The sequence below is a fragment of the Vigna angularis genome, chromosome 10, assembly GCF_016808095.1.
Source record: "Vigna angularis cultivar LongXiaoDou No.4 chromosome 10, ASM1680809v1, whole genome shotgun sequence".
Taxonomy (NCBI): domain Eukaryota; kingdom Viridiplantae; phylum Streptophyta; class Magnoliopsida; order Fabales; family Fabaceae; genus Vigna; species Vigna angularis.
Genome location: NC_068979.1, coordinates 22,467,880 through 22,539,968, shown reverse-complemented (window position 1 = coordinate 22,539,968; position 72,089 = coordinate 22,467,880). Strand labels below are relative to the sequence as shown.

Below are 72,089 nucleotides of genomic sequence, written 5' to 3'. Positions count from 1 at the left end.
CACGTGATGACTCGCTGTCGGAGGTTCTGAGCCGACTCGGCGGCAGTGTGCGGCGGCGGTCCGCCGAGGGAGTGGCGCCTGGAAGACATTGTGGCTTCTTTTATTGGGTAAGAAGAGGCAAGTCAGTGATTCAGCATTTGAGAACTGGAAGAGAGGATAGAGGAGAAGATGGAAGAGCTGAGTAACCGCTAAAACTGTGGGCGTTGAGAGAGTGATTTGGCGGTAGAGTTTGGAAGCGTTCAGATGAGAATGACTTCAAAGCAAATTTTGGTTATCGTTGGGAATTTATATCAATACAGTTCAAGCTTTGCTGTGCGCATGGCTGCTGGAGCGTTGATGAACTCAGATTAACAACTATTATGTGAGAATGTTTAGTGCAAATATATGTTTTAAATTTGTGGTTCATTTCAGTTTTTCTTCAAAAGAAATTAATTATCAATATTCTGTCATTTTACATCTTAAATATAATTACTTTAATATTAAAATAATAAATAATATTTTTAATTTTTTGAAAACTAATTGTCTCGATATCTAATTTAAGTAAGTAATGTATTTATTTTTTTTAAATGAATGAGATTATTATATATAATTTTTTTATCCATAGTTTAACTTTTAAATTTTTTATTAAAAATATCTATAATTTATTTAGTCTCTCATATACTTTCTGAAACAAGACATTTATAATTTATTCTCTGTATATTAATTTTGATGTTATAATTTTGAAGGACGGTAAAATAGTATTTTTAATATATAATAAATAAAGATTTTATTTCTAAAATATAATTTATATTTAGAAAATAAATTATCTTTACTTTTTCTTACATAATTTAAAAGTAAGCCAAACTAAAAGAAATAAGTCAAGATAATGTTTAAAAACCTCAAAATATATTTAAGGCAAGTAAGAGTTTTGTTATCTGCATTTTTTTATCTTCTCGGACAAACCCAACCAACCTTGAGAATTTGGCTTCTTTATAAGTGAGATTCACTCCTTTCTCTAACTATCCTTACCTCTTAAGAATAATATTATTTTTATTTATTCAAAAATTCAAGTGAAACTAAGTGTTATATTAAGTAAAATTAATAAAGTTAAGTATATACAAATGGAGATCCATAAATATATTATCTTATAATTTTTAGTTGAAAGTAGTATTAAGTGAATTGGATTTATATTTTATTAGTGTTGTATTTTTTTTTTTAAGATTTTCAAGATCTATCATAAATTATGTTCAAGTTCTTTATTTTTTCGTGAGTGTGAGTACTGATTTCATCTAAAATTATGTTACTTCAAAAGAAGCTATTTCAAATAGTCACCAAGTCGAATTTGAATTGACTCGAATTAATATAAAACTTTAATGTTAAATTTGATGCCAATCTTTTAAGTATGGGTGAAGTTTATGTTTCATTGGTGTATCTTTCCATTGATCATTCCTTAAAATTCCATTGATCAATCCTTAAAAGATCCATAAAAGAAAATACTCAACTTCTTTACCTTTTACTCAGTGTGAGTATTGTTTTCATCTAAGATGACAGAAAGTTATACTAAATAATGTTGAAAATAATTTAAGTATAAGTTAAAGTTTCATATTAAATAGAAAAATCAAAGTTATAAAATAAAACTAAATAAATTTATTGTCTTAAAATTTTGGTTAAAAATTATGTAAATTTTTTTTATGAGTATTGGACTGAAGTCACACAAAAAATAAAAAACCTATTAAATACTACCGAGTGAAAGGTGGCTAGAGATCCAAACTCATCATCCAATATTAATTTTATGTTGTGTTAGGATAAAAAATAAAATATTTTTATGATATATTAAAAAGTATATTCCCGCGGGCCAATCTGGCCCACCACGAGTTTGAGTCGGGTTGGATTTGGAAAAATTGTATTTTTTTTATGCAGGTCAGATTTAAACCCGGCTCATGCGGGTTGAACTCGTGGTGAGCCAACCTGACCCACCAACCCACCTATCTAATTTTATTTATTAAAATTTAATTTTAATTTTATAAAAAATATTTATTATTTTGTTTTTGCTTGAAAAAATTATTTAAGTTCCTTATTTTCAAAATTAATTAAACACTATGAGTGAAATTTCTTTAGATTTGAATTATAGAAAGTTTGTAATTTTTTTTATTTAAAAAAAATTGTAATCAAGTGAACCAGTGAGTCAACCCGTTTATCCACCAACCCGTGATAGGTCGGGTCGAATGGCCCGTTTTGGCAGCTCTAATATATATATATATATATATATAAATGTTAATATTGTTTAAAAATTAAAATAAATTGGTTAAATTTAAAAGACATTTATATAAGTTGTGTGTGTGACACTTATATTATAATAATGCTTTTACTTTTAAACAACTTCAAATAGAAATGTTTTGAAAGCATATCAAACCATATTTACAAAATATAAAAGCATAGTTATATCAAAATTTTATTTTCCTTATAAATTAAGAATTTAATGTACTTCTAAAAATGTTTAATTTTTTATTTATTGATGAAATATATTCTTTACACTCTTCCAATCTCAAATTCTAAGTATGTTTCTTTTTTAATGCTTATTTTAAAAATTCTGTTTATCAATGCTTATATTTAATCAGTAATGAAAATAAATTAATAACTTTTAAAAAAATAAAATTAGTCATAAGGCGTTGATAAAAAATCATGTTTGTTGCATATCTTATGTATTTAAATATATTTATTACCTTTTAATATATAAATTTTTTATCTTTATTTGTAACAAAATGTTTAATGGTAAAAATGTAAGACTAAAATAAATTATCATTATAAACTTTTATTTGATTTTGATTAAAGAGATTAAAATATTTTTTGAACTAATCAAATTTTAAAATTAAAGATGATTAAACCTATTCATCTATTCATGTCATCAAAACCTATTATAATTAAACTTAGCAAATATAGTTACACGGTTAAAAAAAATCTCAAAAATAGTTCCATGCAATTATAGAAATTTATAAATAACTTTATTATAACTATTTTCAACATATTTTAAAACATTTTTGTCTTTTAAAATACCGATTCAAGATGTAAATATTTCTAGTTATCAAAATTGATATTAAATATTTTCTACAATTGTAATTATTGAAATTTTTTATTTTATTTTAGTACTTTCTTCATCTATAGTAAAGAAATCCATTAACATTATAAATACTAATTATATATAATATGTTTAATTAAGGAAAAGATTTTGAAAATATTAATTTTCAGTAATGTTCGCAAACTTTCATTAATATTAATATAATCCATCGTATAGCTTAATTTACTATGGAATATTATAAAATGAAATTTATATAGAAATGTTTTCTTTTTCATAAGAATTGTATCTCACTTCAGAAAAAAAGATTTATGACATTTTAAAAATAATTATTGTAAAATTAAAAATTTTATGTATGATAAATATGTATATTTATAAAATCGTATTATTTCATTGTAATAATAAAAAAAAACTAATTTCTTTATGGAAAATGGTGATGCGTACAAATGCGCCAACCTATCATTGAATTGTTAATTTTCCTGTGTTTATCCTCAAGTTTTGTATATATATACATACTTGTCTTCTCCTTCGATTTCCGTTACATGCATCAACCCGCACGAAACAGTAGCAGCAATAAAATAAAAACAGAATGATTAATTTAAATTTTGATAGCTAATTTCCCAACATTAGTATGAGTTGATAATGTAGCTTATAATTAATTGTATAATGAAACATTCACATTGGTCAGCATGTACTGGAGAATAGCAGCACATGATGAACCCACATGTAACACAACACCATCTGTTGCTTCATGTGAAAGTTGAATCAGTTCACTGAAAAACAAAAGATAAAAGAAAATATTCTCTTTCAATAATAATAATTATGATGAGGAAAGTATCTGGCAAATCTAGTTTAAGAAGAACCAAATGTGGAGCATGTGATTGAGGTTATTTATCACACATTATTCAACTTGAATAAGTGTCACGTGAGCCTTGAATGTGGATATCTAACCACTGAATAGTAGCCATTTATTTATTTGTTTCTTTTGTAAAAGCAAGACATTTGGATTGGTACATAAATTTGATTCCGCTCCATATTTTTCTGTTTTCTATATAAAAAGCAAAGGACACCAACCAAATAATTTTGATTCTTCTGGTGAACAATTTAACTACCCAAAAATTGTGGCACAGTCATGAAAGGTGAAATAGAAAAAAGAAATTGTAAAAAAGGCTAAAAAGTTATGATTGTAACTAGCATAGTAGCTACTTGGTGTGGAAAAGACTAAAGAGATTTTATCCATCTGCTACTCCGTGATTTAAGTTAAGAGGCAGCAATGATTCAAAGCATGAAGGGGTGAGCAAAACTAAATGGTATCTACTGGAACCTACAAAGAGTGTCACATTATTATACATAGAAGGGTATATGTGATATACCCTATAATTCATGGAATAAGAAAGGGACAAGGAATAAGTTCATGAATGCATGTGACCCCATTTCCATTTCATTTTCCTGACCAAGACTTGCCAGTTCTTGGTTTTGTGCTGTAGTTATCACATTGTGACCACCCCGTTTGGATAATTATAACAATCATACATACAAGAATCTGCCATCTCTCTAGTTCTTTATTATCATCAATGTTAGTGTAAATTTTGAAGATCGGCAAAACATTAAGGTATTCCTTTATAACCTGTGTCTTTGATTATGTGGTAGAGTATTAAGTTGAAAAACTATGGTACTGTTGTAGTCACTGTTTGACATTGGTAGAAAAATAGCATCGGTTAAAGTTTACTGTGTATAGTGTAGCATAGTGTTGGAATCAACTCTACTTTTTCTGATTTCATTGAGTAGAAAAAGGAATTTCGCATAGAGGTTCAAGGGGCAACATAATGAAAGTTCAGAAGAACAAAATCTAATTAATGTGCCCCGCCACAAGTTTAAATAAAAAAAAGTACAAGAATTGTTGTACTGAGGTCAACAATTTCTTTGGACAGACATTGGAACAACTTTAAGAAGCCCTTTTTAATTATTTAACTAAAGCTATTCCCTTGGAGATACTCTAACTTAAGTTTTGTGATAAGCACTTATTTCTTGGTTTTTCACTCCACCAACAGTGAAAAAGGGACTAACTTAATGGGGGGTGAAAAGCTTAACTAAGAAGTCATTTAAAGAATGATGGTGAAAGGTAATGTGTGAATAGTGAGTTCACTAATTGAGTAAAAATAGGAATGGGAGGAACCCTAGCAATGATAACTGTAGAGGAGAAGATGTGGGAGTGTGAATTTGAAGAGATGATAAAGATGTGGGGTGGATAAACAGTAAGTATGATGTGTAAGTTGTAGGGTTTTGATGGGTGTGTTTGTGAGGATCATTGTATTGGGCCAAGTCAATGTTGTTTGACTGAGAGGCAAGATCCTATCTATTGAACTTGTCTTAGATTGAGAAAGCCCTTGAGGATTTCACATGGGGAAGGCCGAAAAAGTGGACCAAAACCATCATCAAACACTTGGTATGCATTTCACTGCGCTTGCTTCACGAACCATGTGTGTTTTATTTTTCCCATTGAAGCGACACTCCACATGCACCCTCTGCTTGGGGAAGAAGAAAATTTAACACCGCAATGTACATTATTAATTGGGGAGAGAAGTTTGGTGCACAGAGAGGGAGCATCTCCCTGCAAACATTCCCTTCATTCTTCGAATCCCTTATGCCACCTCACAATGAGCATGTGCCCAATAAAATTCGACAATGTGTCTTTTTTCAACCCAAGCAAAATTGTACTGTTGGAAAAGCTACACGCAATTCTGGAATATGTACCCGAACATTGGATTCAATTTTTTCATCATTTAATTTCAACGCAAAAGTAAGAATTTAAGATATCCTAGTGATTTCTGAAAGTTAACCATCCATTTTGCTTCCTTTATTTATTCGTGGTGTTTTCTTCTTTGTGTTATTCCATGCAGGGTTTAAAAGTTTGATATGGTGCATATATTTTTTTATTAAACTTGTTCTTTTTAATTTATATAATTTAAAAAATATGATGGACATGCTTATAGTGGCACCTTGACACGATTTTATTTTGAAGAAATTATATTAGGTTTAATCATTTCGAAGGTCTCTATTGTGCAGAATTGTTTCAAATAGGTCATCGTATTTTGTTTGATTTTAATTAGGTCCATTTTTCTGTAAAATCTAGTCAATTTTGACCTTGTCGTTAAATTCAGTGGACGACGTTAAAATTTGTGTGTCTTGGCTTGTTGACTACGCAATTTTTAATGATGTGGCAGAGTTACGTGGAATTTAATTATTTTAAATTTTGAACTCCATGGATTGACCAACTAGCACCATGAGTAACTCCAGGCCATCGCCAACCTCCTCGTCGTACCACCCAAACCGCCCAGTCCCCGATGCAGAACCGACCAACACAATGCCTCAACCACCTAACACCAACACAGCGTTGCCGCATCAACATCTTGCCACCACTGCCTAACCGTCACCGCCGTCCAGCAAACCCAAATTACGCCGCCCACGCTCACGGCCAACCACCAAAAACCAACCCAGAAACGCGAAGCTTCCTCCATTGACACACCATCACAAAGCTTCATCCATCACCACTTGCAAATCAAACATAAAGAAACCCAACAGAAAAATTGCACCGCCAGTAGCCAGGGCAAAACTACCATCTCCCTCGTGCTTTCATCAACTTGCAAAGAGGGAGCCACAATCACGAAAAACGAAAATAGAGACCCTAACCCGCTTATTCGTCCATTCCAGAACCACCAACCTATCTTCATTCTTGCGCCTCACCACCAACAACAATCCAAAACCTGCAAATCATTCCCAAAATCACAGAAACCGCAACGCCTTCACCTTCCATCAGTCAATGCTTATTTCTGCTTCCGTCAAATCCCAAATCAAACCTGTAAGAAGCACCAACATCCAACGCGCCACCATGGGAGGAATTTCCAGCGCCTTCATTCTCCTTCGCATGCAGCGCGACACAAGTTCTTTGCCTCATCTGCAGAACCCTAATTTGGTAGAAAGGGGGCTGCCACGTGGCAGTCCCTCATCGGCTACGTCCATCTGGTCAAAGCTGGTCAATCCTGGTCATTTTAATCTTTTGCTTTTTCATTTGTAAATTACACGTAATGCTACCATGTCATTAAAAATTGCACAGTCAACAAGTCAAGAACACAAATTTTAACGGTGTCCATTGAATTTAACGACAAGGTCAAAATTGACTCAATTTTACATAAAAATGGACCTAATTGGGATCAAACAAAATACGAGGACCTATTTGAGACGATTCTGCACAAATAGGGACCTCCAAAATGATTAAACCATTATATTAAGATGACACAATTTTAGTTCAGTACATTTTAAATTAAAATTGTATTAATATGATATAAGTTTAGTTCAATACATTTTAAATTGAAGTCATATTAAAGTGAAAATTTTAATTTAGTTTTGGTATAAATTGTGGCAAAAATGCTGACAAAATAACAAAAACCATGAACAAATATTTTTCGATGCGTGTAGATGTAATGTCTTTAAGGACTTATCCGTGGTGTTGCGCAAGCTCCCTAACATATAACAGGAACTTTCTGAAAATTTTTAAGGATATCAAAACTAGCAAAAAGCTCTTAAAGCAATAAAAAAAATAAATCCAAGATATTATAAGAAAGAAATGAGAAAAAGGAAGAGAATACGAGAATGAGAGAAAGTTATGTGTTATCGAAAAACCAAAAGAAGGCCATTTATAGACCCTATGAAGGTACCCATCTTCCTTAGCTTGCGAAGAGGAAACATAAAAATCGAGCTACAGTTCATTATAATGTTCACAAGACTTGGTTGTGGAAAGAGAAAAGAAAATAATGTTTGAAACAACCAAAGTTGTTACCGTGAAAGATGCGTGAAAAGATTCTCCAAATCTTTTGCAATATTGTTACTTGGTTTTATAACAATCCTGCACATATTGCAAATGAGAAAAAATAAATTGAATGAAAGAGATAAATAGGAAATATCATGGGTTTCATAAGATGTAATGTATTATAACTGTAACCTGTAAGAAGCACCAACATCCAACGCGCCACCATGGGAGGAATTTCCAGCGCCTTCATTCTCCTTCGCATGCAGCGCGACACAAGTTCTTTGCCTCATCTGCAGAACCCTAATTTGGTAGAAAGGGGGCTGCCACGTGGCAGTCCCTCATCGGCTACGTCCATCTGGTCAAAGCTGGTCAATCCTGGTCATTTTAATCTTTTGCTTTTTCATTTGTAAATTACACGTAATGCTACCATGTCATTAAAAATTGCACAGTCAACAAGTCAAGAACACAAATTTTAACGGTGTCCATTGAATTTAACGACAAGGTCAAAATTGACTCAATTTTACATAAAAATGGACCTAATTGGGATCAAACAAAATACGATGACCTATTTGAGACGATTCTGCACAAATAGGGACCTCCAAAATGATTAAACCATTATATTAAGATGACACAATTTTAGTTCAGTACATTTTAAATTAAAATTGCATTAATATGATATAAGTTTAGTTCAATACATTTTAAATTAAAGTCATATTAAAGTGAAAATTTTAGTTTAGTTTTGGTATAAATTGTGGCAAAAATGCTGACAAAATAACAAAAACCATGAACAAATATTTTTCGATGCGTGTAGATGTAATGTCTTTAAGGACTTATCCGTGGTGTTGCGCAAGCTCCCTAACATATAACAGGAACTTTCTGAAAATTTTTAAGGATATCAAAACTAGCAAAAAACTCTTAAAGCAATAAAAAAAATAAATCCAAGATATTATAAGAAAGAAATGAGAAAAAGGAAGAGAATACGAGAATGAGAGAAAGTTATGTGTTATCGAAAAACCAAAAGAAGGTCATTTATAGACCCTATGAAGGTACCCATCTTCCTTAGCTTGCGAAGAGGAAACATAAAAATCGAGCTACAGTTCATTATAATGTTCACAAGACTTGGTTGTGGAAAGAGAAAAGAAAATAACGTTTGAAACAACCAAAGTTGTTACCGTGAAAGATGCGTGAAAAGATTCTCCAAATCTTTTGCAATATTGTTACTTGGTTTTATAACAATCCTGCACATATTGCAAATGAGAAAAAATAAATTGAATGAAAGAGATAAATAGGAAATATCATGGGTTTCATAAGATGTAATGTATTATAACTGGTATAACAAGCTATATGAACCAGTCCTAGATCGAGAAACTTAACACATAGTGTAGTTAGTATAGCAAGCTATATGAACCAAGAACACTTGACGTGTATAAGAGGTTTATCAATCACCATACACCCCCACAATCCTTGATGTTATTGAGGTGTTGCGCTTATTAGGCCATGGGCATGCCCGATATTCATGAGTGCTCTAGAGATCATGTCAAGATCTCATGCAAGCGGCCTCAATTGTCACTCATATAGGTGATTTCATCAAGTATATGCTGCAAATCATACATCACCTATAAGGGATATGATATCATTAAAACCATTGTTTAAACTAAAATTCTTTCACCACATAGAATTTTAATTACAAGTTTAACCTCCGAGTAATGCAATCTCTAGCACTTTCACACACACCATAGGCATGGACATATTTGATTTAAAATCACTTTAGTGCTATCACAACTAACAAATGACTTGTTTTTATCCATATGAACCCTATTCATGGGATCTCCAATTACAAAGGTTGAGTTACCATAATTTGTTTATTTGCAAGTAACTTAAGTCTCATTCCTCTCGATGTTTCTAAGATCATATTTCTTTTCAAGGGTTTAGTCAAAGGATCTGTTAGATTTTGTTCTGACTTCACATAATCAATGGAAATAGTTCTCTATAGATCCATCAGGGTGATACTTTTTCTTAAAGGTCCACTTACAATCAATGAGTTTTGCTCCTATAGGAAAATATACTAAGGCCCAAGTACTATTTTTTTAATTGAATTAATTTCAGTCCTAATGGCCTTATCCCAATGTTTTGCATTAGGAGTACTAGTAACTTCTACAAAGCTAGTTAGATCATTATCAACTAGATAAGTATAGAAATCATTACCAAAGGAAGTTTCCTTCCTTTGTCGTTTACTTCTTAAATCCCCACACAAGGCATCATTATTATTATTATTATCAATATGTTTAGACGTCTCATCAACCTTTAAGAGAAATCCATGTTCAAAAAACTCAGTATTTTGTCTTCACTATAGAATTACTCTCAAGCATATCACTTTTAAGAACAAGAAACATATAGGCAACACTATGTTCAACATTGCCCAAGAACATGCAATCGGAGGTTTTAAAGCCTATTTTCCTTTTCTTAGGGAGTTTTACCAGTTCTTTTATGAGGTTATTTTGTAAAAAAACACACAATAAGCATGATTTCTCCTAGTGCACTAGAACTAATAAGCATGACATTCATCATTTCCTTAAGAATTCTATTATTTCTCTTGACTACTCCATTAGACTTGGGGGAATATGGTGAGGTTACTTTATGGATAATACCTTCTCTAACACAAAATTCATTAAACAATATTTATTCACCACCTCTATTTAATCTAATCCTCCTAACTTTTTTTATTTAGTTGTTTTTCTACTTCCGCTTTTTAGGTTAAAAACACATCAAAGAATTCATCTTTATGTTTGATTAAGTACACTTTGGTGTATCTAGAATAATAATCTATAAAGGTTACAAAATAATTCTTACTGCCTTTAAACATAGTTTGTTTTAAATCAGCTAGATCAATATGAATTAACCCTAACAATTCAATTTGACGATCTATAGGATAACATGTTTTCTTTGTTATTTTAGATTCTACACATATATCACATTTAGTACTCTGTTTATCATACATATCAATTAATCCTAATTGTTATAATTTCATAACATATGAAGAATTCACATGTCCTAATCTAGTATGCCACATATCATATGAATCAACAATGTAAGCAGAAGAAGATTCATTAATATTGTCATAAATATTGAGTACAAAGAGACCTTGATCACAATATTCCTTCCCAACAAAACATTATTTTTTAGCATTACAATCTTATAAGACTTGAATAACACTTTAACCCCCACTTTTCCCAATAGTGTTATAGAGATTAAATTAACTCTGATTGATGACACATGTAGCACATCACTCAAGATCAAAGTCTTTCCAAATGTGAGCTTGAGAAGAACTTTCCCATTTCTTAGAACATGAATTGTCCTGGAATCACTAAGGTAAACATGTTCTTCTTCATCCCCTACACTAGTGTAGAGGGTAAAAGCACTTATGTTTGCACAAATATGTCTGGTAGCACCAGAGTTTACCACCCACTTGCTCACATTGGTCATCAAATTTACTTGTGAAACGATTGTAACAGTAATATCATCTCCTTTGTCTTCTACCATATTTTCTTTTGTAGACAAAGCTTTGACCCTTGTAGTACCACAATCTTTCTTGTTGGTATCTTCAATAATTATGTGTGTGATGAACTTTGGAAGTGACATCTGCTTGTGTCTGTGTTTCAACTGTTGTTTGTAATTAGTCCATGAGAAATTCATCAGGTAGAAGAATTTTTTTCACTTTGACATCATCAAGTAACTTGTGGTATTCATTAATTTTAGACTTTATGTCCTTATCTTCAATCATTTTTCAATGGTAGTAGTTTCTAACGATGAACCTTTGTCTGACGACATCTTCAGTAGTGTATTTAAGAATTAACGAATCTCAAAAATCTTTTGCTTCCTTATATGAACAATGCACATCGAACAAATCATTAGGAAGTGCATTGAGTAAAATATGTTGGCACACCTTGTTTGCATGAATTCAATCTTCAACTTCTTTTGAATTTGAAGGGAGACTGGAGTTAGGTTTTGGAGATGAAAGGGCGGTAGCCATTTTGTACATGTCTAAAATACACACACGTTATTGCCAGTGCCGAAAGTTCTGACTAGAAAAGACCTCGATTTTTGACACATCCGTAAATGGTTTAGTGAAGACCGTCTGCGTTCCGAAAATAATGTTTTGATTCTCCAAGATTAGGTTGTTGATGTCAGCCATAAATCCTTAGGAGTGTTGCAAAAGGTTGACAACAATAATAAAAACCATGAACAACATGAACTTTTCAAAAAAATTTGAAGATATAAGAACTAACAAACAACTCTAAAAAGAGTAGAAAAATAAACTCAATATATTAAAGAAAGAAATGAGAAAAGGAAGAGAATAAGAGAATGAGAGAAAGTTGTGTGTTTTCGGAAGAGCAAAAAAATATCTATTTATAGATGTAACATCCCAAATTCTCACATTAATGTAACATCCCAACTTTTCACATTAATGTAACATCCCAAATTTTCACACTTGATAATTAACATTACATTTACGGTAACATTCCGTAATCTCACCCTTTAAAATTTCCTAGTTGATATAAGTCTATACATGTAAAAAGATTCTAATTATAGTTCTTCTACTCCTCCCTTTCCTTGGTACTATGTGAGGCGACATTCCTTCATCTGCTCCCGTATAACGAATTATACGATCATCGCACATACCCAAACACAAAACACAAACAAGTAGGGTGAGCTAACATGCAACAAATCATTTATAAGACATGCATAATTACTTCGATACAAACATCATATAATAATTATGTCAGACACCCTTATACCATCGTACCACAATTCCTATTGAACACTCGTCCCAAAATACCCAATAAACACCAAAATACCCAATAAACACCAAAATACCCAATGGACACTCATTCCATAATACCCAATAAACACTCATTGAACACTCGTCCCACAATACTCAATAAACACCAAAATACCCAATAAACACCAAAATACCCAATAGACACTCATTCCATAATACCCAATAAACACTCATTGAACACTCGTCCCACAATACCCAATAAACACCAAAATACCCAATAAACACCACTATACCCAATAGACACTCATTCCACAATACCCAATAGGCACTTATCCCAACGATATTCAATAGGCACTTATCCCAATGATATTCCATAGGCACTTATCCCAACGATATGTTGATGAGCGATACAACGGAAGGTTTTTCACTTGTGATGTCATTCTTAGTCCCCTCACTATGTCCAAAACCGGCACATAGACCAGGACATTCTGCCCTCTATACCATTCATAATGTTAGTCCCCTCACTATGTCCTAAACCGGCACATAGACCAGGACATTCTGCCCTCCATACCATTCACAAGGTTAGTCCCCTCACTATGTCCTAAACCGGCACATAGACCAGGACCTCCTGCCCCTCTCACCACATAATTCATCATTCTCTACTTGAGACTGATTGATTATTAGAGTATCAGGATAACCTCCAACTTCATGACCCTCAACATCAACATATACGCACATACCATGTCATTACAGAATCTCTCCACGAAACTCATACAATGCTCACATTCCTTAACTCATATTATACCATTACGAAATCTACCCATAATCCTCATACACATACCATGACATTACAGAATCTCTCCGCGAGACTCATACCATACTCACATTCCTCGACTCATATTATACCCTTACGACATTTCCCCATAATACTCATACATGTTCAGATGCATAAATTCAAATCAAATAAACTTCAATCATTTCAGAAATCATACAAACTGAATATATTCCAACAAGATATATTACATGATAATTTAACAGTACATAATCTGTACACAAGATTTAAGTTAAAAACTTGTCGAGGAGACTTCCAGGAAAGAGAGGTGCGTCACAATGGACAACTTAAGTACCAAGTCTTTCCTTAGCCAAAGTGTTCCTCAACTAGTTTTTAACAAATTTCTTATTAACAGATTCAAAACAACAGCATATAATATTTACACCGAATATCAATATAGATAAACATACAGTAAGCATTAACAATATTCATACATAATTTCAAGACATGAATAGTAATAAAACAGTACTAAATCATAATATAAAAGCTTAGAAAGATTAGCTCCCCTACCTCTATTCCAGATTCCTCTTGATCTGAATTTATTTCCCCGAAACCCTTCAGAACCTCTACTCTTCTTGCAACTAAAAATTTCTCCCTAGCTCTTTCTTCTCTATTTCTCAAGCTCTCACTTGATTCCTCTTTTCTTGGTGCAAAATACCCTTCCCTCCCATGGCTATTTATAGTTAAAAAAATTTACTATTCATTAATATTTTAATATTATTTATTATTTTAATATTATTTAAAAATAATATTTCAATCATTTTCTCACCAAATCTGATCCTAATTTCTACCTACTACTTTCTTCCATGCTAAGGAATCTTAATGCTGAAAATTTATTTTTTACTATTTACTTTTTACTATTTACTATTCACTTTTTACTATTTACTATTCACTTTTTACTATTCACTATTCATTTTTTACTATTCGATTTTCTTAAAAAAAAATACTAAATAAGTTATCAAAAATTTTAACCTCTCCTTCTAAAATTACTATAATTTTATATTCAAAATATATATTTTTCTATCCATTAAAATTATTATTACTAATAAAATGCTAAAATTTACTATTATAAATATTTTTTTTTTCATGGGTCTTACAATAGACCCTATGAAGGTACCCACCTTCCTTAGCTTGTGGAGAAAGAACACAAAAGTCGGGCAACGGTTCATTGCAAAATTCACAAGACTTGGTCGTGGAAAGAGAAAAAAAATAACGTTTGAAACAACAAAAAGTTGTTAATGTGAAAGATGCGTAAAAATATTTTTGAAATATTTTGCAATACTGTTACTTGGTTTTATAAGATAAGTCAGGGCGACACGATTTTAACTTAAAACACAGTGAACTAAAGTCATGCCACATATTCAAGTTTTAAAAATATTTTGAACTAAATATCACTTTTACATTACTTCTTTACAATGAAGCACTAGTGCATAAATAGTGTTTAACGTCACACGTTTAACGTCTAACGAAAGAAAATCCAAGATAAAAAATGACTGGTGACATTTTTGTAAATAAAACGTCATTATAGAAGTCGGTTCCTCCAAGGTCAGACGTCAAATAAGGTATAGACGTCAGTCCCTCATATCAGACGTCAAAAAGGTCCGAAAATATTTCATTTTAAGTGCCAATATTAATTTTTTTAAACATAGACGTCGGCCCCCTCAAAGCAGACGTCAAATCCTCCTTTAGATGTCGGCCCCCTCAGATCAAACGTCTAAAAGGTCCGAAAATAAACGTTGGTGCCCTGAGATCATACGTCAAATCCTCTGTCATAAGCTGCAAAATCAGAATTGAAATGTCACCTTTTCAGACATTAGACGTCGAACATAGAGGAGACCAACGTCTAGTACACATTAGACGTCGGATCCCCTTTCCCAGATGTCAATAAGCTGCGAAAATACCCAAAAAGTAGCGCCAAAATGGATTTTATTAGTAATTAGACGTCAGATCTGGAGGGTGGCCGACGTCAAATGCTTTTTTAAACCCCAAAAACTCAGAATGCGAGCTTCACTTTCTTTCGCGTTTTCGTTTAGGTTTTTGTTTCGTTCGTGTTCGTCATTGTTGCTATAAGGTATGTTTGATTAACTTTCTTCCAATTAATTTATTTTGCACTAATTAACTTTAGTTTGCACCGATTAAATTTCGTTTGCACTGATTAATTTTAACTTATGATGTAGTTTTGTTCGTGAGTTGATGAATCTAGGCGGTGGTAGCGAGTGCCTAATCTCCATTGCTTGAAACTCGTAGTATATACAATTTTATGGTGTGTTATAATGATTTTCTATATTCCAGGTGTGGTAATATTGTATAAACAAATTACTTTTTTAAATAAAAAAAACAAAAGAAACATCGATTTAAGAGGGATCTAACATCAAAATTGACGTCCAGGAACGTTAAATATAATAAATAACATAATATCGTAAATAACAAACATCAAAAGCTTTTTATAGTAGTGAAGTCATATCACTTTAACACCACTTACCACTGGTCTATATGTAATTTTCTTAAAAATTGTCCGTTTAATAAATTTAACAAAAATTACTACTTTATTAAAAAAAAAAACAAATGATAAATGGGAGGAAAGATACAAAATATGAGAAGGTGGGGTTGATTTGGGATGCTTAACTAGTCATGTAAGGAGGTGAGGCTACAGCTAAGTTTGTTGTCGACATGAGAGTGATACTTTTGGGTGCTTTTTAATAAATTCAACATAAGTGGTCCTAAAAATCAGTTAAAATCCTCACTAAAAAAAACTTAGGACTGTACTTCTTTTGTTTCTAGTAATCCTGATGTGAAATTTTTAGATAGTTTTTTTCTTAGTATTTTCAAAAGTCTCGTATTATTTAATAATTTATTAAAAAAACTTATTATTTTCTTGATCTAGGAAAATATTTAAAATAAATAGTTAAACTAATAATCTTATTTTAACTTAGTTGAAGTAAAGTTAATTTTAAGTTTGAATAAATTTAAAATAGTAGGAGGTAATTTACTTTTTAGAGAGAATTTAAATTACTTTATAATAAAGTATATTTCAAAAGAAATTAAAATTTTATAAATTTATATGAGTAATTGGATTAATATTATTAAATTCATGTCTCTTTTATTTTTTCTTAGAACATTGCTAACTTGACTAAAACAACTCATTGTTGGATTGGTTAAGGTTGTCATAATTTTGACATTGTTTTTTGTTTTTTATAAATATCGATGAAAGGTTTCATTGAGATTAAAATCAATTGTATTTATTTTTCAACTGATATTGTCGAACTATTTTATTATTGATATTGAGTTATTTTCCTGTTAACTTCCGTTAGACTTTTTTTTTATCAATATAATGGGTGTTTTTTCAACTCATATACTACTTTTTTTTTAAAATTTATGTCAACTGAAATTATTTTCAATCAATCAATCAATTAGAGCTATGAACAACATATTTGGATATGTTAGTTCATATTTTTCTAGCCAACAATGAGATGAGTACTTTTTGACTAATATTCACTAGGAGTTTTTTTTTATTAATATTAATATGGGTTATTTTAAATATTTTATCTAAAAAAATAAAAAGTTAATAAATTAATTTTTTTAATTTAAACAGAATATTTAAAAACGAAACAACTTAAGATGTTATCGATTAAAATTTAATTATTAAAACGTTATAATATGAAATTGTTGACTAAGATAAATATCTCACACAACGAGATTAAAATAATATAGTAAGATATCTAGCTAAATGTCAATTAAATTTTTACAAACTTACAAACTGAGCCATGCAGGACTAACGAGAATCGGTGGAAAATACATGAGGAATATCAAAGCATAAAATTATTCTTATAAATATTAAATTGAAGATTTAAATAATGTAATACGTAAATGTCACATTATCTACCTCAAAAACAAGTAAAAAGATAAGCTCTTTTAACAGGTAAAAGAATAAATTAACTATATGTAATCATAAATTAATTTTGGTAAAAGTTAAAAGTTAACGTAAATAGCTTTTTTTTATTAAAGATATACGTGATCTAAGAAAATATAAACATGAGGATTGAAGATCTTATATTAATTAGATATAAAAAAATTATACTGATAAATTTATTTAATAGAATTAAATTTAAACTTTTTTATATGATATTAAATTATATTATTGTGTCACTTATAAATAATTTGTTAAAATAATTATCGGTTAAAAATAAAATAAATTTATAATATATAAGTTTTTAAACTTAATTTTATAAAAATGAATTATATTTAATGTTTTTACATAAAATCACGTTGCAAAAACTTCATTATAAGTTTTTTTAGATGTTCTTTTTCTAGATTTTCCAAGAAGGTTCAAATATTGTTTTAATTTGAGAGGGGTATCTGTTTGTGAAAGATATTTTGATGTTCATATGTATCAAATTATAATAAATACCTAATTGTTTATGTTTCAGGATCACACTCAAAATACTTTTTCATATTTTTTTTTCAAATCTCCTTACTTTAACTTCGATCTCCCTTACAAAGTTTTAGTATTTCCTCAAGACACTTTAGTTTGTGTTCGTTTGAGGTGATTTACTGTAGAAGTGAATTTGCAAGGATGGATTTGCAAAGTAAATTGTGTTCGGTGGGACTGATTTGCGACGACAGATAAGCACTTCATAGGACTGATTTGCGAGGATTTACGCTTTTTGAGGCTCTCCCACTTTTGCAAAGATTGGTGCTGATTTGGGATGGAAAGTCATAAATGTTCCTGTGCTTTAACTATAATTCCACGACCATTTAAAAAAAACCATGCATTATTTTCGTACTCCATTCCAGTTGCACTGTGCTATCAATAGTGTGGCTTCCCAAGTCAAGACTTTGGACTGTCCAGAGGCATGCTTTTGAAATATTGGATCAAATCTCAAATTAAAGCTTCCCAAGTTTCTTCAATAGGTATGTTTCATATCACTAGATTTAATTATTACAACCTAATACTACATTTTAAAATAAATTCATTTTACTACATTATAACTTTTATAATTTTTAAACATTAATTTTATAAATTATTCATAATTTTTTTCTCTTTATAAACATTTTTACAATTAAATATAATATTAAAAAATAACTTTTTATATTACTTTTATAACTAGGGGCATTTTGGTAATCTTTAATTTCTACCAATTAAACTAATTTTAAAAATCTATCACATCAATCAAATCCTACACTAATTCTCACAAACTTTACTTCCAAATCCACTCTCAATTAACCACAAATCCACTCAAAAAAACAACTACAAAATTACCCTCAAATCCACTCAAATCCATTCAAATCATCTCTCCCAAATACACCCAAAAGAACACACCCTTAATAATCATACACACTTCATATAATAAACACTCCAATTTGTAACGAGTTTATGAATTTTTATCTAATTAAGCTTAGATTATTATCACAATTTTGCTGATTATATATTATTCTTATTTCTCACAAATCTCACTAAAATAATTTTAACGAGTGAACTTTTAAGTCTAACTCAACCCTACAAAACCAGTTTGGTGAGATTTACACTCACTTATATATTATAAATTGATTTTATTTTTAGTCAAGACTTCCAATAATATATATATATATATATATATATATATATATATATATTATATATACTACATTTAAAATTTACAGTTTTAATATTAAACAGAAAATCTTAATTTAAAAAACTAAAGATAACTTTAAAAAAAATTAAAGAAAATTGTGTTTGAGTTGCATGTTTGGATCTGAGTGGTGGTGGCCCTTGTTCTGTCATACTTAGGTGTGAGTTCTGTCCTTATTCTGTCAAGAAACATGGTACTGAATAATTAGTTAGCATAAAATTTATATATCACGTTACATTATATATCAGCTCATCTTGACTATTCCACATGCAAACCTGCAAAACTTTTTTTAATTTCAATTTCTGTTTGAAAAACGACATAAACATGATAAGCAGTTTTATTATATACTCCTAAAGCTGTATCTGAGAAGAAGATGAGCTAAAAATCATTGGCTATGTCACAGTCAACAACAAATACTTTATTATATATTGTCTTAATCATTAGAAAAAACTATAACAATAATTGATCTAGATATATAAGAGATAATGTATTTTTTGTATGAAATGATAAGACATAAGTATTTTACTAATTAAGTTTTCTTTTTTACATTTTATAAATATAAAGTATAATATAATTAAAAATGGTTAGTTTTTAAAATTATGAATTTAGACACCGTATTTAGAATAATTGAACGTGCACAAACTTTTTCACAATGCTAGATTGAAATCTAAGACGGAGCAGGTTTTTCCCCTTTAGGTCAGCTCTTTGATCAGAAAGATGGCTTAAAGTTAATAAATGGGACATTATTTATTTAAGAATCATTCTTTATAATATTAACATTCCTTAAAAATAGTTTGTTTTGAATTAAATTAGTTAAAAGAAATATAAATAAAGATTACGGTGATGTCAATTTTAAAACTTAAAAAGTTAAATTAGATACTTATTGTTAAAAGAAAAACCTCAATGGTACGAGCCTGGAAGAGTTAGTCGGAATTTTAGAGGTGGATGAGCTTCAACTCTAACTAAGATTGGATAGAAATAACTTATTTGTACTAAACTATAGTTAATTATATTATATTATATTTAAAAAAATTAATCCATTTTTATTAAAAACTAAATATACTATTTTTTAATTCAGTTTTGAAAAACTAAACTTAAATGATTTTCACTTCAGTTCAGTTAATTTTTGAGAACTATAGGGATGGTTTTTCTCTTACTCCCTCATCTCCAGTTATGGTTTTTTCATTATTCCCTTATCTCTAATTTTCCTAAATCGTGAATAAGAGAAAATTCAAGTTTTCTAACTATAAAATATAAACACTTAATACTTTTTTCCATTATCTATAAATATGTGTTCAAGATTATTATTATCTATATTATATATAAATTAAAAATTATATTATATATACAAATATATAAAGAGATATAACATTTTATTGTATATATTTTGCATATTTTATTTAATCCCTATAATTATAATTTTGAATTATTACTTATTCTGGCGATCTAATTTTTATCTATAATATTAGATTTTTCATGTTTTACTTTCTTAATAGTTATAGTTTCAAATCATTTACCCTTTGTTCACTTGAATGGATTTGGAGGAGAGTGATTGAGTGGATTTGAGAGGATTTGAAAATAAATTTTTTCTTGTTTATTTGAGTGAATTTGGAGGTAAGTGAGAGTGAATATGGAAACAACGTTTGTGAGAATTAATGTAAGATTTGTTGATGTGACAAATTAAAAAAATTTACTTCCAAATTCATTCTCACTTATCTCCAAATTCACAACAAAAAATTTATCTTCAAATCCACTTAATGTCCCCAAAATCCATTAAAGTGAACAAAGTATTAGGTTTTAATATAAGAATATAAATTGTTTAATATTTGATTATTTAATTATTATCCATTATCTATTATTTAATCTCACAATTTTTATTTTTATTTTATTATATTGCAAAGATATTTTATTTTTATCATTTAATGTCATAAATAATTTATATGATTTATATAAAGTCTAAAAATATATAATTTATCTTAAAAAACAAAAACAAAGAATAATATTTAACTCAAAATAAAATATCTACAATAAAGACTACGTGAAAAATTTGACCAGAAACAAAAAATCTTGTAATAAATTCTTCTACCTCAACAAACTCAACACTTCCAAGAAATTATTATTATTTCCAACAAAAATAAACACTGTTTTACCAATTGATTATTTGCAGTGCATTAAGCAGTTTAATTTTTAATTAATTGATATAAGTTCAGTTTTAGTTAATTGATATAAGTTCAGTTTTTCAATAACAGTTTATATATTATATTAAATAGTTCAATTTGTTTAATTTATTAAAATTATAGTTAATTATAATTTAGTATAGTTTAGTTAGGTATGCCATCCCTAACTTCAACAATATAGCTCAATCAAAAAAAAGGAAAAGCATTGCTCTTAAAGTCATCAAGATGATGTCTACCAAAGCTCTTAAAATAGATGAATTCTTTGATAAATCAGATGATGAACAAGACTCATAGACGAGAACAAGAAGAAGAATTTTCAATAATATAAGTTTTTTTTTTTTACTTTTGGTCAAATAACTTTGCTTGGTCAAAGTGTCAGAAGAATATTTTGATGATATTAAAAAAAGTTGGAGGTATAGGAAGAAAGGGATGAAATGCAAGAAAAACACCCACAAAGCAGTACTTAAAGTCACATGGGTACAATGACAAAATATTAATATTGAATACTTAATTAAGTATAAAATCTACTTTTTAAAAAATTTACATTCTAACGTAAATATAAATAAATATGATATAGGTTAGCTTTATATTTGAAATCAAATTAACTCCATTCTTTATTTTTAAAAATTATAATTGAACGGATAATGACATAAATTACTCTTTTAATAGTAATCAAATCAAATTTTTTACAAACTATAATAATGGTATATATACTGACGGGTGGATATCCATCGAACTGTTTCGTCGATCATTTTAATATGGAAGAGATTAATTAGTGACTAACAAAATTAACTAATCATCCAATTAATTTGAACATAGTTAGATTTAATAGAATTGGATTGTATTAGATTGATCTAATCAGAAATTCATAGATTTATTTATAAATATATGTTAAATGTATGATTGTTAAGATTTTTATGATGTATTTTTTATAATATTAATTGTTTAACTAATCGAATATAACTGACTTAGATATTAAAGTATTTTTAACAAATATGACTATTTGAAAGAAAAGAAAAATTAAATATGACAATAAGATTGTTTTAAATGAAAACTTCACTCCATTCATCCCAAACAATAACCATTAGTTCAATTACTGTTAAAAGATTTAAATTTGTAATTAATTCTATTTAATAAAAAATCCAATTTATACATATTTAATTTAACTGCTATAAAAAGGATAAATTATTTCAACTGAAATACACCATAGAAAGTTGTCCGTGTTGTGCTAAACTTTTTCATATAATCTTAACAGAAACATTTTTTCTCGTTAAGTTTTCTAAAAAATTAACAAAAGAGAGTTGTGTGTTTTTATTTTGTAATAAGAGCCAATACAAAATATAAATATACTTTTATTATTTTCGTTACAAGTTGTATTAATTGTCTTCTGAAATATAATTGTCTTTTAAAATATAATAGGTGGATAAAAATTATAATTAAAAGACATTTTAATTGTTACGCTCTTCAATAGTAAAACAAGTTGTACTTTGAATAAATAAATAAAAATTAATGTACTATAGTTTTTAGCTAAGTAATACATATCCAATTCAACAATTCCTATCAGAATGAATATCACAAGTTTGTTAAATTCTAAATAAGAGTTAGCGAATAGGCAAACGAGTTTGATATGTAGCAAATTGTGCCCCTTGGTTTGGTATTCTTCATAAACAATAAGTGCATATTGAAATTTCAGGGGTGCAAGAAGTAATCTGTGGGGTACGAGAAGCAAAAAAACCAATTACTATTGCGGAATAAAGGGCTTTGGTGGTGTTCAGAACTATGCATATCCACTTTCACTTTCCATTTACATCACAACTTCATCATCAAAATACTCATCATCTTCTCTCCAATATCAAACACCCATCACACACAATCATGATAGAAGAAAAAGTTGTTTGTTTTTACTGTTCAATGATGAACCAAAGAGTATAGTGAAATTTAGCAGACATTACCAGGTAGCAAAGTAGGAACGTGTCATAAGAATGCAGTGTGTATATATATATATATATATATATATATATATATATATATATATATATATATATATATATATATATATATATATATATATATATATATATATGTTTCGGTTGATATTTTGTGGCACCGAGAGACTAACGTAGAATAAATAATGCCAAAGTGGAACGTACCTGGCTTTTGATCCTGGCTTTGTATTTATAATTTACCTCATGGATCCTGAGCTGATATAAGCCCAATAAAATATAAACAGAATAAGATATAAACAGATTACCTGAAAATCCGGTTGGTTGTTTATAACCACTCGGTCAATATTTCATATGATACATCAAAATATATATATATATATATATATATATATATATATATATATATAAACTGACATTATAATGTATGAGTAATTTAAACTCTTAACTTGAAAAAGTTGAAAAAATAATAAATGAAACTTAAAATTTATATGACATTAATAGTTTTGAAACAGAAATAATATAAGAATTGAGAACATGATTATTACATATTTTACCAATTGTGCTGCATAACTATGAGTGCAGTCCTGGTTATTGTGTATAAGTATGATCAATCTTTCTGATAAGATGACCTCATTAAGGACAATTACTATGACAATTTTCTTCTTTTCTCTACTAAACTGTATTTTGAAATTGAAGCAAATACATCGCTGTGAAATTTACTAGTAATAACAATAGTTATGTTAGTTATAAGAGGTAATATTAGAGTGAATGAAAGAATTGAAGTTAAGGAAAGATATAGATGGGAAAAAAATTTCTGACTTTTGAAGAAGAAAGGGAGATGGAATTTTAAAAGTCAAAATTCCACAACAACAGCAAAAAAACTAGAAAAATCTTATTGAATTTTCTATAAAAAATTAGATTTAGTCTTAAAATTGTTCTTATTAATATATTTATTAAAATAATTTAGAATAAAGTTATAATGACATGATAAAATAGATTAGATAAAATGGTTATAGTTCGATATTTTAAGATATGTTTGATCAATAATCCAACAATCATCATTAACAACTTTGGTCCCAATTTCAAAACAAATGACTAAAGTCTCTTATAATTTAATGGTAGATTATCTCTTTAAGCCGAACAATGGCAATCTAGAAACGGATATGGAATCATGGTTTGATACCTCAATATGTGGGATCTTCGTTCATAACCTAAATGAAGTTTGAAATATATAATTGAGTTATACCATAACTGCATTGTAGATCGCCCTTAGGCCAACCTATGCTAATTAAGAAATAGATTTACACCAATTTCAAAAAGATATTTGGTTCTCAAAATATCAAGGGTTTTTAACAAAGTAAAAGAAAAGTTTGTTTTCTAATATTTCAAGTTCTCGGGAGTTTATTTTCTCCTATTCCAAGTTTCAGAGTACTTTTTCCTTCATCAATCCTCAGTTGTCGTAAGTGCCTGAAACGTTCTTACAGTGGTCGCTGGTGGTTATCGTTGTTTGCAGCATCGTGTTGGTAGTGCAACAGTTCATCTTTCTCGTGCAACAAATCGTTTCCTTGTATTATATGTTGATTGAAATGCATTGGATAATGGATTGATGGTGTTGAGTGATGCGTAGATAAATCAAGAAGAAGGGATGATAACACAATTTAAGTAATGTTTTTGTAACATTTGATCTATGAGCACTTTTCTAGTATGGGAAGGAGGCAATTGTCGTCAACTTGCAACAAAAACAATCCTTGGGCTTCACGGTGGGTAGCTTCGAGGCAAGGTTGGAGTTTAGGTTAGGGGAGGTCATATCTAGATGAATTAACGTACGATGCGGTCATCTAGTTTCCATCACATAAATTATTATGTGATGGGCAATGGTAAGTTAAATTGTTGTTAAATTGCAATTAGGGTTCAAAGGGGCCCTAAAATTAGGGTTCAATTTAGGTTGAAGAATCTAGCGATTTGGGGGGTTTTTCGGGTTTCGCCTTCCCCTTTCTTTGGTTCGACTTTGCAAAGGACCATTCTTCTTCCCCTTTGCTCTGGTCCTGGTTTGGGTTTTCGTAGGGAAGGAGAGGTGGGTTCTAACAGTGCAGGCGTGATCTTCGTCTTTGGAGTAACAGGGCTCGCGGTGGTGTGTCATGACTTGGGTAAGAGTTTTTTTATTCTTCTCTATAGGTTTATGGCGCAAAGTGTAAAACCCATGAAAACTTTCGCCTTAATAAATAGTAATAATTTTCTCTGAGTATTATTAGTAGTAATATTTTTTTTATGAATAGAAACGCGATTAATAAGTTTATATAAAAGAAAAGTGGTAAGTTAAACAAAGAATTGTCATAGCTCAGATGGTAACTACCCTTGATGGGTAATCAACCAATAATGATTTCTTGTTTTGAAATAGGTCTCAAGACGCATATATATAATCCTATACTTAAGCAAATTGTCTATCCAATTTCCATTTTAAACAGATCATCTCACTCTTGAAACATGTTATGGCTTGCTTTATGTTCTTATCGGTTATATATATTGTATAATCGATTACTACAGAACAATTTGCCCTTATTCAGCATACTAAGTGAACTAGTGAAATCTAATGTATTATATACTATGTTTAATCGATTCTTTCAACCAGAAATGTTATTATTAATCTGTTTAAAGCATGATTCATTTAATAATAATGAATTCATATATCAAAGACAAACATAATCAAGATAAAGCAATTGTTATGTCATTTGTTGTGCAAGAAATTATAAAATCATTCTTTTGTTCATCATAAAAAACAAAGATATATAAGGAGTAAAGCTCCCCCTATCAACAGAGCCAAAATAATTTCGGTGATTGATTAAAAAATAATAAAAAATGAGGCCATTTATGGCCTATAAATAGCCAAGGGGTTTCTGCAGAAACCAAATCATAGAAAGAGAGAAGAAAAGAAAAAATTAGGAAGGAAAGGAGAGAAGAACATTTGGTAGTAGAGATTCTGGAAGGTTACTAGGAACCATCTTCGACCAAGAAAAGAATTTTGTAAAAGAGGTAAGAGGAGTTAACCTTTCTCTATTCTTATTTTGTATGATGGTCTAATATTGTTGTGGTGTGAATGGAACTATCCTTACTATTTTTTTTTTCTGTGTGAACTTGGGTGATGAAAACGGTCTGTGATTTTGTATTGAATCTGTGAATGTGTAAATATTAATATTGTAAGTATGTGTTAATTCTTTGATTATCTTATGTTCTTTGTTGGATTAATGTCTTGTGATGATGATAATGTGAAAGTTAGTTGAGGAACACTTTGGCTAAGGAAATACGAGGTACTTAAGTTGTTTATTAAGATGCACCTCTCTTTCCTAGAAGTTTACTCAACAAGCTTTCATTTTATTTCAAAAGTGGAAAATAATTTTTCATGTAAATATAATCAACAATGTGAATTTCAAATAAATTGTGATTGTTAATCTGGATATGTGAGCTATAAAGATGTTGGGATAGATACTCAGTCCAATTGTGAACTTTAGGTATCTTTGATTTTATTTGCCTTATTTTTTCCATTTTCTAGGTTACCTTCGTAAAACCTCAATTCCTACTACACTGTTAGATCAACCTAAAAATTTTATATATGGTCATAAGACTTAGTAATCTACTTTGACCGTTAGGATTTTTAATTTGAGGACTGTACCTAGAGGAAGCAATATCAAAATTTTAAGTAAAATGGACATCACTTTATTTATACCTCTAAGTTACCTCGGTAAAATCTAAATTCCCACGGTAAAATCTAAATTCCCACCTCGTTTACCGTTTTATTAAGTTGAAATTTTTATATATGATTCCTGAGATATTACTATACTTCGACCATTCGAATTTTTAATTGGATGTTTGTACTTAGAGAAATTAATTTTGCATTTTTGGATAGAGTTGGAAACCACTTGAATACTATCCTCGAGTTGTCTAGGTAAAATCTCAATCTCTACCTAGTTAACCGTTAGATTAACCTAAAATTTGGATATGTATGAAAACAAGAAGGATGATTTTGAAAGAAGTTAGGCGGTGGTATATTACGGAAAAATAAAAGATATATTAAAGTGAATTAATGGCATCGTGTGTATAAATTGTAATGATACATGATTGAATTATATATAATGAGAATGTTCAATGGTTGTAAATTGTGGTTAGCTTACTCTTATTTGTTTGTGCTATGATTGTATAACTCGTGTTATGCGTGAGCAGATAATGTTGCAGATGTAGTTGGAAATACATAGAGATGATGAGAGACATGTTGGGGAAAAAATCTTTCAAGGGCTTTTTGATAAAAAAAATGTATCAAAAAACTATGTTGTGTTAAGACTTGTAAGTTTAAATCTGAACTTATGTTAAGTCGTGAAGACTGTGTTGTTTAAGGTTTGTAAGTTTGAAATCGTACTTTTGTTGAATTGAAATAAAGTTTTGATTATTGATATCAGATGTCAAATTAAATATTTGTTTTACTACTCGTAATACCTTAAAAATATTTAGGGTGTTTCCTAAAGCTTGGGGTTTCTGTTCCTTGCGTTTTGGTCTTGCGACTTTGGGGTTTTTCGTTTGCGAATTGGGTTCTTGTTTGTTCTTTGCAGACTGATGTTAATGATCTTGCATTTTGGGATTTTTCTGTTCTCCCTTATGGCTTGGGATTTAGAGTTTAGGTTTCTAATTTGGATTTTTTTTGGGGTTTCTATTCTTCGCGTTTCTGGACTCTTGCAGGTTGTTGGTGATGATTGTAAGAGTCAGGGCTATGGAGGTGCTAATGGGTTGCAGCAATGGGGGGGCTGATAACGGTTGAAAATATTGTTATCTGTGATGTGATTTTGATACTAAATGCATCCTTTCCTACATAGAAACTTGCTTGAAATCATGTTTTTATGTTAAGTTGTGTTAATAAGAGAGTTAGGGTTGAACTTGATGATTTTATGGCTAAATTCCCTTACTTTGGCAGGAAATGAGATAATATGGAAGTAGAGCTGAAGTGCCAAGGAGATGGAGCTCAAAAAGATTTGAAAAAGCACCAGAAAGTAGGAACGCCTGAAGCTTGAGCGCCCTTTTTGGAGCCCTCAGCGCCAAAGCCTACCGCACACCGCTTGGGCGCCCTTTTTGGGGTGTTGAGCGCCACTTTTCCTGAACCACGCCTGCTTGCCCTCCGAGTGAAGCTGAGCGCCACTTTTAGTATCGCAGCACGCTTGGGCGCCCTAAGTGGGGCGCTGATCGCCAGCGAGATAGGCATGTGCTTTGTTTCTATTGTGATTCTGCTCTATTTAAAGGACCCAGACGCCATAGGTTTTGTATCTTTGGCAGAGGAGGTGCAACAACACACTCTTCCACTCTTTAAAGGCAGATTTGGATGCGGGAGCTTCCATCTTCAACTTTTAGGGTTTTTCTATCTCATTCTTCTCCATTGTACATCTAGTTTCACCATGACAATGGGGAACTAACTTCTATTTGTTGTTAGGGGATGATGTAACCTTGTGAACTCTCATGTATTTGAATTGATTCTTAATAATTTATGCTTCTTCATTAACTGTTAGGGTAATTCTTCTGTGATCAATGCTTGCTTTGTTTAACTCATTCATAGCATGATGTATGAATTGCATGAGTGCCAGGAGGTTCCTTACAATTCAGGTTCTTGTAGAATTATTCCCAAGAGTAGTATTTCTCAGGGATGGGGGTATGAGTCTTGGTCGTCTTAAGCTCTTGATCTTCAGAATTAATTATTAGGAATGCTAGGAATCGTATGAACTAGTAATTAAGGATAGACTTTCTTCACCGAGGGATCGGGTTTTAAGTAATTTAGCGAGTGACGTTGACTTTAATGAAAGAAGAAGAATTCTTATATACATAAGAGTAAACTTGGTGACATGATACTTAGTCTTACCATTTTATATTACTTGTACGATCCGGTACACTTGCCGGTGACTCAACAGGGGCTCGCGGTGGCTACATGCAACGTTGGACTTTGACTGGTTTGGACTGTGCTAGGAAAGAACCCAAAGGTGGAAAAGACGAAAATGATTAGGGTTCTTGAAAGGAAATCAAGCATTTGGGGAAAATTAATTAGGGTTTAATTGTAATTCACCCATAAATATATTTAACCCATAAATATATAACAAAAAAAGAAATCAACATCAGTTTCTCTATTTGTTTGTGGTTAAAATTATTAATTGTTTTTAAGGGTGTAGGGGAAAAACCTTTTCTTGGAGCAGTGGCAGGAGGGTTTGGTGGAGAGCGCAGCGTTGTGACACTTTTTCCAGTGGGAGGAGGAGAGAGGAGGTTTGGCGGTAGAGGGAGGAAAGAAAGGATCGATCTTGCTGTCGGAGACGCTGCCGTCGTTGGTGACGGATGATAAAAAGGAAGAGTAAGTGGTGGTGGTTGTGGAGAGAGTGAGGATTTCTAAGTGTAGACATGGCATGAAACGTGACACACCATTAGCCAATTCAGTTAAAATTTAACCCATTGCATTTCGATGACTAAATATTACAGTCTTACTAAGGAGAATGATGAATATGAAGCAAAGTTTAGAAAAGAGACTAAACTCAAAAACACTTGATAATTAAGGAACTAAAAATATATTTAACCTATAAATATATAACAAAATCGACAACTTATTCAAAAATATTTTACTTATTAAAAGTAATACAATGTTTAGAAACAAATTTTTTTAAATATTATTGAATATTTTAGATGTGTAAACAATATTTTTCACATAAATATAGTCTTAATTATATTTGATCTCGTTAAACGTGGAAGAAATTATTATTACTAACTTATTTCATACATTACCTCTTTTAAAAAATAATTTAAAACATTCATATTAACTTGTTTGTTAGACACTTTTAAAAGAAAATAATTTAGTATACTCGTATTAATTAAATAGTTAGTATCATATATCAAATAGTGATTGTTTTATTAGCATATTAGCTGAAAATGTTGATAACAATAAATATATTATTATTTATCTATTTATTTTTCTAAATAAAGTCATATTAAACATTAGTTATAAGTTTTTTTATTCAATCATATTATTCTAATGTGATTTTTTCATTATTTAACATTTAAAAATGAAAGGTTTTTATTAAATATTTTATACATTTATTTTACAGTATAAAAAAGATTATTTTTCAATTTATGTTCAAGAGTTTTTTTTTCCTATGATATTATACAAACAGATATTTAGGAATTCAAATCTCAGGTCAGTTTTCCACGTTTCAAATCATGTCTCCTAAATAGTTATAATCTGTACTATACACATGTACATGTCTCTCTGTTATGTTAACACTTAAACAATTTAGTGATTAAGTAAATTTTAAACATTAGCTGCCAATTGAACGAATTCTTAATCATATTATAATCTAGAAAACATACCTAGTATCATTTTATATACAGATTAATAGTAGAACTGTCAAAACGAGTAACCCAGTTTGATCCGGTCTGACGCATCACAGATTGGTCATTTAGTGAACGATTCTAACCTGGTCCGACGCATCACTAGCTCACTTAAATATAAGTTTTTTAATATAAAAAAATTATATATTTTTTAATTCAATTCTAAATAAATTTCAGTCTAAAATAATGTTAAACTCCAAATACAATTCAAAATAATAAAAAAATATCATACAATCTAAGTTTAATCCAAAATCAAGCACAAAAGACAAACAAATAAGTTTTTAATATTGATAATTTTTGTATTACTTGTCCATTTATAGCATTGAAATTTTGAATAGATAAATCTATAATATTTTTCTCTCTTGAAACACTTTTTTTATCCCATCTATAATATAATAAAAAAATGCTAACTAAATTGAAATCCAAAATAATAAATAATTAAATCCAGGTGTGTCAGGTTCTAGGTGAGCCGGATTGAAAACTAATCCATATAAAAAAATTACATTTTTTTCAAACTCAACCCAGTTCAAACCCACAGTAAGCCGGGTTGGTTCGCATATTACTGTTCATATTGAAAACACTAATTAAATACTAATTAATTATTAATTGTAACATGCAAGGACGAAAAATTACTACGTCGTGGTATTCACTCCAGAAGATAAATATTCTTCAAAATGACAAAACATAATAATTTTAAGTGTTTATTAGTCTATTTACCGAGCGTACGCACATGTTTCGTTCGTTTTTTTTTTAATTTATTTTTTTGAATAATAATAAATTTAAAACATAATATATTTATATAAATAAATTTTATATTTGTAAATATAAATGTTATAATTATATATAGTGAATATGTATTTAATTTAAAATGGATTTTTAAAAAATATATATAAAAGAATAATTAAATAATTAAAATATTATATTCACTTGGGCATATGTTTGAGTTTTTTTTAATAAAATAATATAATTAAGAGGAAATAATACTTAGATGGCAGAGGAAATAAAATAATATAATTAAGAGGAAATATTATATTCACTTGGCACGGTGTCAGAGACGATGGACGCGGCTCCGTTGAAGAGAAAAGAGAAACAAAAAAACATGGCACACGCGGGCATCACACGTGGGTTCGCCGTTTGTCACATAAAAAAAACTTAACACCGTTACTTTTTAAGGATTAAACATAAGAGTTTTTCAAAACTAAGAGCACTAAAATGAACAAACCTTTCGAAGATGGACGAAAACCAAAATCGCTAGATAGTTTAGAGACTAAAAACATATTTAACCCTTAATATTATATATAAATAAAATTTATATATTATTATATATAAATAAATAAAAAGAATACTTACCTGATTATATTATTATGATTATATTATTATATTGTGACAGATTTAATATAATTTTCACACTGTTAAATCAGTCAAGAGCACACTAAAATGTCAATTGGACACTAAAACAAGACCTATAACACCAAGAAATAATCCATAAAATGAATTGAAACAAAAGATACATATGCAACCAAAACACATGCTCAATCAAACACCAAAATAGAAGCGACTAATATTTGGCTTTTGTACCAAAGGTGGTAAATGTTTTTTTAAAATTTACGTATCTAGGTTGCTTTTTGAATTTATTACGTATCTGAGTTAAGTCTTATATGGGATTGGCGATTTCATCTCAAGAAGTCGTTAAAGGCACAAATGACTTCTTAATAATATTGAAGATCAGAGACCACTAGAACCAACCATCTCATTAGTCTGGCTAGTCCGTCCATCTCGATTATCCCAACCATTTTATAAATTCATCCATCCCGTAAGCCCATAAAGGAGATTCAATATTTAAATTGATACTCACCCAAAAAATATAGAAGAACGAACTTTGAAGAAAAACAACGAGAAATGTGACCAAGTAATGCATGTTCAAGAACATATAAATTTCAAAGTCATGGTAACTGAATAAGAAGATGAAGGAATGAAAAAATAATGTAATTTGAAGAAGAACTAAGACTTAAACAAATAGCCACTTTTGATGAAGAAGAGGGAAGGAAAAATTTAAGTGATAAATGGTTAAAAAACCAAAAATTTAGACCTATACGATGATATCTGCGTGAATATTTTTGATAATTCCCTATAATATTGTTTTCTTAAATAGTTGACTCATATCATATTCCATTACTAAAAAAAATATTTCAATTTTTATTTTTATCTCCAATAATTATATAATTTATGTCACAAAACTAATTTATAAGCTAGTTGATATCTGATAAATTAATTAATAACTTATAAATTATTTTATTAAATTAAAAGTATTTTAGTAAAACTAGGTGATAAACTACACACTAAACGTAAAATAATATAAAAAAAAATGTAACTATAGAAAATTTAGTATAAAATGAATTTTGTATTTTTTTTCTGGGAATATTATATGGTAATTATAATTTTAAACTTTTTCAAATAACTAAATTTTGATTAATTTTTTTAATAATTCTATTTAATTTTTAAATATTATATATGTTTTTTACTTTGACAACTAATTTTATTTGAATGAGTTCATTTAATGAGTATTAATCAACTTTAATTTTTATTTATGCTTGTAAATTTTTTATTTTTATTTATAATTTAAACCGACGTTACGTTCATTTTTTAAAACTTTATAACCTATAATTTTCACATAGTATCAAGTAAGGAAACATTAATTAATTCAATATTTAATGTTAAATATTTGTTAAGAAAAATTACATAAAAAATTAAAAAATAACTTAAAAAAGCTAAAAATAATATAATAAATAATTACTTTTATAAAATTAAAACTTCATACTTTTTTTAGTTTGAATATTTGTGAAATCTATTTAATATGATTCTTAAATTTTTTTCCATTTCAATCTTGGTTTCTGATAAAATGATTGTTTTTTTTGTTCTTCTTACACTTTCCATCATTTTTTCCCTTTCTTTACGGTAATAATCTCTTCAACACCCTTCCGACCTTTCTGGTCTAAAAAACCTTTATCTCTTTGACAACAACTTCCTCTCCGACACAAAGTCCCAAAATTATTCCCAGTTCTAGTGTCTAATCCTCGCCCAAAATGTTGTTCAGGGCTTGTTCTTGTGGTGTTGGGAAAGAGTAGATTAGGGCTTGTGTATAAGATGGTCTTGAAAACGAGGGTGTGTAATACAAGTAGGAAGATGATCGAGAAGAGAGAGAAAAAACGAAAAAAAGGTATTGGAAGGTGGTGATTATTGGATAGAAAAGGAAAAAAAAAAACAAATAAAAAACCTAAATCATTTGACGTATAGTCATCTTTTAAATTATGTTAACATCTATTTAACATACAATACTATTTAAATTAAATCTTTTTAAATAAAACGAAGATTAGATTAAGAAAACAAACTAAGGAATCATATTAAACAAATTCCATAAATACTGAAACAAAAAGTCATATTAAGTCTAAAATTAAATACATAATAATAAATAAAAATTATAAAATAATAAATAACTAATTAGAAATATAAAATTTAATAATATAATAAATTAAAAGATTAAATATGATTTTAATCTTTAAAAATAAAATTAAAATTCGTTATTATCTTAAACTTTGATACATTTTTATTTTCAAACTTTAAAAATTAATGGATATAGTTATCCTAATCCAATTATATTATTTTTTTTCTAATGTAAAAGATGATGTTTGAGTTATAAGTATCATTTTAATATAGTCCAATTCAAATAATAATATAAAACACTAGTTTATAAATATCAAAAATTAACATTAGATTAAATTATATTTAATTTTAAATAAAATTTAAGAATCAAAATATATTAATGTTTGAAAAAAAAAATTCAAGTAAGGGACTAAAAACATTAAATAAGTTACAAAATCCAAGTTAAACTTGAGTCAAATGATTTACCATTTATTATAAACTATAAACTTTTAAGATACATTAATTTAAGATAATTTATCAAATATCTTTTTATTGGTGAAACTAATTTATAAACTAATTGTTAATTTTATTAACATTACTAAACATACTTTAGATATATATTTTTTAATATTTTTTTAACGTGACGAGGTCCAGCAAAAGATTTTAGGATGTAAAAATGGGATAAATATAGCAATTAAAACTAAATGTATTTCCCAATTTAAAAAATAATGAATGTATACATACATACACATTAAATCATTATTAACTATTAGTAGTAGTATTAATTATTAACATTAATTATTGGGCATTAAAATTATTGCATAATAAATCGTGCATGTCTTAAGGTGTTGAACGGTCGTGTTGCTTCACCATCATTAATAAAAACAAGCATAAATGAACATTGTTCCTTGATATACCTTGTCCTATCCTGCTGTGAAACAAAAACACCAAATGACTATTTAGAAGTTCCCACAACCCTAAGATATGTTCCGTTATGGCTTCAAGCAAATAATAGTAAAAAATGAGTGAACTTTTCTTTGTATTATGGTCATAACCAAGTGGGCCTTGACATAGGGATTAATTGGGTTTGAACTTTGCAAATGTACAAGAGCCCAATAACCAAAATATCAACAAATTGACCTTAAAAGTTACACAAAATCTAATATAGTTTATTACCATAAGGATAAGGGCAATTACGAAGTTTTGTTTAATACCATACTATTAAGAGTTTTACCCATTCTCTCACTATCTGTTAGACCTAATTTCATCATCATCAATCACTTAGAATGAGTCTTGTAATACATTCTATTCACCAACAACTACTACTCACAAACTCATACCAAACAGAAAAAGGAGATAAATAAATAAACCCTATCAACATTATTACCAAAATTTCAGATAGGCCATTGCATGATTTTCATAATTTCCTTTTAAATAGTTAAATACGAAGGCAATCTAGCAATACAATCTCGAATTGCCATAATTTAATTGTGAAAACGTGTTTAGGGGAAAGGATTAACCGCTTATAGGCGGTAAACAGTGCGGTGACCGGGAAATGAAGGTCAAATTTTACTACCGCCACGCCACCCTTATTTTCTCTTGTTCTTATATCACATCGTTAACTCTCTTTGGTTCTCTCTTTTATTTTCGCGTTGTCTCTTCTTTCTCTCGCTTTGTTTGCCCAGAAAATCAGAGAGAAAAAATAATCCTCTTTGAAATTCAAACTGAGAGAGAAAAAAAGAGAAACTTCTCCTTAAAAAGCCATGGTGTTTTCTTCAGCACTTCAACGTTGACGCTTTCTGAGGAATCACAAAGGCAACAGGAAAAAGCTTTGTCACACAAAGCATTTTCGCTATTTATCTTTTTTTTTTCTCTTTCGATTTTCTATCTTTTTTTCTCAGGACTTCGCACTTCGGAGACTTGGCGATCACTCTGTAAATTTCGGTTTCCTTCGCTCTAATTCATCCTCACGTTGCTTTACATTGAAGTAATGCGAATTTTGCTTGCGATTCTCTTTTTATTTCAGGATTTGGCTCCTCTGAGGTGATCTCTTCATGGAGTTAGCGGTTAGGATTCTTGCTTCGCGTTGATTCCTTGTGGATAGATCTGAAGTGTACTAATTGCTCTTGTTTGAATGAGAAGCCTGAGGTTCTAGAATTTTGAATTCTTTCGGAGTTTGGAAATATGATTTGAAGTTGAAGAGGGAGAGTGTGCTGTTTCTTCGCTTTGTTGTTGAAGATGAAGAGGTCTAGAGATGAAGTTTTCACTAGTTGTTCTCAACTCAAACGGCCTGTGGTGTCTGCCCGAGGAGAAGCGTAAGTTTTTATTTTGTTATCTTCAATTTTGTTAGACTGTGCTCGTGTTTTGATTTTGCTATTTTTCGTGCTTGATGAAGCATTTGGCTCTTCAATCGAGTTGTAAGGCTTTTCATTTTTTGGTACGGTGAAGTTTTCTGTTTTCGTGTTCTTACGTGAAATCGAAGGAGTTTCAATGGTTGTTCTGCTTTATAATCTGTTTTTGCAGGTTTAGGCTTTAGTGAAGCGTGTAGTTTTGTTTTCGTTGAATTGTTTGACGTTGTGAAATGAGATCGGATTGTTTCTTGTCTGCCATAATGTTTGAATCGTTCTCATCATTAGTTGATTTTTAGGTTTTATTTGTGGCTTGAGTTATTGTTCTAAAAATTTTATGAAATTTTTTGAATGAAGGTCTGGGCAACCGCAGATGGCAAATGGAGGTGCTCAGAAATTGACAACTAATGATGCCCTAGCATATCTTAAAGCAGTAAAGGATATATTTCAAGATAAGAGGGACAAGTATGACGACTTTTTGGAGGTTATGAAAGATTTCAAGGCTCAAAGGTTTGATCATGTTGTAACATATTCTTTGTCCACCTCGCCTTCTGCTTGTTCATTATTTTTTGTATCATATTGGGAAAGAGGATCATGGTTTTGTTAGTGGAACTTGAGTTGTGTTTCCCTTGGGTGCATTGTAGAATTGATACCGCGGGTGTCATTGGAAGAGTGAAGGAACTCTTTAAAGGCCATAGAGATCTTATATTGGGATTTAACACCTTCTTGCCTAAGGGGTATGAAATCACACTTCCGTCAGAGGATGAACAACCTGCTCCAAAGAAACCTGTTGAATTTGAAGAAGCTATAAATTTTGTGAACAAAATAAAGGTTAGTGCGTTGTTATTAATTTTTCCTTTACTGATTTGTTTTCAACCAATGTATTGTTTTTCTTTTGAGCCTGATGGGTTCTTATCATGCAGACTCGTTTTCAAGGCGACGATCATGTGTACAAATCATTTCTTGACATATTGAATATGTACAGAAAGGAAAACAAGTCTATCACCGAGGTCTACCAGGAGGTATGTGTGTTTGCCTATGTTATGTGTTGTAATGCAACCTGAATAGAATTTCTTTTCTTTTTTTTTCCTCTTGTAATGCTTATATTTCTTTTGACTCATTTTAATCATTTGGATTTCTTCAGGTTGCTGCTATTTTCCAGGACCATCCTGATCTTCTTGATGAGTTTACTCATTTTCTTCCAGACGCTTCTGCAGCTGCCTCTACTCATTATGCGTCTGCAAGAAATTCTATTCTTCGTGATAGGAGTTCAATGCCAACAGTACGGCCAATGCATGTTGAAAAGGTTTGACTCCAATTGTTGTGCCCCTCTTTGTTGTTGAAGGAATACCTAAACCTAAGGAGATAAGGCAAGGTGCCAGAGGGTCAGCACCCCTTGCACATTGAAGTGCTGACCCTTTAGTGAGGTTCTTGCCTCTGGCACGTTTATGGTTCCAGTGAAGCACACCCTCTACATATTACTGATATCTGAAAATGAACCTAAAATGCCAGCCACCTATTTTTGCTAACTAGGATGTTAAATTGGGTAAAAGAGTTATGATGAAAAAAAATTAACATTTGGTGTTTGGTAGTCTTGTCAGCTGACAGGTTTTGTAAATTGAACATCTAAATCATTTGTTTTTCACTGAAAATGTCATGCTTAGTAGTCAGTGTTTGATTATTTGAGAGCCCACCTTTTGTCTTTGATGACCTCTGTTGCTTTGTCCCTATGAGTTTTATTGTTGCTTATCAAGTTAACATTTTACTCATCTGCATGCCAGCGAGAAAGGACCATGGCTTCACATGGGGATCGTGATCCCAGTGTTGATCGTCCTGATCCAGATCAGGACAGAGGTTTATTAAGGATAGAAAAGGAGAGGAGACGTGCGGAGAAGGAAAAGGAACGCAGAGAAGATAGAGACAAGAGAGAACGTGAAAAGGATGATAGAGATTATGAGCATGATAGGGAGCGATTTCCTCACAAACGTTCTCGTAAGGTTGAGGACTCTGGAGCTGAACCATTGCTTGATGCTGATGAAAATTTTGGTACGCGTCCTATGTCATCCACTTGTGATGATAAAAATTCTCTGAAAAGTGAGTATGACATTACTTATGAACTTATTTTTGTGTAATTTTACCTTTTTCCTAATTAATTAATCACTAATTGTCGAACCTGTTTTGCTGTTTAATAGGGTAAGAAATAAATGAACAAAAAGAAAATCCAAAAAACATGTGAACTTAAAATTAATCAATGAATGCTAAAAATTGTCATGACTTTTCTGCCTCATACAATGCTAAACTATTAAAATGAAAAAGATTTATGATTTCTTTTGGTGATGGAATCATCCATAGTTAAAAAGTGCTTTGAATTTTTATATTTATTATCTAGGGCTATGTAAGTATTTTCCTTATTTTGTGTACAATGAAGGACCTAATTTATTCCAAATATTTTTAAATTCATCCCTTCCTTTTGTGGTTTGTTACACGTATCTTAAATTTTGTGATTTCAGGTATGTACAGTCAAGAGTTCGCTTTCTGCGAAAAAGTCAAAGAAAAATTACGAAATCCTGATGACTATCAGGAATTTTTGAAGTGCTTACATATTTACAGCAGGGAAATAATTACCCGACAAGAGTTGCAGTCATTGGTATGGGTTTGCATATTTACTTCTATTAGATACTCGATTTTATGTCAAGTTCTGTCAAGATGAGTGACTTAAATTTATCAATCTATGTTGGTTTGGCTGGCAATGAACATTGATTGACCTTAATTCCTTATAAAATGTGGTGTGTTGGAAACTACAGAGTTTATTTGCATGAAACAAGTGGTGTGTTGTGAACTATCAATTTGGAGAATAAAGTTGTCCCAGGCAAAATTTGGCTTGGACTAGGGGGGACAAATCTACATGGACAATGAAGTCCCAGGACTGAGAATAGAATAAAAAACTTGAAGAAATAATCAATTTCCATGCAATAAATGTTAATACTATTAAGGAAATATATTGAAAGAAGACCATTTTGAGCAGAATGTTGGAGTAGCTATTGAAGGAATGGATTTCAATGGCTTTGAAGAAATTTACATCGACAGTGAAAAATCTAGCATGCTTATCAAAGTAGTATGCTTTGGTTGCTCAGTAGCCATGCTCATTTCACTGGCACCATTCATAATTTTTTGGTGTGCAGAGGTTGTATTAAAGTTAGAATCTATGACCCATGCCACACCCAGGTTGACTCTAGTGGGTTTCACTTTGTATGCACCATTCATTTGGATATGAAATCTGGAACAAGAGAGTTTATCCCCTTTCAGTTGCACCATGTCTGTATGCTCCCAATAATCCCCATAAAAGTTGTCTTTCCAAATGTCATCAGAATAAAAAAGAAAACCAGGAAACTTTCTTCAACCAGATTAGGCCTGAATCTTGATATGCTTTTGCCCAAATCACCTTGTGCGTTATACAGGAGACACATTAGAGGTCGAGATCAATATAGATCTGACATTAACCCAGATTTCAATCCTTTTAAGATATTCCTTTCAATTTGCATTAGTTTATCTTAATAATGTTATCTGAGAGAGATGTTTGGTACCATTTTGCAAGATTACTTTCTGATTTGGAGAGTGAAGACAAGTAGCTCCAGAAGGAGCAGCTGGAATGGATAAACACCTTTGTCAAAAGACCACAAAATTGGGGATTCCTGGATTTGGGATTGAGACTGTAATTGGGGGACACAAATTTTGGGCCAAAGACTACAGTTCCTGTCTTGTAATTGTAACAGTAATGTAAACCTTGGACTGTCAGTCAAACATTCAAATCCTCTGGCCCACAATGCAGTTGTTAATTTTTCTTGCGAGATACGGGATGACCAACCTGATTTGAATGGTTGGGCCAGACCAAATTTATTTTGAGTCTATAAAATGACAGGGCTACACCGCTAATTTCTAGAGAACACGAACTGTTAGAGTTAGGTTCCAATCACAATGTTTACATCAGATGCAATTGCTGTTGAATAAATTATGGTTTATGTTATTTATAGAGTGATTAGTTGCTTTGTATGTGGTTTCAGTCTTTGACCATTTATTCTTGACAGATCTGGCAGACTGTTCCTTCTAAATCCCTTTTTTGTGCCATTGTCTATCTATAAAATATGACAATGTTGCTGCTTCAACTTCAATAATTTGCTACACTGTGTTAATTGAATTTTCTTATGAGAAAATATAATAGACTAGTACATTGATATCTTTCTGGAACTTCATTCCTCTCTCCTGAAAACTTATATGTAGAATATGATGTTAAAACATGACTATAAATGATTTTTCTCTTGATCAATATGAGAAGCAGCTCAACCTGCTTTTACTGTATTTCATACTATATATTTACCTTGATGTTTAGTCCTTGTGCAATGCTATATGATTGACTCTTGGTCATATATTCTTCCAGGTGGGCGATTTACTGGGAAAGTATCCAGATCTTATGGAGGGGTTTAATGAATTTTTGCTACAATCTGAAAAAAATGGTATATTCAAACTAATAATATATTACTTTCCATGAAGTTAAATTTTTAAATTTATGTCTAATCAGACCCTATGATACAGATGGTGGATTTCTTGCTGGTGTTATGAATAAAAGTAAGATGTTTTTCAGTTTTCTGATATATGCTCCCCTTTTTAGTTTTATGTGAAATAATCTGGGTTCATAGGAACTTGTGCAGTATTGTGGTCTGATCCCAAAATGTTCTCTTTTGTGTTTGTTAGAGTCCTTATGGAATGATGGACATGGACTGAAACAAATGAAGGGTGAAGAAAGGGAAAGAGAAAGGGATCGAGATAGAGACCGTTATAGGGATGATGGGATGAAAGAAAGGGATCGTGAGTTCCGAGAACGGGATAAATCCACTGTGATTGCCAACAAAGATGTTTTAGGTTCTAAGATGTCTCTATATCCCAGCAAGGATAAGTATTTATCAAAACCTATAAATGAGCTGGACCTTTCTAACTGCGACCAGTGTACTCCTAGTTATCGGCTCTTACCAAAAAATGTAGTTATTTTGTTTGTCTCTTTGTATTTTGTCCTTTTCTAATGGAATCTGAGATCCTCTTGCTGATTGTTTTGCATGTATATTGTCTGTGCTTACGCAGTACCCAATACCTATAGCTAGCCAAAAAACAGAACTTGGTGCTGAAGTGTTGAATGATCACTGGGTGTCTGTCACTTCAGGAAGTGAGGATTACTCCTTCAAACATATGCGCAAAAATCAGTATGAAGAGAGCTTGTTTAGATGCGAAGATGACAGGTAAGATCTTTCCAGTGATGTTTAAGTACATTTTAAAATACATGTTTTCTTGATTAATCTTCTAGGGGTGATCACTGTCACAGTTGCCATATTATTGTAGTTTTTGTTTTTGCCATCATTGGGTTGATTAAAACATGATTTCAGTAAGTTGTCTATCACTTGCACTTGCTGATATTATGTTAACTGCTTCGCAGGTTTGAACTTGACATGTTGTTAGAGTCTGTGAATGTGACAACCAAACGAGTAGAAGAGCTGTTAGACAAGATCAATAATAATACAATTAAAGGAGACATCCCAATTCGTATTGAGGAGCACTTAACAGGTATATGGTATTTTCAATTAATCAGGGAAATTGGTTACAGCAGATATACAGTGTGAGGTAATTTCTAGAACTTTTGCATATTTTGATGTGATTTTTTTTTTTCTGTCTGTTGTTTTAGCTATAAATCTTAGGTGTATTGAACGATTATACGGTGATCATGGGCTTGATGTGATGGAAGTGTTAAGGAAGAATGCACCTCTAGCTTTGCCAGTGATATTAACACGCTTGAAACAGAAACAGGAAGAGTGGGCAAGGTGCCGTGCTGATTTTAGTAAAGTTTGGGCTGAAATATATTCTAAGAACTATCACAAATCTCTTGATCATCGTAGCTTCTACTTTAAGCAGCAGGATACAAAAAGCCTTAGCACCAAAGGTAATAAATAATGTTTCATTTCGATTATGTTGAATTCTCAAAGCTTTTAATGTTTGAATATTCTCTTATGTTTGCAAATTTTTAATTATGTGAGATAATCTGTGGACATACCTAAACCTGAGTTTTCAATCTAACACTATAGTGCTGCTGTTGCAATGTGGGCCTTGCAGCTTTGGGCCACTTTGTTAAAGTCCATCAGTCACTGCTTGCTGTTGTGGCTATAGTGGCACAAATCATAGCCATATTTGGGTTATTTGTTGCATTAAAATTCCTAACTTTGATTAATGGTTGAAAGCCCTTGTTTAGCCATACAATACTGCGTCATTTAAGGTCTATTTTGGGTGCAATTTCATGAGTTGGCTCCCTTATTTAGGGTTTTAAATTGAACCGTATTCTATAACACTGAGTCCTCTTGTGTCTGAAGCACAACATACTATTCTGTGGTGCCATCTCCAACCATTTATTACATTTTTTGGCACCTTCCTAGTATTTCCCATATCACATTTTGATTGATTTTCTTACTTAATTTCAATTGATCAAAACGAAAGGTTAATTGTTGGACACCATGCAAGACAAAATCAATGGTATGTGATTACCTGTATGCAAGTGAAATTTTCAGTATATGTTGGTGGTTATGATATAGCAATTCTTTCCATGTTCTTGACACCTTTCTTTCTATTTTCTTGACACCTTTCTATTTTCTTGACACCTTTCTTTTATCAAATTTTCTACAGCCTTGCTGGCAGAAATCAAAGAAATTAGTGAAAAGAAACGCAAAGAAGATGATGTTCTTCTTGCTATTGCTGCTGGAAACAGACGGCCAATTCTTCCAAACTTGGAGTTTAAGTATTCTGATCTAGATATTCATGAAGATTTATATCAGCTCGTAAAATATTCCTGTGGAGAAATTTGCACAACCGAACATGTGGATAAAGTTATGAAGGTTTGGACAACATTTTTAGAGCCCATGCTTTGTGTTCCTTCTCGGCCCCAGGGTGCAGAGGATACGGAAGATGTTGTCAAGACTAAGAATAATAGTGTCAAGAATGGCACTGCGAGTGTTGCTGAAAGTGATGGTAACCCTGTTGTGGGTGCTACCGTCATGAATCAAAAGCATATAAATGTTTCCAGAAATGGGGATGGTTGTTTGCCAGTAGATCAGTCAACTTCTAGTAAAGCATGGCAATCAAATGGTGATAGTGGGGTTAGAGAGGATAGGTATCTTGACGACCGTGTATTACATAAAACTGAAACTTTGGGAAATAATACACAGCATGGTAAAATGAATAATATTGCTTTCCCACCTAATGAACTATCAGGATTTAATAATAAGCAAGACCAGTCTAGTGAAAGGTTAGTGAATGCTAATGCCTCCCCCACATCTGGAATGGAACAAAGCAATGGAAGGACAAACATAGATAATTTGTCAGGTTAGCAACTTCTTGATAGTTACCCTTCCGTTAATTGAATGTAATCTGTCAATTATTTCTCATAATCTTCAACTGTTACTTATTAAGAATGTGCGGAACTGAGACGCAATTTTTTGTACAAGGACTCACTGCCACTCCAGCTAGACCTGTTAATGCATCTGCTGAAGGAGGACCTGATATTCCACCTTCAGAGGTACGGATTAACTCTGTACAGCTTATGTCAGTCTCAATTTAAATTTTTCTTGTTCTACATTCATCATTAGGATAAATTTTGAGATTATATCAATAAACTATTATACACTGGTGCTAGAGGCCTCTTCCTTTGTGAAGGTATGAAAGGATCACTGTTTGCCGTCTTCCCCTTTCATTTGCAAAGAGGCTGTTTTAGGGTATATGACTGGCATTACTCACTGTCATTAGCACCAACACCAATTGCCTTAGAAATCTTGAAGCATTATATTGCAAACCAGATTTTTAGTGGGTGGTATTTTCTCTCCTTTAATTTGATCAAGTTGATTGTGGTAGAAATATGTTCATGAACATCTTGCAATATATATTGTTGATGAGCGGTCTTTCTACAGTGAATTGATCCTCAGATTGTAAATATGAAGATCTGAGTGGTAAGCCATAAGTTGTTAGCTTTTCAGAACAGAGTGTGAAAAACACTCTTTCCTTTGTACTTATGTGTAAAGAACTATTGTGATTTCCATCCGTGCAAACTTCATGACTACCGTTGTTCTTCAAATATTTTTCTGCATTATAATGAAATCAACACTGTTGACTGAATATTAATTTAGTTCTCCTTTTAAAACTTGTAATTCTGTGACATCATTACATATAATATTTTAATTTTATACACCAGTTATCATACCGATTAATTTGGTGATTTTTTGTGTTTCTTTATCATGACTTAGGGTGGTGATTCTGCAAGACCAGGTACATCCACAAATGGGGTCATCACTGGAGGCACCAAAGTCCACCGGTACCAAGAGGAATCAATTCGACCCTTCAAAAGTGAAAGAGAAGAGGGTGAGTTATCTCCTAATGGAGACTTTGAAGAAGATAACTTTGCAGTTTATGGAGGTAATGGTTTGGATGCAGTGCATAAAGGAAAGGATGGTGGTATTAGTCGGCCATATCAAGATAGACATGGGGACGATGTTTGTGGTGAAACTAGAGGAGAAAATGATGTTGATGCTGATGATGAAGGTGAAGAAAGTCCTCACAGGTCATCAGAGGACAGTGAAAATGCATCTGAAAATGTTGATGTTTCTGGCAGCGAGTCTGCTGATGGTGAGGAGTGTTCTCGGGAAGAGCATGAGGATGGAGAACATGATAACAAGGCTGAGAGTGAAGGTGAAGCTGAAGGAATAGCTGATGCCCATGACGTTGAAGGAGATGGAATGTCATTGCCGTACTCTGAACGCTTTCTCCTAACTGTGAAGCCACTGGCAAAGCATGTTCTTCCAATGTTACATGAGAAGGACAGGAATTCACGAGTTTTCTATGGAAACGATTCCTTTTATGTTCTTTTTAGACTTCATCAGGTACAAAAATATCCATTTAGAAATACACCCTCTCATTTTCATAACCTACACTGAGGTCTGGAGTTTCTGTTGTACAAACACCAAAGTTAATTTTCATTTAGCATTATTAATCTTTGTTATTCTATTATTCACAAGAATTTAGGAATAGTTTGTCAGAAATGTAGTGGTGTCTAAGCTACTCTTCTCACCTTGGCTTTGCTTCTCTGTTTTTATCTAGTTTAATTCTCACTACTTCTAAGTGATTGGGTATCTGCTACCAGTAGATTCATTCCAAAGTGTTTGAGCCAGATGACTGTCTTTGGAAAGGTGGTGCTTGTACTAATTGCAATTTGAGGCAGTGAGAGGAACATTTTATGTGTGTGTATGGATGCATGTCAATCTTGGGTATCAGTGCGTATGTGTATGGTTTTGGACAAAATAGATGTTTTTTAGTTTATATGTATTTCCTCTTATTAATGTGAACGTGTTTGCATCTATTGTATATTCATTTTATAATATTTTGTCTTATTAATCTGACAGACATTGTATGAGAGGATACAATCAGCGAAGATTAACTCATCATCTGCTGATAGGAAATGGAAAGCTTCGAGTGATACAAGCTCCACTGATCAATATGACAGGTGATAAACCTATGAAATGTATTATATTACAAATTACAAATTACAATTTTGAACATATATGTAAATATCTATCTATGCAAGACTGATGTGTCTCCTTTATGCTGTAGATTCATGAATGCCCTTTTCAGTTTGCTGGATGGTTCTTCTGATAATACAAAATTTGAGGATGATTGTCGAGCTATAATTGGAATTCAGTCATATGTCTTATTCACATTAGACAAGCTGATATATAAACTCGTTAAACAGGTCGCATACATAAATTCCACCTTTTATCGTTTGCACAGCTTATTATCTTTCCTACCATTAAAAGATCTCTTATTTTATTTCAGCTTCAAGCTGTTGCTGCTGATGAGATGGATAATAAACTTCTACAACTACTTGCATATGAGAAATCAAGAAAACCTGGAAAATTTGTCGACATAGTTTATCATGAAAATGCCCGTGTTCTTCTCCATGATGAGAACATATATCGTATTGAATATGTAAGCTTTTATTTTGCCTTCTTGTCTACCTAGGTCTGTTCCTGAATGAAGTTTTAAATAGTGTTACAAGTTCTGTAGCGGTAACCTAGTTTATTCCGTTGCAGTCACCTGGAGCAACGAAACTATCTATTCAACTGATGGACTCTGGACATGATAAACCCGAAGTGACTGCTGTTTCGATGGACCCTAATTTTTCAACCTATCTACTCAATGACTTCCTGTCTGTTGTCCCTGACAAAAAAGAGAAGTCAGGGATTTTCTTGAAAAGGTATTTGATTAGTCAGTAGAATTATAAATTTAATTGAATTCTGTTGTTTATTTTTGTGAATTTATTTTATTTTATTCATATTGTCAGGAATAAACGTAGATATGCTGGTAGTGATGAATTTTCAAGCCAGGCTATGGAAGGACTACAGATTATTAATGGTCTGGAGTGCAAGATAGCTTGCAGTTCATCTAAGGTATTTGATATAATAAGATTTCATAGTTGGTATTACCACTTTAAGCTAGAGTATGATGCCTATTGGATTTTGTTTCTGAATTTCCAGCCTTATATTTTTTCCTCGATACCTGTTTTTCAGGTCTCTTACGTTTTAGATACTGAAGACTTTTTGTATCGGGTGAGAAGGAAACGAAGAGTCTTGCATCCGAGGAGTTCAGGCACCCATGAACAGGCACAGTCTTCAAACATTCGTTCAAGAAGACTGCAACGATTCCGCAACATGTTTTCCATTACATGAATTGTCCATTTTGAGCTGGACATGGTATGCAAAATTCTATATATTGCTAAATGTGTCATGCTTTTAAACATGCAGAACTCATACTTCCATCCAATATCAATTGTTATGATCAATATCCCTTACTGCTATATCTATATAATAAATATAATGAAGCTAAAAGTTCATCTATCATTTGTTCTTTTCTTGATGTAGTAACAAACAAAAAGTTTGACTGATAATCGTTGTTTGGTTACCCTTTTCAGTAATACTTGCCAAATGTCATTGGCAGAGGCCCGTGAAAACAGCACCCTATACAAGTTGATCTAGGGATGCTTATCAGAAATTATTTTTGAAATTTTTTCTGAGCAACCTAATAAATCATACAGAATGGGGGCGCGGAATTGACGGAAGATTGTTGTATACTGTCATCTGATGGCTAATGATGTCTCACAATAATGTAAATAAAGGTAATTTGTGATGTAACTAGAGGACTTTTTATTTCATTCATCAATATTTTTGTTATTTAGTTTTTTATTTTCCCCTTTCACTTAGCTGCTACAAATATTGAGGTTATTGATGATGGAACATTCGGTGGCTGCAATTGGCCTGCCGTTTCAAATACAAAGCGTAGACTGAGAGTCTGCCCACAACTTCCTTGTTCTTTTTGTTTCTCTTTTGGTATGGATACAGTAAAATGAGAAGAATGTAGCATACTGAGGGTATTTTTGCTTGTCTTGAAAGCTACTTATCATAGGAGGTCGGTGGAATGATGAATTGAATAGGCCAACTTGCTAAAAGAGTATTCTTTTTGAAAAATATGGTAATACATTTGGACTTTTTGGTAGTAGCTAATGAGGCTAGAAGGATACCAGATAGAGTTAGGTATCACTCTAAATGCATTGCTTGATGAACTTGTGTAATGATAATTTCTCTGATAAAAATACCGTTATGCCACTCTATTTAAATTACGGGCTTCTTGCTTTGCTTTTTAATTGATGAATGAAAGCAGTAAACTGCAAGATCACGTGGCACGTTGAGTCAAGCAAGAGTTGAGTTTCCTATATATGTGTGATAGATTAGCTTGTTAACAAAGCACGTATTTCAGAAAATTTTCCATTTATTCTATAACAATCCTGTTGCCATTGAGTTACGCACAACAGACAAGGGTTGTGAACACCCAATCTAAATTCAAATTGGGGCTAGGGACGCCATGGGCTGGTCGTGAATTCTACTTTTCCATCTTCATTCTCATAATAAAAGTTCATTCTTATTTTCATATTTAATAAATATAATATTTTTGTCATGGATGTCTATTTGTATCTCTCCCTTTACTAACTTAATTATTAATTAAATAACTATCTTATAAAAAACAAAAACCATAAATAAGAAAATATGATATTATAAAAGATATAAAGAAGATACAAATATATTTTTTTTCAATATCAAATATAAAAAAATAGATCATAATTTACAAATCTTAAATCATAACATTAAATAATAATTGAATAAAAGTTGAATAATTATAGAAAAAAAAAGTGACTAAATGTGTATCATATACATAAATTACGAAATTAAAAATTAAATTAAACTTAATGTAAGTTTTTAAGTTATTAAATATATATTATTTTAGTTTCAATATTTAATTTTAAAAAATGATATTGTCAGACCTCGTGAATTTCACTCAAAATCCCTGTTCAGACTCATTAAAAACGCATCCAAATCCTTTGCGCGGACGCCAGATGTCAATCACCGAAGTTTCTGAAATTAGATAGTGGAAGGCAGGTGTCGGCAGGAGAGCGGACGCTCGTTTGAACGTGGGAAAGAAATGATGTTTTCTGAAACTGCCGTCCCACTCTCCTCTGCACGCACCCTCTTTCCCAAACTCTGATATTTTCTTTTCTCCTCCTTCTCACTAGAAACCATATCTTCTCTCTAAGGAAACTCACCATTTTTCTCCTCCGATCAACATTCAGGCACCGTAGAAGCATCACCGGCGTCCTGAGCTTTATTTTAAACCGAACCAATTCAAGTTCTGAACTGGTAAGTTTCCTCGCCTCTTAGCCATTCGTTCTCTAATACATGCAACTCAAGTTCTGGTTGCATGTTGTCTTCTTGTCTAAACAAATTCTGGGTTTCTGTTTATGTTTTAGTTTGAAGAGTTTGGTTGAGCATTGAGGGTAGAAGGAATCGTAGTTTTTGCAAACTGAGTTTTAGTCGGAAGGACGTACGTTCACATTAGAGGTAAGGGAAGCTTATTTAATTTAATTTGATTTGTTTGCTGTTGAACTGTCTGAACGTTTGTTTAGTTGATTGAATGATTTTGATGCATGATGATTGATATGATTGTATGAGATGAACGTTCGTTTATTGGATGAGATGAAATGAAATATGAATGAATTAGGTTATAATGTATGAAATATATGAAACTTATATGATATGTGCTGTATGAGATATGAAAATGGATTATGATAGGAATTTTATAAAGTTATGAAATTATAAGTTAAGAAAAAAGAGTTTGAATGTAAAAGATTTTGTATATGAGATTTCACTATGATAAAGTACGTTCGTCACTGAATGGTCATTGACCGTTCGGTTTTCCTAGTAGACCTAGTTGAAACGGGATTCTTTCATTTGGAAAGAATCCTAGTGTAGGACGAGCGCCTTCGTGTGGTAATGCTATGCTTGAGCGTTCGGCCAAGCATAGTGGGGCCTGAATCTAATGTGATAAACCTATTATATGTATATGTACTTGTATATTATTGTTTTTCGAAACACCACTTCAATAGTAACTTAATATAATTATCAACCCTTTTATTTTAAGATTATTAGTGCTCGGTCTCACACCTAGCGCTCGTAAGGAGTAGTGCTCGGTCTTATACCAAGCGCTCGTACCCCTTTCCTGTATAATCAATCTTGATGAAATAGCGTTCGTCCAAATTTTCAGTAACATATTCTTACCATGCTCCGTCACTGACTGGCATTCGGTTTCTGTATATGAATGATTCTAAATATGGTCATTTAACGTTCTGACGTGTCTACCTTCATTGGATCCGGCCTTGAGCCCCTGTACTTAAATTATTGTTTGAGTATGGGTTTGAATTCACGGGAGTCAGTTCATTTAACTGATTCACTATGTAAATAACGTTTGTCATTTATGGTATATTGTTGTACTCGAGCTATTCTCAAACCTAAAAGTAATTCTCTTGGTCTTATTCCATTCTGGAACGAGAGGTTTTATTGGTCTCGTTTTTATCGTTCGTTCTCGTTATGAAGAGGGCGGAACGTTCGTTATTTTATATGTTTAGAAAAGATGATGAAAATGACACCTAAGTGAAAGGTTATGAAGGATGAAGAGAATATGAGATGAATGTAAGATTTTGTATTTGAACGAGCGTTCCGGGGAGGAACGACTCTTGGATGAATATTGGAATTGGTAAAGTATGAATGTGGAAATGCTTAGCTGGCGGTTCATCCTGATGTTCCGTGAGTACTTGTCCTCACGTAGAGGAGGGTAGATCATGTGTGGGAACGGCAGGAGGTCCCAGTCCTTAGGAGTACTTTGGACGGAACAGACTAACCTCGGGTGGCAGCTGATGAGAATTCCAGTTACTACATCACCCGGGTGTACGAACGTCGTAGCTACACAAAATTCATACAGTCCGGACGGTCAGTCTAGTAATAGGCCTTGTTTGTATAAGTATGTTTAAATGTACTTGATGTGTTTGAATTTGATAAACGTATGTTATTTCTTGAATTAAATTACATAAGCTTACCCTGCGTTTTCCTTGTGTTGTCTTGTTGTACGTCCGTCTTGTTTTGCAATGATCATCCGTGTGGATGTGAGCAGATGGAAGCGCGCTACTTGAAGAGGCGCTGGAAGAAGAAAATTTGGAAGATGCGAACCTAGTGGAAGTTGAAGTAAAGGCCGAACCGTAGGACGTTCGGTTGGTAGTTGTAGTTTAGTATGAAGTGACCGTTCGGTCACTTCCCTCCCCTTTTTGTTATTTGACCGATCGGTAATTTGACTTTTGTAAGCCGTTCGGTCATGTTTCCCTTAAATCTTGTATAGTTTACTTTTGGCAACCCTTATGTAAGGCCGTTCGGCCAAAATCGTTCGTCTGTTTAGTATAAAACTGAACTGGTTTATTGTTAAATGTAATTAATTCTATTATATGGTTTTACTGTATTTTTGGGATGTTACAGATATTATCCGTACACATGTATCCAATCAATAAAAGTTATCTGTCAAAAACAAAACATATGCAAATAAAACATTCTTACTAAAACGCAATTTAATAAAACTAATTATGTTAGTCAACTGATGGTTAGTAGACTAGTAAACACAAGATTTAAATACTAGAATTGATTAAACATATTTTAAAGTATATATTTTATTTTACTTTTTTTATGAACTCTTACTATTAAGTCAAATTATTCAAATTAAGAATGTAAAAAGAAGTAATTTGGATAAACCATTTGATAAACAATTTGGATAAATATCTAATCCCGGGATATTTATTATTCACTAATTATTGTTACTAAGTTTTTTATTTGGAATTTTAAAAAAAAAAAAACAAGTTATCAAAATAAAGTTTTTAATGAAAGAAATATTAATTATTAAATTTAATTTTTAAATTTATTTATTTTTCTTATTTAGATTTAAGAAATTAAAGTTGTTTTATATAGAAATGTTAGTTTTTAAAACTTAAACAAGTGAAAATTATTTAAGTTTGTGTTTTTAGAAGGACCAAATTGTTTGCACTAGTGATTTATTATGCAATATTATTTGAATATTATTTTAAAATTAATTTTTTATCTGGATTTATATTTTAAAGAATTGTTTTCAAAAAATTATTTGAAACAAAAAAATAAAAAGTGTGAGCATTTTGTTTTTTATAAATCCGAAACTTTGAAATTGTATACTTTCAAAAGTATTAGTTTCAGTTTAACGGTGTTAGAGAGATGTTGAGGTGTGATGACACACATGTCTCCCACGTATTGTTTCCTTTATTTTTCAAAGAAAATAAATTCTCAAAATACAATGAAATCAAGGAACAGAGCAGAAGAAACATGTAATTCCATAACTCTGTTATGAATTGAGTATGAGGAATCCCAGAAACAATAACACTCACTCTCCCTCGAAGACGAAACAGAGAAACAGAAGAAGCATTTCCAGAATATCTCCCATTTGGAAAAACTCGTCGCCCAAAACTCCTACCTCAAAAACCGTCTCCGACCTAAGACAATCCCTCCAAAGGTTTATATACTCAAGTCAGACCCTATGGATATCAAAACAATAACACCAAAAGGATATGAAATCCTAAATGTGGTTCTTGTTACTCAAGTTTAATTACAGAACATGTCATTGACAAACACCTATACAAAGAAACATTTGCTGATGTTTGTTGATGGCATGGTCTATTATGTAGGATAACCAAAAATGTGTTAGTAATGGACACAGTCATGCACCACAAGTCAGATGTCACTTTGTCCAACAACCGACCCATCTAGCAATGATAGCAATGATGAAAAAAAGTCCTGCAATTCCAAAACAATCAAAAGGAATAAGTTGCAGTTTACTCAGAAAAGCATATAGAATAAAATTTGTGTGACGGTAAAGTAATATTCAAAAGAAAACAAACAATACTTTGGGCAACTAGGCCACTAAATCAAAGAACAAGAATGGAGAAACAAACAATACTTTTAGAAGTTAGTTCTCACAAAAACATCTTTATATTTTATCATTCTTACATCCACGTCTGTTTGTTATAAGCACACATTAATTTTGTTATTCTGAAATAAGGATGATGATGCCAGTAGGAAGGATGGGTATGCTTGGGGAATTGATTTTCAATACGGTAAGGAAAGTGCATCCTGAAAAACCTACATTATTCTTATGAAGATTATGAATTCTTTTATGTCACCTTCGAATGAGTTGCTTATGGGCACTAACTACTAAAAAGACAAGGATGATCAGAAAGTGGAGGCAATATCAACTCGAGAGAAAACAATATGCAATCTAAGATGCTAACCTCCATGAAGATTGACTTATGTTTTCTTATGCTAAAAAGACGAGTTTTAGAATTTCAGGATCTTAAAATCCATACTGACCAAAACATGTGCTCATCAAACTACTTATAATTAATAAAGGTAGGTTAGAGCAGCTCGTGTTATTTATAAATGGGTGAATTTTATTTGAGAGCATTACATAAAAAGTAAGCAGAGCAGCTCGTGTTATTTAAATGAATTCACAAAATTTTGTCCCATTAATTTGATGTCAGAAAAAAGCGTTAGCATTTTGGTTCCATTTAAAGGCAAAGTGATATTTCATGGTGTTCACCACTGCTGTTATATATAAATTCCTTTGGTGATACCTACAATCCAATTTCCATAATCAAATAACCTAACAATTCGGAAAAGTAGAATTATCATTCACGTAAACTGAATACAAAACCAAGAATAGGCAAAAGAAAGGGAATTGTAAGCATACTTGCATCAATAACGTCCCTAAGGCAGAATAGGATGTATAATTTAAGAACCTTAGCAAATAACCCATCTCTATGATGTTGAGCCTCCTCCATAAATTTCACAATTTGGTTTCATCTACCAAATTCTATAACCTACCAGAAGCAAAAACGCAAGGCAATAAGAAATCACAATCTTCAACTCCCACAATTATAAATGAATATGACACTTACTTCATAATCCGTAATGTCAAATTTTACACCAAGAAGGTTCCGAATATGAGTCATGTTTTCAGTAGCGGCCAACCTTGTCTGTAACATAAATAATACCTGATCCAATATAAAATTTAGACAACCATGCAATAAGTACTGTGCCAATTTTTTGTACCACACTGTTAAAAAATCTATATGAAGTAGTTCCGTTATCCTATACCTTAAATTCTACACCTAGCCTCCAGCTTAATTAGTGGCTAACTTTTACAAAATTTGTTTCTACAAAAGAAAAAAGAGAACATGTTAGTCTGTGAACCAAATAATAAACATTTTTAAATGACTGGGTAAGCCATGTAAAAATCAAGGCATGGAAGAAAAGAATCCAAAAAAAAGGTGATAAACAAGTTGAGATGAATTATGTATGAATGACAATTAAACAACATTCTAACAAGATTCTTGCGGCCATCATATCATTTTTGTGTTTTCTAGAGAAGTTGTCAAATTAGCAATCTCTTCTTCCAAATCTCTAATCGCTTCCTATATTCATCCAACCTTCAACTTCACTTTTGTTGGCATATAAAAATCTTAAGTCCAGATTTTTATTAGAAAGATTCTCAATTGATTCTTTAGCAAGTTTAAGCTCCTAATTTGATGTAGTTAAGGCCTTCTCGGTACTAACAAGAGAACCTTCAAGTTTTCTGTTTTGAACCAGTATATCATCAAGCTCACTTGCTTTAGTCTCCACCTCATACCACTTCCAAATAACACTCCATCCACCATAACGACCAAATACTAAACATATATCCTAAAACCTTAGGAGAATTGTGAAAAAAAAAAGAAAAAAAAAAGGAAAGCTTACGATCTCTGACGACAGAGCAAGGCCTTCGGGGACACCGGGGCACAATACAAAAAAGGCCGTGCTCAACCACCACGACCTTGCGCCGGAAACACACAACCACCGCGCCTGAAACGAAGGGCGTCCTAAATGGAAAGAACGCCAACGCCGGGACAATGATGGGGATGGAAAGAACCACACCCACCACGAAACCACCTGCACTTCGACTCAAACATGGACGAGGAGAAACCTAAATGCACAACATCAAAGTCTATCTGAAAACTAAATCATAGAACCAATACGTTCCAGACAATGCTCAAAACAACAATTACTGTTCTGGAATGCTTAAAAGAACACGTTCTCTGAATGGTAATTCCACAACACTTTTCCACAATGTGCACTCTGGAAGACTAATCATGCACCCCTAGTTCTGGAAATCAAAATGTGCTAGTCTTTCGGAATAAATAATATGGAAAATTCCCAAAAAAACATTCTGGAATGTTAAAAAAAATAAAATAAAATTGTTCTTCGATCACAACAGCAATGTAATAGCGGGGAAGCGATGTAAGCGACAAAGAACGGGTGAAAGGAGGAAGATCGGGGGTAAAACTGTAGGCATTTTGGTCTTTTCGACCTTTACTACAGGATGGAGGTGCAGGAAGCAAAAAAGCTATTTCTAGAATATTCTCTAGATGTGAGCAGGATATTCTCTAGATGCAGGCAAGTCCATTACAAGTACGAGAGGCTTTTGCTTCCTGAACCCTCCAAAATTCCTTTGCACATCCCTCCAAATTTTCAAAATGAGACCCTTTTGTGAAAGTGATTTTCAGATTAAAATTTCTGAAACTTTTCTAGAACAATTTTTTTGAAATTTTTGGAACGAAATTTCTAGAATAAAATTTTCAAAACGTAATTTTTGGAATGCATGAAATTTTCTAACTTAAGATAATTGAGTGCGGAGTTATATGAAATTTTATTGGATCTTTGGAAAGTGAAAGTTCTATTAGTAGTTATATGTCCTATATACGGAGATTATTGTTGAAAATATTTCTACCTAAAGATGATTTAAATAGCATGAGAATCCAAATGGAAAACTTAATATTTGTGATGTGTGTTTTGATAACACTTATTTTAAGCAAATTATAGGAAGTATGATGTATCTCATTAGAGAGTCTAATATACAATGTTTAGTATGACCTTAATTAGAAGGTATACATTAAAACTATTCAACTACATTTACAACTTCAAAAAACTATTAAGGTAATCGGAGGGAATTACTAACTTTAGGATATTTTACAAAAAGAAAAACAAAAAACTTTACTTTCATATATTCTGATTGTGGAGAGAACACATTTGTTTATTCTCAATAAATGAACTGAATATTGTAGTTAGTTGAATGAAAATAATTTTATTTACGATATAAAGATAAATTGTTGTTTTATTTTATAGGACAACAATTTTAATTCAATAAAATATCAAGTAATATTATTCAATACAATTATACTTCTCTATTTTTATTCTCAGAATAAAAATTCATTCTCATTATTTGTTCAATAAATATAATTTTTTTTATCATAGTGCATGTATATTTGTATCTCTACATTTACTAATATAAATATTAATTAAATAATTATTTTATAAACACAAATAAAAATATATTATAAAATATTTAATATTTGAAGGACAAATTATTTTTTCAATATCAAATATATAAAAAAATTATAATTTCACAAATCTTAAATCAAAATATCAAATATTAATTGGATAAAGGTTAAATAATTAAAAAATAAATAAAAATAATTAAATATGTGTGATATAAAAAGTTAGGAAACTAAATTAAAAAAAAGTTATCTAATAAGTTAAAGGTGTTTTAGTAATTTAAAATAAGTTTTAAAAAAATTGGATATTAACCATATACAGTGAATCCAAAGATTATTTATAAAAAATCGATATATGTCCAAAATAAAATTCATTATGATATTGATGTTATTGTCATTAAATAAATTGAAAATCACTAAAAACATTATGAAGATGTTAATGTGGAGATAAGCACAACATAGAGTTGCATACATTACATCCATGGTTTGTTATTTGTGTTTATCGTAAACTTAAATTTTATTTTATTTTCGTCCTTAACAATGTTTATTTTCTTATATTTAGGATGTAGAGGACAACATCATGTCCTCAATCTATCATTCCATGTCTGAATCACATTCTTTGATTGTGTATGTAATAGAGGAAGTTGGGTTTGGTGATGTAGCTAAATTAAGACACTTAAAAGTTAATCATGTGTTAGTTACAACTTTGGTGGGAAGATGGAGGCCTGTGACACATACTTTGCATCTGCCAACTGAAAAATGCATAATAACCTTGCAAGATGTGTCACTTCAGTTGGGGCTTAGAGTTGGCAGTCCTCTTGTTACTGGACCTGTGATGTTTGATTCGGAAGACATGTGTGATACGTTGTTAGGTACAACATCAGTAAAGGAGGAGTCCCTTGTGGGGTCTATGGTGAAGCTGAAGTGATTGAGGGAAAACATGTTGCCTTTACAAGACGATTCAAGTATAGAGGAAATACATGCCCATGCAAGGGCATATATATTAAGATTAATTGGAGGGGTTCTTAAGCCTGATAAAATAGGTAATAAAGTACACTTAATGTACTTGAATTTCTTAAGTAATATTCGCAGAAATTGACAATATAGTTGGAGGTCTACTTGTTTAGCAGTTTTGTATCGAGAGATGCGGTAGAGTAACAGATCGACATGTGAAGACCATGGGTGGTTGTGCATCCTTGTTACAATCATGGGCATAGTTTCGCATGTCCTTTATTGCACCAATTTCGAGATTGTAATTATCTTTCCCACTTATATGTCGATAGAGCAGAGACAATGTTCTAAACTTTTAGAATGTCCCCCACAATGATTTACTCGGGTACCGATCAAGGCTAGACCACATACAACACAATTAGGTAATATTGTATTTGTATTTTGAATGATTCATGTTCACAAAGTCCTATGAGGCACTAACTTAACTATTGTTCACATAATTTATATAGGTTCTGTATGGGGGATTGAAGTCAATCATTCCTGCCCAAGCATACAGGGACCAAACATTGTGGACCTCATGCACAACAATAATTTGTTTTGTTATTGTTGAATGACACCGGTCATACATGGCCAGGTTACAATTTTGCCTAGCACAAGATGTTCCTGGATTACCAAACAATCTTGATGATCTACATAAAGTAGACACGAAGGGAGACAAGATGAGAATTGAATTACTATACATGCCACTAAATAGACGTATGGAACAACAGGTGTGACCTAACATTTACTGGATTACCAGTTTTAGGGCCACTTCTCCACAATAGCGAGTACATGTCATGGTATTTTGCAAACTCAATTTTGTTTCTGTCTATTCCAGAAATGTTGCATGACCCGAGGATGCATCGTCCTCGATGTCCGTACATGTTTCGTCTCCTGAACATCATGACACTGTGCACCACCACAACAACCCACAACCAGAGCGAACCATAGATGCAAGAAGACATTTCATTTCTTCATTCTCTAATTTAGGCATGCCCACCATGTTTGGAGCTTATACCTCGACTCCACCTTGTGCCCATGGTATTGGGGGAGGTTATGATAACTAGTTTTATTATGTTGAAAGTCATAATGAAATAGTGTCCTCTTCTGGTGTGTATCAAGCAGATCAAGTCCAACAAAATGATGAACCACAACCTCTAGATGAAGCACCAGGTAGACCTCCCCAACGAAGGAAGAACCCAGATAGAAACAGGCAATTATCGTGTTGAGGAAATGGACACCATTATGGTGAATGAATAATCAATTATTAGTTTTAATGTTCAATACTCACCGTATTGGAACTTTTTTATATAAGGCAGTGATTTTAGAATGAATGAAGAAGTTTCATTAATTGATGTGGAACAACACTTAACTTTTTAAGTTCTTCAAACCCATTCCATTGACTTAAGTGGAACAAATACTTCAAACAACAATGATTTTCCTATTTTAATAACACTAACAATACCAAAATTAAGAGTGTAAAATTCATAGTCGTGTCTTATTTGACACTCTTCAATTACGATGTTGATGTTGTTTTTGACTCAGTTTTTCAATACTTAACTTACTTTTGAAGTTCTCTAAACCCATTCCATTCACTTTAGTGGAAAAAATACTTCAAAAACCAAGAGTTATCATATCTTAAAAACATTGACAACACCAACAAGAGTGCAAAAGTCATAATCATGTCTTATTTGAAACCCTTCACTTTTGATGTTGATGTTGTTTTCCATTAAGTTTTGTAGCACCTAACTTACTTTTTAAGTTCTCCGAACCCATTCCGTTGAGTTAAGTGGAAAAATATACAATAAACAACAAAGGTTACCAAATTCTTAGTAACACTCACAACATCAAAATTAAGACAAAGAGTCAACACCTTTATTGAGTAACCATGTCTTAATTAATCAATGCTCTCACATGTATTGCGACATACTTTAATCAATCATAAGGTTGACAACTCAAGTCCTATAAAGTTCATACTTTAGTCAAATAAAGTTGACAACTCAAGTCCTAACAACTTCATAGTCTAGTCAAATAATGTTGACAACTCAATTCCTGTCAAGTTCATATTCTAGTCAAATAGAGTTTACAACTCAAGTTTTATAAAGTTCATAGTCTTGTCAAATAAAGTTGACAACTCAAGTCCTAACAACTTCACAATCTAGTCAAATAAAGTTGACAACTTAAGTATTATCAAGTTCATACTCTAGTCAAATAAAGTTCACAACTTAAGTACTATAAAGTTCATACTTTTGTCAAACAAAGTTGACAACTCAAGTCCTATCAAGTTCATAGTCTAGTCAAATCTAAATTGAATTGTCTCATCACAAATTTTCAATTAAGGATTGCTTTATTTCTCATGGTTCATACTTCACCACTATAGAAAGATGGTTCTACTATCTTCACAACATATGCAGTTCTTTAGTAGAACAACTAAAAATAATTTTCATTGAGGAGTTAAATGCTTTCAATTCATTCAATGCTAATGTAGACTTTGAAGATGGAAGGTTTGTCTTATGTACTTTTCCATATAGGATTGATATCACCTATATGCGGTATATCCTAATAAGTCATTTGTTGAGATTACGAGAGCCAAAGTTAAGTCATTTGTGATACCATATCCTCCTTTAATTTGTTAAAGAAGAAACTTATAAGTTTGTTTTCTTAGTCACTTTTGAAGATGTTCAACGTGTCATTATTTAGCATTCAATAATGGTCCATACGTAGCCAATGTCCCTTTATGTTAACTTCATGAATGTTGAGTCGTTTGACTATGTTTCTTGTGTCCATCATCCACTAATGATGGTGGAATCACTAATGTTAGTATTTGGGATGTGATCTAAGTAACACAATGTAATCTTTTTTTTTGTGTATTCTTGTGTTATGACATCTTGTAATATTTCTAGCTTATGGTCATGTAATTTCTATTTATGTTTCATAACAACTTTTAAGTGAGATTAATGCAACTTGTTTTTTGTTTTATATATTTATACAATTTTCCTTCCATCATTTTGATTCTTATCTCCTATGTTTTAATAAATGAAAATCACAAAATTTATTTCGAAAATGTAATTTAATAAATTTGATAAATATACATAATTACAAAAAAACTTTTCATTTTTTTTTCTTGCCTTCTCTTCATTTTAATCAAATTTTAAAGAAAATTTACAAAATAACGAGCTCGAAATTTGGTTGCCCCAAAACTGACTTTCGAACTTATCTCGATCAAAATCATGACAATGAAGGCTAGAACTCCTCTGCTCGGGATGTAAGTTCCGAAATATAGCTCGACCAATTTTACCTAAAATGAAGTTCGAACTCGATTTTTCTGAATTCCAAACTACATCTCGCCCAAAATCATGAAAAATCAACTTAGAACTCGATTGCCCAGAAATCAAATTCCAAGCTAAAACTGGTCTAAAATCATAAAAAACTAAGTTAGAACTCGGCTATCCGAAAACCAAATTTCGAGATACATCTCAATCAAATTCACTAAAACTAATTTCAAAATTTGACTTCCAAAATCTGAATTCCAAACTACAACTGAATTAAATTTACGAAAATTCAAGTAAAAATTTGGTTACCCGATAACTGAATTCTGACACGTCCAAAAACCATGCCATCTAGATAAATATTAACCACTGCTATGTTATTTCAAAAAAAAAAATCGCATAAGGATGAAGCAAATAATTAAATACTATTAATATTAAACCAATATCGTTAATGTTTTTAGCAGATGTATAAGAGAAATGAAAAACTGCACTAAAAAAACATTTTGCATTTCTTGTCAATTATTATGTAATTGACATAAATAAGAAATGATAAAACCCATCATTTTTTGAAAAAGAAAAAACAGAGGAAGACCAAAAAAAAACAGAGGAAGATCAAATTTGTGAAACATCACTAGTAAAAGGACAAAAATTCAATTAGTCAAAATATTAATCAAAACTGGGCCTCATGCGATTTTGGATATTTAGAAATATTTGAGAACGAATAGAAAAAACCCGCACGGAAGGCAAACGCGTCCTCTCCCGCCATGGCCACCAACACTCATTTCATCCTCACACTCCAACCACGTTACCCTTTTTCTCTTTCATCTTCTTCTTTCCCATTTCTTCCAACTAACACCGCTCTCTCTTTCTCTCACCTTCGCTTTGGATCTCTTCCTCTTTCCCTCAATTTCCGTGCCTCCTTCTCCTTTAAGTCCCCTACCTCAACCATTAGCGCATTCTCCGACGCCGAGGAGGACGAAGAAGAGGAAGAAGAAGACGAAGAAGACGAAGAAGAAGAAGATGAAGACGACGACGTTGCTGCCGACGACTACGACGACGTATCTGCTGATGCTTCCAAGGACGACGCTGGTGTGTTCGCTCGCCACGACGGATTCAAGTGGCAGAGAGTCGAGAAGCTCTGCAACGAAGTCAGGGAGTTCGGCGCGGATATCATCGACGTCGAAGAGCTGGCCTCCATCTACGATTTTCGTATCGACAAGTTTCAGGTTCGTTGAGCGTTTGTATCTCTTCGTTTCAGAAATTTCGGATTTGGAACGTGTTTGGATGATGTTTTTTTGGTTTGGTTGAGTTTCAGCGGCAGGCGATACTGGCGTTTCTGAGAGGCTCCTCGGTAGTGGTTTCTGCTCCGACGAGCAGCGGGAAGACGCTGATTGCGGAAGCGGCAGCGGTGGCTACGGTTGCTAGGGGACGGCGAATATTCTACACGACGCCGCTCAAGGCGTTGTCCAATCAGAAGTTTCGGGAATTCCGGTGTGCAATGATTAGAATCTGAATTTGATGTGTTTTTGCTTTTGTCAGTGTGTAACTGTGGGGAAGAGTTACTGCTATTTTGTTATTTGGAAGTTTAATGGTTGCTGGTTTTTGTTGCGGATTTTCAGTGAGACTTTTGGTGACAGTAATGTTGGCCTTCTTACGGGTGATTCTGCTGTGAACAAGGATGCTCAGGTTTTGATTATGACCACGGAGATATTGCGCAACATGTTGTATCAGAGGTACATTGCATTGAAATAGGGGGAAATTAGCTGTTTCATACTTGAGTCTTTGCTGATGTGGGGTAGAAGCGTTTGGGATTGTGGTTTTGTAATGTGTAGTTTCCAATTTCATTAATAGCTCTGTATCGATGAGGCTGGTGCGAGATACTTAAGAAGTTGAGGAGGTCGTGTTGCACAAGAACTTAGAAGTAATTGCTGCACTATTGTCAGGAGCTAGAATTTTAGTATACAGCTCCAGTGTTTTTTATTTATTTATCTCTGGTGGTGTTTATTTTAAGCTATCTTATTACATTTCCAAGTGACATCCCTAGAATACTGGATTCGGGAATGTGATTGGTGAGTAAATTCTAGAATTTAGTATTCCTAGAAACACTTTTAAAAAAGATGTGGAAGTGGAAGTTGGAATGGGATTTAATGGTTAGCACATAAATAGCTTTCTATATACTCATGAAAATGCAATATACCCATCTTTTTGACGTTGAATATATAAAGTAAAACAAGATAATACTACTTCCATTGGAATCGACAATACCCAACAGTGTTTTTTAAAGCTAATGCAAACTTGGGGATCTAACATTTCAAAGTTCACATTCGTAGTGATGAATTTACAAACCTTGAAACACACACACTCTAAACTCCAAACCTTGTGTTTAACAATTTGCTTATGACAATGTCATCGTCATTGTTATTTGTTCCCACCTGAAGTTTTATTAATTGATTCTTTAATCCTATGTCCTCTACTTTTGTTTCGTTACATTGTCATTTGTATGAACATTTGCAAACAGGAGTAATTATTGACTGCTGCTTTTCTTGCAGTGTTGGCAATGTTTCTTCTAGAAGTGGACTTGTAAATGTTGATGTGATTGTTTTGGATGAAGTTCATTATCTTAGTGACATATCTCGCGGTACAGTCTGGGAGGAGATTGTAAGCATGATTTATTGTATTTGCATGTTACATAACTTGCTCAAGTTTTCTTATTTGTTCGTGCATGTTTGGACTAACTCTGCAGGTTATTTATTGCCCAAAAGTAGTTCAACTAATTTGCCTGTCAGCAACTGTTGCAAATCCAGATGAGTTGGCTGGCTGGATTGGTCAGGTATTCAGATTGTGCTGTTTATGTCTATTAAAGTCGCAGAATGCACTGTGCTGACTTTTCGCTCTTGTAAAATCAACCAGCATTAAACTTAATTGATTAATCTACTTCCCCTGCCCCGTGAAATGTGGTACTTCTCTTAAAGAAGAAAACCAAATATTATAAGATTAGGAATAGATCAAAAGAGAACCAGTAACAATGTGAGGCTTGTTATTCAACTTTAATTATCAGATTCTTTTTTCATAATATATTTGAGGAGAAAGAACTAGATTACATAAAGTACGTCATTTTATGTAAAATTACCTCCCTTTAGAGTTACTTCTATAATTATGGTTGCATTTTGTATGATTTAAGTGTATCACAGGTATCTTGTTTAGTACTATTGCATCTTCCCTGATTGATGGAACTGAATCTAGTGAAAGAATTCAAATCGAAAATTAAATATAGTATTCTTTGTAACCTCTGCAAAATGTTTTGGCTTTCAGATTCATGGTAAAACTGAATTGGTAACATCCTCAAAACGCCCAGTTCCATTGACATGGCATTTCTCTATGAAGAATTCCTTATTTCCACTTCTTGATGAGAAAGGAATGCAAATGAACAGGTGCTATCTGGGGTCCTCATTGCATTTATTCAGTTTAGTTATGGGTTACATATTTTCTACATCAGTAAAAGCCTTTTTTATTGGTATACTTTCCTACTTGTTTTCATTTTATAAAGAATTTCATGATAATCGGAATTGCTAATGGCCTAAGAGTCAAACTTGTTTGAAGTTGGTGTCTGGCAATTATACTTTCTGTCTTTTAGGTATGTATAAGTTTTCATATTGGATCCACTATTGGTTGGTTTCTAAAAACCAATTTAAGCAGCAAAAAGAATCAAATTTCGTTATTTCTGAGCACCAATGACATGTTTGGTTTGGATGTGAAAAATTAAAGTTACTCAAAGTAGTTTCATTTGGTTATGGGTAGAGGATTCGCGTTTGACTTGATCTGATGGGGAACCAAAATGCACTAAGTTTGATGACGTGATGGCGCCCTTACCCAGTGAACTTTTTTTTTTCTAATTCCACATAATACTCACCCCTAACAATATGGGTAGGATGGAGGATGACGGTTTATGAGAAAAAACTAATTATTGGACACTGAAATTTTAATAATTGAATTGTGGGTACTGATCATATGATATGTTGAAGGCTGCTGTCCAAAGGTGATCATTCCAAGTATTTCCTGGCCCACAATAAGACTTATTGTCAATATAGATGGGGCTTACGCATAGTGGTAAGAGGCTTGGATTAACATGAAATATGGATTTGGCTGCTCTGAAGTGCAGGAGTATAATGCATAGTGTCCTTCAGTAAAAGTTGCTGACAAGGTGAAACTGATTGAATTTTGATCTATTAATAAGGCAAGGGATGATATCCATGAGTTATTTTTCATAAAAGCCTACCACTGTTTCCAATTTAGGTTAGTACTAGTGTTTTAACTAGTGATTGATCAAGCAATGTTGTGGACTGCGACTGTGGTTGTTGTAGCATCAATGTTCTTATAGAATTTTTTAAGCAAACAATACATCAATGTCTGCGGTGGGGGTGCCCTACAGCAATAGCTTTGGTTGCATAATTCGTACTGGTGCTGATGATGATTTATTGATTGTGATAATTATTTATGTTTTTTATATGATCAATATGAGAACACTGACATAATGATAACTGAGAGTTCTATGGATTTAGAGAATAGGTGTTTTAGAGTGAATATACAAGCATCAAGTCTGCTTTCAAAACGAAAATGTGAAGATATCGTTATTCTGATATAATATAAATAGCAACTAAATAAAGTACTATGGATTATTTATTATTTAGCAACTTTAAACAACAAAATACGGTAGATTGTCATCTTATTTTATTTACTTAATCGAATAAAAATGGAAACTTAGCTTCTTTTGTTTAAAGCAGGAAGCTGTCATTCAATTATTTACAACTTCAAGCTGCAGGAGCTAAACCTTACAAAGATGATTGGTCTAGAAAGAGGAACTCTCGGAAAAGGGGAACACGCTTTAGCTATGATAGTGATGATAGCATGTTTGAACAACGTTCTCTTTCAAAGAATGACATAAATGCCATACGTCGATCTCAAGTAAGGCCTCTGAATCAAATTATCTTTACACTTCGTATTCTATGATTATATGGGACATCTGTTCCTTGTCTTTCACAACTTACTATCTTCATGTTGAAGTGGGGGAGGGACAAATTGGCTACTTTTTATGTATCCAATAATCATTCATGAATATTGGATATACAATCTGGGTTGTGATATGCACTTTGGTTAAAAGCACTCTTATTTTGTTTAATAAATAAGTATTTTGTATTTATAATCATGTGCATACATTCTTATGGAGTGTGTTCTTACACTTTTTCAGGTTCCTCAAGTAATTGATACATTATGGCAACTTCAGTCCAGGGATATGCTGCCAGCTATTTGGTTTATTTTTAGCAGGAAGGGTTGTGATGCAGCTGTGCAATATCTTGAAAGTTGCAAACTTTTAGATGAGTGTGAATCAAGTGAGGTTGAACTAGCCTTGAAGAAGTTCCGCAAGCTGTATCCTGATGCTGTCAGAGAATCAGCTGTAAGAGGACTTTTGCAAGGGGTTGCCGCACATCATGCTGGATGTCTACCTTTGTGGAAGGCATTCATAGAAGAGTTGTTTCAAAGAGGACTTGTTAAAGTTGTTTTTGCTACAGAAACCCTGGCTGCTGGAATCAATATGCCTGCCAGAACAGCTGTTATTTCATCTCTCAGCAAAAGGGGTGACAGTGGGCGTATAGCATTAAGCTCAAATGAACTGCTTCAGATGGCTGGGCGTGCTGGACGCAGAGGCATTGATGAGAGTGGTCATGTAGTTCTCATCCAAACTACTGACGAAGGAGCTGAGGAGGGCTGCAAAGTTCTGTTTGCTGGACTAGAGCCTCTAGTGTCACAGTTTACTGCTTCATATGGGATGGTTTTGAATCTTCTTGCTGGTGTGAAAGCCATTCAGTGGTCAAATGAATCAGGTAACATGAAACCTTCCACGGGAAGAACTTTGGAAGAAGCTAGGAAATTAGTTGAGCAAAGTTTTGGGAATTATGTTAGTAGCAATGTAATGCTGGCTGCTAAAGAAGAACTTAATAAAATTGAGAAAGAAATTGAGTTGCTGATGTCAGAAACTACTGATGAAGCTATTGATGGAAAAACCAGGAAGGCCTTAGCACCACGGCAATACAAGGAAATTGCAGAATTATTGGAAGATTTAAGATCAGAAAAGCGGGTTCGGACTAAGTTGCGTAAACAGATGGAAGCAAAGAGAATGTCTGCCCTGAAACCTTTGTTGGAGGAGACTGAAAGTGGACATTTGCCATTTTTATGCTTGCAGTATAGAGATGCTGAAGGAGTTGAACATTCAATTCCTGCTGTATTTTTGGGGAAGGTTGACTCCCTTAATGCTTCAAAACTCAAAACTATGATTTCTTCTGTTGATTCTTTTGCATTGAATTTAGCAGAAGCAGAGCCAAGTGTTGCAGATTCTGCACTGAATAAAGATATTAAACCTTCATACCATGTGGCTCTTGGTTCAGATAACACTTGGTATCTTTTTACAGAAAAGTGGATTAAGACAGTATATGGGACAGGCTTTCCTAATGTTCCATTGGGTCAAGGGGATGCTCGACCTCGAGAAATTATGAGCACCCTACTTGATAACGGTGATATGAATTGGGATAAGCTTTCTCAATCCGAGCATGGTGGTTTATGGTTCATGGAAGGATCTCTTGATACATGGTCTTGGAGCTTGAATGTTCCTGTTTTGAGTAGCTTGGCGGAAAATGACGAGCTACTACTAAAGTCTCAAGATTACAAAGATGCCATTGAAGGTTACAAAGAACAAAGAAATAAAGTTGCACGGTTGAAGAAAAAGATATCTCGTAGTGAAGGCTATAAAGAATATTTTAAAATTATAGGCGCAGTCAAGTTTGTTGAGGAGAAAATCAAGCGCCTGAAGAATAGATCTAAACGTTTGATTAATAGGATTGAACAGATTGAACCCTCAGGTTGGAAGGAGTTTATGCAGGTTAGCAATGTCATTCATGAAATCAGAGCTTTAGATATCAATACACATGTCATATTTCCACTTGGTGAAACCGCTGGTGCAATTCGAGGAGAAAATGAGCTATGGCTTGCGATGGTTCTTCGCAATAAAATTTTATTAGATCTAAAACCTGCGCAGCTCGCTGCAGTGTGCGCAAGTTTGGTGTCCGTGGGGATCAAAGTTCGACCCTGGAAAAATAACAGTTACATTTATGAGCCTTCTGCAACTGTAACAAAATTCATAACATTATTAGATGAACAAAGAAATGCCTTATTGGCATTGCAGGACAAACATGGGGTGACAATCTCTTGCTGTTTGGATAACCAGTTTTGCGGCATGGTTGAGGCCTGGGCTTCTGGGTTGACATGGAGAGAAATAATGATGGACTGTGCAATGGATGATGGTGATTTAGCTCGTCTCCTTCGCCGGACCATTGATCTGTTAGTTCAGATTCCAAAGTTGCCAGATATTGATCCATTGTTGCAGCGCAATGCAAAGGCTGCTTCTGCTGTCATGGACCGGCCTCCAATAAGTGAACTTGTGGGGTAATTTATCTGTCTCTAACTATTTGTTTGTAGGTTTTGTATAATTAATTTTCAGCAATGCTTTTATGATTTATTATCATCATTAATATTATCATTAACAAAAATTTAGGAGAAAATTCCAATGTAAATAGAACCCAAACTGGTTTTGGCTTGGGTTAATTCTTATTGGCATGATGATATCATTGCTGTTAAAAATACGTCAATTTACAACCATTTATATTAAATTAAAATTTGTATCCTTCAGATATATATATATATATATATATATATATATATATATATATATATGCAGTTTTTATTTGTATATTAATTGTTAATATATATCAATTAAAAATATTAAGCTATGATGTTCTTGTATAGCGTGTGTCTTTTTATGTAATTCTGTTATAATGAAAAATACTTTTAATAAAATAAATCATATTTATCATCTGTCGCAATAAGATTCATAATAAATATTTTACAATTATAAAATGGCAATAAAAACTTAATTTATTAAATATTTACTTGATACCAGTTAGTTGGTCTTCATAGCATTCTTCTGCAATAGCTATATTGGTCTTAAATTTGTCAACTCAGTAACAATGGTACAATAATGTTATTTTTGTCAAAGAAACTCTTTTTAGTTAATATTTTTTAATGTACGAACTGGGGTTGACAATTCTTTCAATTCAGGGCATTCTTAGGGGTAGACAATTCTTTAAATTCAGGGCATTCTTAACATTTAAGTTTGTAAGTATAAGAACAAAATGAACTCATAGTGTAAGATAATTTTATATTTATATTTAATCACTGGAGCATTTTCAATTAAAGACATATTAGTTATTTATAAACAAAAATGGCATTTTATTGTGGGTTCTTTATACATGAGCTGTTTAAATTTAAAGAGAGTTAAGCAATTTATATATATGAGACTTTGGGATTTTTTATCTTTAAATAATTCTATTGAAGATGTTATGATGATTTATATGATTCGTTTAATTTAGGGAAGAAAGTAGAAGACAAAAATGAAAATAGAGTGATTGATTGAATTATTTGATACCGAGAATAAAAATGAAAATTAGGATTTAAATATATGCAAATTAAAGAAAAATGTGTACCATAAATGATATAAATGTTTTAAATAAAAATAGTCATGATAAAAAATAATACTTATATTTTTCGGGAAAAAAAATTATTCTATTTTTTTCTCTGATTTGAGAGAATAAATTTGCACAGATATTTCTTGAGCCTCTTAAGTTACTTGAACCAAATGAGGTAAAAATAGGAGTATTTTCTCCTCTTAAATTACTGTGATAATTATTTTTATGTTTATTTAGTTTAATCTCTATTCTTTTTATATTTTTAAAGTGGTCAAATTCAGGTGTCTATTCTCTTTCCTCTTTTGGTTTTCAATTACACTTCCTTCTTTTTCCCTCACAACTTACTTCTTCTTTTCCGCCCCCAACTCACCTGCAACTAGATTCAACTTCCTTCCTCTTTGGTGCTCTCTCTATCATTTACTTGTTCATTCTTTCTTCAACAACAAATCATGACATAAAAATACTCCAACAACATAAATAAAAAAAAGAAACCTCATTTCTCAAACAACCTTATTTCGTCCGAGGAAGACAGATTAAGTTGGAGCCACTTGCAAAGTTTCATATTTAAAGCAAAACTTTCACTTTTGTTTTCGGAAAAGAAAAGAACACAAAAAGGTAATTGAATGAATGAACAAGCAATACAAAAAAAAATGAAAAGTTGAGTGTAGGTTTTAGGTGCAGAAGTAGTGATGGAGAATAAAGGGAAAGAAGACTAGGGAACTGAAGTGGATAAAGAATATTGAGGGTGAAAAAGACTTACTTGATTTCAAATATTGGCGAAATTAAATTTAAACATATGGAAGACACATTTTAAACAATTTTAAAATGCAAAATAATAAATTAATTTAAAAAAAACAATACCAGATCGAATAAATTGTAAAACATAAAAAATCATTTATATAATTTGGTCTCAATTTTCATTTCTCTTTTTTTTTTCTTAAATCAAATAATACTTCAAAACAATTATAGTAAAATTGATAAACTTATCATGATTTATGGATAATAACTTATTTTATTATTACAATTTCTATAAAATAAAATAAAAAAGTAAACTTATTTTTTAATCAGGTTTTACTCTAAAATTTATCTTTATCTGCACATAACAGCAAATGTCAAGAATTGTATAAAAAAATGGCAAGGTTGGCTGCGCCTGCCACACTTCAGTCACCTTCAATAAAACTCACTCTTAAAATATTATTCATTTTTTAATTTAAAAACTTGTAGTTGGCATACAACAAATTATTCTACTTTAAGATAGTTAATAGCATCTCATGCTTTATCATCATTTCTGCAAATTCTACAATTTAATGCGCTTAAAAATTTTCAACAACTTTTATCTCCAATTATATTGAAACTACCATGAACATTGTCTCTTAATATTTAAAATATTACAAGTAATTTTCTGTTGTACGATAGAATACAGGGAAAAAGAAAAAAAATACATTAAATAACTTCATAAGAACTAGAGTTTTAGTTTATATTAAAGTTAAGTATGTGAAAATAACTATTTTTACAAGGGATTTTAAAAACATAAAGCATAATTTTATATGCAAGTGAAAAAAGTTTGGATGGTATAAAAATAATGACTAAAAAGAAAATTATATAAGGCAAATACATATTACTTGCCATAAGTGTGATATATATTAAATATTAAATAAGAAGTAGATATGATTAACAGCACAGGAGCCAATAAAATAGTAACACACGAAACGACAGCCTGATTGGTGTGAAGAGTGCTTTGGATTTTCTCTCTTTTCCTGGAATTAATATTTTGTTCTAAAGGTCTCGTCTCAGCAACACCTAACCCTTTCAACTCCAATCCCTCCTTCCACTATTCAAAAACCAAAAACAAAAAATCACAGCAAATTTTATTCGCAACAGATCCAATGGCTCTCTCAACTTTTTCCCGCCGAGGCCTCGGATCCACTCTCGCCAAGCCCTTATCCGCAGCCGTCTCATCGCGCCGGATCTCCTCCGACGCCTCCCTCACCATCGAGACCTCCGTTCCTTTCACGGCGCACAACTGCGAGGCGCCGTCACGCGCAGTCACCACCTCTCCCTCCGAGCTGCTTTCCTTTTTCCGTGACATGGCCCTCATGCGCCGCATGGAGATCGCTGCGGACTCTCTCTACAAGGCCAAACTCATCCGCGGATTCTGCCACCTCTACGACGGCCAGGAGGCCGTCGCCGTGGGCATGGAGGCCGGCATCACCAGAAAGGACTGCATCATCACTGCCTACCGCGACCACTGCACCTTCCTGGGCCGCGGCGGCACGCTGCTCGAGGTGTTCTCGGAGCTGATGGGGCGCAAGGACGGATGCTCGAAAGGGAAAGGGGGTTCCATGCACTTTTATAGGAAGGAGGGTGGGTTCTACGGCGGACACGGGATCGTGGGGGCGCAGGTTCCGTTAGGGTGTGGTTTGGCGTTTGCGCAGAAGTATAGTAAGGATGAGAGTGTGACTTTTGCCTTGTATGGAGATGGGGCTGCCAATCAGGGACAACTTTTTGAGGCGCTTAACATTGCCGCGCTTTGGGATCTTCCTGCTATCTTGGTCTGCGAGAATAATCACTGTGAGTCACTCACTTAGTTGCTGCCTCTATTAGAAGGAAGGAAAAATTGAGATTAGTTTGTTCATTGGTGAAATTGACTCCTATAGTTTCTCTAACTTTTTATATTTATTTTTAATGCATGTATAACTTAAATTTAGCTTATAAAAAAAAACTTCATTTTAATTTGCTATATCTTGGGTTCTCCTAATTGGAACATGCACTTAGAAGTTATGATCTTGAGTTGTTGTTTTTTTCCTTAAAGTTTTGTAGTTGTCTCTTTTATATTTTATTTCTTGGACAAGAAAATTGTAAATTTTAGCATCTACAGTAGCCTAAGAGTTAAGTTTTGGTCTGTGGTGTTGGCACGGGAGAAAATTTTCTGGTATTATAAAAGTAGTACACTGATTTTCTGACGGTGATAAGCAGCTAGAAGAAAGTGGTCTAGGG

General features: G+C 32.1%; 4 protein-coding genes and 1 long non-coding RNA gene across 10 annotated transcripts in view; 3 read left to right on the top strand and 2 right to left on the bottom strand.

The window, feature by feature from the left end:
* LOC108322351 (TORTIFOLIA1-like protein 4) overlaps positions 1 to 363 on the bottom strand; it is a 4,349-nt gene extending 3,986 nt beyond the window's left edge. Inside the window, exon 1 of one of the 3 annotated variants that reach the window (XR_008245580.1) lies at positions 1 to 333. This exon is cut by the window's left edge and continues 745 nt beyond it. Coding sequence is in view for 1 of the 3 variants with exons in the window: in XM_017554414.2 (XP_017409903.1) it covers positions 1 to 89 (89 nt within the window). In the remaining 2 variants the exon portion in view is untranslated. The other 2 variants (XR_008245581.1, XM_017554414.2) reach the window with 2 other exon arrangements.
* A 35,275-nt stretch (positions 364 to 35,638) lies between these two features.
* Positions 35,639 to 47,811, top strand: LOC108322347 (paired amphipathic helix protein Sin3-like 4). Of its 4 annotated transcripts, none has more exons than XR_008245582.1 (25): positions 35,639 to 35,955; positions 36,048 to 36,336; positions 36,727 to 36,879; positions 37,014 to 37,200; positions 37,293 to 37,391; positions 37,514 to 37,675; positions 38,151 to 38,463; positions 38,880 to 39,016; positions 40,805 to 40,880; positions 40,960 to 40,992; positions 41,119 to 41,402; positions 41,503 to 41,657; positions 41,852 to 41,979; positions 42,098 to 42,352; positions 43,087 to 43,782; positions 43,905 to 43,975; positions 44,697 to 45,329; positions 45,849 to 45,949; positions 46,057 to 46,195; positions 46,279 to 46,431; positions 46,536 to 46,699; positions 46,787 to 46,892; positions 47,013 to 47,195; positions 47,414 to 47,617; positions 47,703 to 47,811. XR_008245582.1 is itself a non-coding variant. In XM_017554410.2 (25 exons), the coding sequence occupies exons 2-24, from the start codon at positions 36,260 to 36,262 to the stop codon at positions 47,169 to 47,171; spliced, it is 4,209 nt and encodes a 1,402-aa protein (XP_017409899.1). In that variant the 5' UTR covers positions 35,639 to 35,955; positions 36,048 to 36,259; the 3' UTR covers positions 47,172 to 47,195; positions 47,414 to 47,811. The 4 variants fall into 4 exon arrangements, 3 of the variants coding, with proteins under 3 accessions (XP_017409899.1, XP_052725221.1, XP_052725220.1); XM_017554410.2 differs by having other exon boundaries at positions 44,697 to 44,811; positions 44,884 to 45,329; positions 47,414 to 47,811; XM_052869261.1 differs by having other exon boundaries at positions 38,151 to 38,415; positions 47,414 to 47,811.
* A 4,400-nt stretch (positions 47,812 to 52,211) lies between these two features.
* Positions 52,212 to 55,279, bottom strand: LOC108322346 (uncharacterized). Its single transcript, XR_001831594.2, has 5 exons — positions 54,687 to 55,279; positions 54,048 to 54,106; positions 53,849 to 53,944; positions 53,641 to 53,770; positions 52,212 to 52,688 (listed from the first exon to the last, which is right to left on the bottom strand). It is a non-coding gene; the product is annotated as an uncharacterized LOC108322346 (long non-coding RNA).
* A 5,950-nt stretch (positions 55,280 to 61,229) lies between these two features.
* On the top strand, positions 61,230 to 68,208 carry LOC108322348 (DExH-box ATP-dependent RNA helicase DExH15 chloroplastic). The gene is made up of 8 exons (XM_017554411.2): positions 61,230 to 61,745; positions 61,835 to 62,010; positions 62,139 to 62,252; positions 63,069 to 63,177; positions 63,263 to 63,349; positions 63,832 to 63,950; positions 65,301 to 65,481; positions 65,765 to 68,208. The coding sequence occupies exons 1-8, from the start codon at positions 61,284 to 61,286 to the stop codon at positions 68,015 to 68,017; spliced, it is 3,501 nt and encodes a 1,166-aa protein (XP_017409900.2). The 5' UTR covers positions 61,230 to 61,283; the 3' UTR covers positions 68,018 to 68,208.
* A 2,599-nt stretch (positions 68,209 to 70,807) lies between these two features.
* The window catches only part of LOC108322350 (pyruvate dehydrogenase E1 component subunit alpha, mitochondrial), a 6,613-nt gene continuing 5,331 nt past the window's right edge, over positions 70,808 to 72,089 (top strand). Inside the window, exon 1 of the mRNA XM_017554413.2 lies at positions 70,808 to 71,663. Within this exon, the coding sequence (XP_017409902.1) occupies positions 70,979 to 71,663 (685 nt within the window). The 5' untranslated portion in view covers positions 70,808 to 70,978. The remainder of the gene's footprint in view (positions 71,664 to 72,089) is intronic.

Excerpts from the sequence above, each read along its gene's own strand:
- LOC108322347 (XM_052869260.1), top strand. The coding sequence starts at position 36,260 with ATGAAGAGGTCTAGAGATGAAGTTTTCACTAGTTGTTCTCAACTCAAA. Across the intron at positions 41,980-42,097 it reads TATTGAGGAGCACTTAACAG|CTATAAATCTTAGGTGTATT; the intron begins GTATATGGTATT and ends CTGTTGTTTTAG. Across the intron at positions 46,432-46,535 it reads ACATATATCGTATTGAATAT|TCACCTGGAGCAACGAAACT; the intron begins GTAAGCTTTTAT and ends ATTCCGTTGCAG.
- LOC108322348 (XM_017554411.2), top strand. The coding sequence starts at position 61,284 with ATGGCCACCAACACTCATTTCATCCTCACACTCCAACCACGTTACCCT. Across the intron at positions 63,951-65,300 it reads AAAGGAATGCAAATGAACAG|GAAGCTGTCATTCAATTATT; the intron begins GTGCTATCTGGG and ends TGTTTAAAGCAG. Across the intron at positions 65,482-65,764 it reads ATGCCATACGTCGATCTCAA|GTTCCTCAAGTAATTGATAC; the intron begins GTAAGGCCTCTG and ends ACACTTTTTCAG.